General features: G+C 39.6%; 2 protein-coding genes across 4 annotated transcripts; both read right to left on the bottom strand.

Annotated features, from left to right (window-relative positions):
• Positions 1-1,439: 1,439 nt before the first annotated feature.
• LOC144894476 (uncharacterized) lies at positions 1,440-23,853 on the bottom strand. Of its 3 annotated transcripts, none has more exons than XM_078787243.1 (13): positions 23,782-23,853; positions 21,785-21,811; positions 19,508-19,561; positions 18,416-18,460; positions 17,958-18,002; positions 17,797-17,859; positions 17,362-17,397; positions 16,123-16,167; positions 13,900-14,025; positions 11,861-11,927; positions 11,665-11,793; positions 5,561-5,638; positions 1,440-2,541 (listed from the first exon to the last, which is right to left on the bottom strand). In XM_078787243.1, exons 1-13 carry the CDS (start codon positions 23,836-23,838, stop codon positions 2,363-2,365), a joined length of 951 nt encoding a protein of 316 aa, XP_078643369.1. In that variant the 5' UTR covers positions 23,839-23,853; the 3' UTR covers positions 1,440-2,362. The 3 variants fall into 3 exon arrangements, with proteins under 3 accessions (XP_078643369.1, XP_078643370.1, XP_078643371.1); XM_078787244.1 differs by lacking the exon at positions 23,782-23,853 and adding an exon at positions 23,559-23,701; XM_078787245.1 differs by lacking the exons at positions 1,440-2,541; positions 5,561-5,638 and adding an exon at positions 9,466-9,607.
• Positions 23,854-23,886: 33 nt separating this feature from the next.
• On the bottom strand, positions 23,887-44,414 carry LOC131107773 (uncharacterized). The gene is made up of 19 exons (XM_078787429.1): positions 44,379-44,414; positions 44,247-44,282; positions 44,026-44,070; positions 41,958-42,011; positions 41,450-41,494; positions 36,717-36,782; positions 35,114-35,155; positions 33,803-33,880; positions 33,428-33,463; positions 33,273-33,326; positions 31,902-31,955; positions 31,402-31,443; positions 29,142-29,318; positions 28,000-28,053; positions 27,653-27,706; positions 26,312-26,365; positions 26,178-26,231; positions 24,865-24,909; positions 23,887-24,039 (listed from the first exon to the last, which is right to left on the bottom strand). Exons 1-19 carry the CDS (start codon positions 44,409-44,411, stop codon positions 23,887-23,889), a joined length of 1,176 nt encoding a protein of 391 aa, XP_078643555.1. The 5' UTR covers positions 44,412-44,414.
• Positions 44,415-60,948: the final 16,534 nt, after the last annotated feature.

Genomic DNA, 60,948 nt, shown 5'->3' with positions numbered 1-60,948 from the left:
TCATAGGCAACACCATGGAAACAAAACAACAACACATGTTAAATCACACTAAGGCACACGAATCAGCATCATTTTGTAATCATGACAACCTCCATGCGTCGTTAAAATGATAACTTGCTCATGTAATTACGTACAATTCATCAGGTCCCCATTCCAAGCAGCCAGGAAAGACAAAATCACTCATTCAACTTATGTATAATTCATATTTACACGTCAACACAACACAGATCAAAGTATATGAGGAGCATTAGGGATACACTGAAAAGATGTCCAAATATAACAAGATTGAAATCAAATATTTGGAGAATGAAAGAGTAAATTCATTAAAAAATGTCAAAATATTTTGTGAATATTGTTGTAATTTTATTTAGATTTTTTTTTTAGAAAATACTTTTTTTTTAAAGAAAAAATTCATTTATTCAAAGTAAAATTCAAATATTCTAAAGTGAAATATGATCATAAATGAATGAGAAAAAAGTAAAATTATTGAAAGAAAAAAATCAAATAAAACATTTTATTTATTCTTATTATTATATATTATATTTTCTAACATTATTTCAAAACACTAAAGTACTATTCCAATAAAAGTACCAAGTCAGCATTTTATGACAAAAACGTAATATGATCAGGAAACTTATTTTAACCAGAATAAGGTTGTAATATTCATAAAGAAAGTACTAGTCTAGTACTACAGTAGTACAAGTCAGAATTCTACAACAATAATGCTATATTGTACGAAGACCAAGGTGTACTATTATTGTACAGCAAGAATACCACTGTAATAGTTTGAGGAAAAAGTACACAGTCATAACTTTTTTACAATTTTTCCACACTTCATATTGAAGAAAAAGAGTGAAATTTACAGGAATTAAACGGTAATAGAATAATAATTCTGTGTCGGAATTTTATGGTAACAAAGTTAAATATGAAATGGTTTTAGTACAGGAAAAAAGTTGTACATGAAATCAGATGAAAATAAAATAAAAAAAAGTGAATCGTAATATTATGAGAAAAAAGTCAAACTATTAGGAGAGGAAAGTTGTCATATTGCAAGAATATGTGTCATGTTACTAGAATATTGTAAAGTTTACAAGCAATGGCTGTCATTTGACAAAAATAAGGATGTCAAATCAGGTGGTAAAAGTCTGAGAATAGTCTAATGCAATAAATACAAATAAATAAATAATTTAATTAATAATTATTGTATAATAAATACAATAAAAGTAAAGTCATTAAATTGAAAGAATAAAAGTTATAAAAATAAAGGTGTAATTTTACAAGCATCAGGTTGTCACTTTAGAATAAGGTCATAATTTTTGACAATTAGGTTGTTGTATTAAGAGCATAAACGTATACCATTGTTATTATTGTTTATGATTTTCTGCAAAATTGTTTTTTACAACTTCCTCTGCTAATATTAAGACTTTTTCTTATGTCTTTTTAGTAGGTCCCCAGTACTCCTTCACAAAGGTGTGACATCAGATGCTCGAGACAATAAAAGACCTTTCAAGAGTATCCTTGTCATGTATGTCAATGTTTCGCTGCTGTGGCAAAGCTAATTTATAGGAGGACATTTTAGTATCATTTTGTAAATGATTATCACGCATGATGCAAATCTGTTTGAAATAAGCTCCCCCACTCATCCAGAAATAGCTTAATCCACGAGCTAGAAAAAAACCACAGGACTTCTTTTTAATATAATCTGCAATAAAAATAAATAATTCCATATCAGACGCAGTTGCTGCACTTTTTGTTACACATAAGGCGCTGGATTTTCTTTTGGACTTTGAGATGTTTGCTGTCTTCTATATCAGACTATTATGTAAATGCAGGAGGTCACCCTCATGCTCTGCAGGAGTCTGATAACAAGGAGTTCCTACAGGGTGGCGGCTCAACATGAAGGCCACCCTGCAAAGTCAAGAGAGTTAAAAAGGGCTCCTAATTCTCTGGCATCCACACATGAAACAAACATTGAGCTCGTCTCATTGTCTTTGGAGCACACAGAGACACGCATACCATGTACCTCCTGCTCGCATGACGGCTTATCTGCAGAAGAACAGAAGGGATGCATAGGCATGCCAATTAAGGAGGCAAACAAATAATTAGGGGCTGAAAGTGACTAAACAAAGTCATTTCCCAGCCCTCAGAGACGTAATGAGAGATGACAAGGAATGCATTACATCACAGCCAGGTAAAAAAAACAAGAACCTAAAAAGTACAGCATTGCAAAAAAGAAAAACGAGGTTTTCTATTGCGTTCAAATGAAGCCTATGAGTCAATGAGTCAATGAGTCAATGAGTCAATGAGTCAATGAGTCAATGAGTCAATGAGTCAATAAACGAGCCCTACTGCATCCGTTGCATCATGGCGTCCTTCCTTTCCTGCTGCGTGCTGTGTCTGGCTGGAGCAGTGAGCTCGGAGCAGGATGGCTGAAGCTAGAGCTGGGCTCCAATGGATGACAATCGCCGGGGTCGCACATGCCTGCGGGTCCCCTGGGCCCGGGGGGGCCAGGAGGGCCCTGAGACGCTACTCCGGGAGGCCCTTGACACAAAAAAAACATTGTTATCGATGCATGTCAGTGCAAAGATGAATAAAGTATCCATAAAGTATATATTTATGTGTCTGGTCTTTGGTTGCTTATAGTGCAGGGGTGTCCAAAATATTCATGGGAAGCAGGCAATAATAATAATTTGGAGTACATGAGAAAGTGGAAAGGAAAATTAGTCGAACCTTGGTCTCCTAGCTGTGAGGTCTGTAGTTCTGAGTAATTTTTCTGTAAACATGTTGGATCGTTTCCTGCCTTTGCGGATAGATTTGTGTTATGATTTGCCTTTTGTGCTGCTTATTGCTTTCTTTTGATCCATTTGTCATAAAGGAGCCCCAGTGTCTAATAGAAGGTCATCAGAGCAGATATGAGTATCGCATGTTTCCGTATGACAGCGTGCCAAGCAAAGCAATGCAAACACGACTTGAGCTTGTGTATTACATCCATGGAGAGCGCAAACATCATTTCTTTAGCCTGCTTCTGAGCCTTCAATTACAGCATCCGTGCGATGAGCAGGCTGCTCACATCGCATCCCAGAGAGGCAGCCTTCTCTGCAGCCAAACACAAAAGAGAATCACACATCCTGCCGCGTCCTTTTCCTCCCCCTGAAAACACAACTTGGCCTTTTCATCACCCCCGCCATCCATCTCCTGCCTAACTGCTCGCACACAAACTGTCTGCGGTGCCGTGCTTGTTATCCTGTCACTATTTGTGCAAATGTGTGCTACACAGCTATTACTGCCGTGCTGCTTCTGCTTTAGCATTAGACCCCATGATGAGGACCTGATAAGGACCATCATCTACATGAGCGGGTCGACCTCCAATTGATGGAATTCATTGAATGGAAATATACCATCAACTAGGATTGTACAGGTTAGCCATTAGCTTAGCCTGGATCCCTCGGCTTCCTCTCACACCGCCTGCGGCGCTTTTTGCTGCTATTTCAGCACAGTTGTGGGGGTGGATGCCTAACTTTGCAGTTCCCTGGCATCCTCGGGTTTTAAAGTACTTAAAAAAAAAGTTGCCAATGTACAACAGCAACTACCGACAGTACAGAAGGGGGGGCGATAAAAACAAGACTGGACTTATTACCTTACTGTGTGTTATTGCACTGTAAATCTGTTCTGTATTTATTTAGACAGTGTTATTGAGAAAAGGAAACATATCTGGTAACTTTTGTGTGTGTTTGGAAGCAGTATAATCACATTATTCCCTCAAACCAATCCCTGATGTTAGAATTATTCATTCATTCATTTTCTACCGCTTTTTCCTCACAAGGGTCGCGGGGGTGCTGGAGCCTATCCCAGCTGTCTTTGGGCGAGAGGCGGGGTACACCCTGGACTGGTGGCCAGCCAATCACAGGGCACATATAGACAAACAACCATTCACACTCACATTCATACCTATGGACAATTTGCAATTTGGGGAACATGCAAACTCCACACAGACATGGCCGAGGGTGGAATTGAACCCTGGTCTCCTAGCTGTGAGGTCTGCGTGCTAACCACCAGACCATATAATGTATAATAATAATACATTTAGAGGTCTCTCAGTGCTAATGATGTAGTGATATCGATGTACATCTTTTAGATTAAAAGTGAGAACGGGATGTACAGTAAAGTCTCGTTATATTGATATCGGTTAAAACGAATTACTACTTATTACGATACTATTTTCATTTCCCGGCAAATTTCTAGTCTTTTATGATATAATTAGTTCCGTTAGTACGATACCCGGTTATTATGATAATCCGGTTACTACGATGCCCTTTTCATCTCCCGCCAGCCAATTTGGTCTGCTTATATCGATACAAAAGCAGCTTAAATCAATCTTTGCTTAAGGATTTCAATACCAAAAAAGAACACGGCGAACTTTATTTTTCACACTTCCACCACCAGAGTGCAGCACACGCAGCGGAAAACACCCGTCCCTCGCGCCTACCCCTCCGGGTGGCAACACCTTCCCTATCGATAGTTCCGGGGTGAATTATGTTCCGGGGTGAATTATGTCCCGGTAACCGGTAATCACTACAGCGTAAGTTTATTTTTATTTACTGTAGTACAAAATGTATTGTAGTACAAAAGCATGCTAGATACGCAATCCATGAACTCAAGGAGAAAATTACATGCCATATCAAAGATCCGCCCACTTTTAATGCAGTTCGGCGCAGGATCGGATATATGGATAGTCCGGTTATATCGGTATTTTTTCCGACTCCTGAGAATATCGATATAACGAGACTTTACTGTATTTGTGACTCCCAGTCAATCGAAGCTAAGCATGGATTTCATCAGGGACTACGTGTTTTTTCACTGCCTGTGGACAAGTTGTCTTCCACAAAGCTGTCCTTTCCAGGGGCAGCAAGCTTGCGTTTGCCCTGCATATAAATTGTACGCCTCCACGGACGAGATGAACGGCTGGAAGTTCAGTGATAACTCCAGCTGCCACTGGTTGAAAAACCTGCTTGTCATCGCTCCATCCCGCCTGTGGGAAGCTATTTTTCACTTCATGGAAGCAGGGGACAAGCGGACATGCTGTGATGTGATCTCGAGTACTTTTGTTTCACGACAGGATTAAACTTGTTTTTTTATGACTTTGTAGGTCATCTCACATTCAGAAGGATTCTTTGGTTCTAACCGAGTGGAATTAAGGCGCCAGAGTTAAGTTTGTAGCCACTTGACAAACATAATTATCAATATTCGGACTAATTTGAACTCCCCGCTATGTTCCCTCGTTAATGCAGTGTAGGAGCCTGCTTGTGTGCGACGTGAGAGGCGTTCGCTGCATTCATCAAAGCGTCGCTGTTGATGAAAGTGGTGAGGCAGCACCAACACACTTAAGCTTCAGGGCGACGCTGAAAGCAATTGATTAAAAGACGGCAAACATCGGGGAGCTGAGGGAGGCTGAAGAGTTGATGCGGACAAAAGTATCGGGATACCAACAGGAAGTGAGTTATAACAATACATTACGACTGCTGACATCGGCTTGAAGAAGCGGACCTCTTGGTGGTCTTACCTGGTGGTCCCATGGGTCCTGGATCTCCCAGTAGGCCCAGACCAACCTGACCCCGTTCTCCTTTCTGCCCCCTGTATCCTGAGAAAAAAAAACAACACAACAGTTTCATTGCACAAAGTAGAAAAGTGCTGACTGTGCAGTGTCATGTGTGCATGAGAAATGTACACGTTAGTGATGTTAGCACAAATGCAAAATCAAGGTGATTCAAGGTGGCAATACACTTCTGACACCTTCACATCCATCCAGGGAATTCTGTGCATTAGCTTCCCGATGCTATAAATAACAAGCGTCTGACAGCAATGTCAAACAAACACCAGCTCTGTGATTATTTTGAGTGAAGCGGCTTTGCAAGTTGACATACAAACAGGCGGCTCTGTTCCCTGTGGCGGTCCCATACCTTGAATAATAAAACACGTACAGGCGTCCATGTCAAATATAACATCAGAGGAGCCATCTGTGCATTAGCTGACGTCAGCGACGCGGCGCGCAGCTTTCACCATTCCACAACAGAATGAGGCTTTGGACATGAAAATGCCTCTTTAAAACATGTTCTCACAAGAATTTAGTTAGAAAAATCGAACAGATTAAAACAAGTCTTCCAAGTGGGGGCGTGGCACATATTTAAATATATAGAATAATAATAATAGACAAGAAAACCCAGCAAAAATGGAAAATCAGCAGTAATTTTACAAGAATAAAGTAAAAATATTATGAGAAATATAACAGCATTTAGTTATATAGTACACAATAAAAAAAATATTACTAACATTATGAAAAAGAAACAAACCAATCAATATGGTTGTAATATTTTGAAAATTAGTTTGTGGAAAAAGTTATAATGTTACAAGATTAAAGTGAAAATGTTACAAGAATAGAGTCATAATTGCAAGAAGATAATTAACAAAATAAATGTTACATTTTTGGGGGGGACAAAAAATATGCTATAATCGATTGAGAATAAAATAAAATGAACAGAAAAAAAATTAAGTTTTAAATTTTACAATAATAAACTCATGATATTATGAGGAAATATAATGTCATTTTTAGCAGCACAAAGTTGTAATATTAAAGAACAATAACTTTTTTAAAGTTGGAATTGAAACAAAGATGGGGAAAAATATTATGGGAGTAAAGTCATACATAATATTAAAAAAAAAATTCAATTATTTCAGAAAATGTTTAACTATTGGGAAAATAAAAAAGCAAAAATGGGGAAAAAGAGCAAACCGGAATACGAGTAATTCCACATTGTGGAACACAATGGAACATTGGACACATGGAACACTGTCCGTTTGTTCTAAAGCTCCAAGTCTTATTGGCACATTGTTATTTAAAATACAAAGGTATATTTTCTAGTTGTTTGGATTGCAATGCAATTTTGACAAAACAAAAAGTGTCATACTTTATAGAGAATAATTCTAGTTTTACATACAGAATAATTATAAATGAATTTATTGTGGATGTATACTTCCCGTACATACAATTGAATTTGTATATCATTTCTACATCAATTTCTGGCACTCACACTTTCTTTGGTCCCGTGGCAGGTTATTTTGCAGTTCCACTTAATAAAAAATGCATGGACAGTGTGTCACCAATGCGTACAGTACTTTGTTTCGGCACTCAATTTGGTGAAATGCCAAGTAAATTACCTTTACTAATATTTAGCAGTCATAAAAGGGTAAAAATACGTTAAGTATTGCAATATTAAATTGGTCAAAACAAGAAAATAAAGTCCGACCAGTGCAAGGTGTACCCCGCCTCTCGCCTGAAGTCAGAAGAGTCAGAGAATAAGCGGCATATAAAATGGATGACTGGAACCAAATAAACTCTCTTCAACTTTAATGACATATGAGAAGGATGATTCTGCAACATGAGCTACCTTTTGAAGACAAGTGACAAGCATATGGCAAGTTGTCAGTTGGTGGCAGCTTGCGTGAGAAGCTAATGTACAGTCGCAGTCAAAAATGCCACTACTCAATGCTGCTTCGTGTCAAGCAGCACAAACAGATGGGACTCAAACGCATAACACCAGTCACAGAGGATCCAAATGAAAGTCTTTTGTACACAAAAAGTAGGAGAGTCCGGTCAAGCCAAAGAGTTAATATGAATAATTACTGAGTTAATATGTTGATGCTGTAGAAAAAATCATCAGGGGTAGCGATAGCGTGCATGCTATGCATTTATTTATTTATTTGCACAGCAAATCCTACAATTTGCATGTTCAGAGCTTTATGCTTCACTACACTTGGATCTTGAACGCAACATACAGTAGTCGTGTGTCAAACATTTTTGGGGGCGTGCCAATTACTTGCGGACTTTCGCCATTCACTGGCCAAGAAATACCCGGGGGAAAACTGGGATCTACTGACAACTATAAGTACTTGCTTCAAAGTTGCTAAGCTTATCCGAAACGAGCAATTACCATTTTTCCAGACTATTGGGTCAGACTCCCAATTTTCTGTGCTATTAGCCGTTAGGGACCGTTAGGGTTTGACTGCACGTGCACTCACATGCCGTCGGTGGCATAAAACATCCACTCCATGCATTTATTCTTTACACTTTCCAAGCAACGAGCATGTTAGAATATGCACATCACCCCCACCCCCCCAACCCCCGCCACGAGGCACTTGAAGCAATGCATTAGAACCAGCGTGTAGCGTGGTGTGCATCTTGTGTGTACTGACAGGAGCATCAAGCATGGCGCCGTCTGGCCCAAAGGAGAAACGCTTCAACGCTTCGATGTCACAGAAAATCTCGGAAAAAGAGCTTGCTATCGCTCCGAAAGTGAGCGTGAACAATAAGAGAAAAAAAGGTAGGAGGGGCAGGGGGTGGAAGGGAGCCCATTGTTGCAATAATGAGACTTTTCAGCACTCACAGAGCCCGGGGGATTTCATTCAGGGAGGAGACACGCTCTGGAGGAGAGAATACTCTGAACCTTGAGCAGGAAGAAATACTGAGCAGCACACAGGGCAAGGCAATTGGGCACCAAACTAGATTGGTGCACGCTTGTATATCCAAAATGCCATTGTGTGCCGGGGAACAAATTGCATCTAGCGGCACTAAACGCTAAAATATGTTAGTAAACAAATAGTGTTGCTGCACTGGGGATTCAAACGTGATTGGATCACGGCTGTAAACAACATTAATACCAATGTTCATTTGATGTCCAACCGAAAGAACGTTGAAAAGCAACCACTTCAATCCTTTCTGTATTATACAAAATACAGCATACAACACATATTCAGTCAATATTAAAAGCACATACTCTAATATAGAAAATGTCAAAACAATGTGTGGTTATTCACAGAATGATCTCCAAAAACAAAACATAAAAAAAGCAAAATTCAGCATGAAAATGAAAAGATGAATGGATGATATTCAGCATGCGTCCTAATGGTTAACAGCCTGTGACTGTACATTTAACACAGGGGTTATTTTTCTCCATAAACAATTCATTTTGGCATAGAGAAGAAGCCAAATTGGATGCTTCAGAGGAGCACGGTCTCCAGCAGAGGATAACGAGAAATAATGAGGAAATATTACCCCCCCAAAACTTGCTCCCCCAGAAGAGTGGAGTCAACAAAGAAAGAATTATGGAGTTGTTGAATGTTTGATTTATCAAGGGAGATAACTTTCCTCTTCATTCTCAGTCGATATTTATTGCAAAGCTGCATTAAGACCAACCTATAAAGCACTCTCATGAAGCAGAGAAAATAAAACAAGCAAACAAAAATAAAAAAAATCCAGCAGCACCCATTTCTAGTCAGCTTTCCGGTTGCCTACATTAGCTTGTAAACATGTTATGGTCTTGTGAGGTAGATCTAAACCCTGGCCAGTTACAGTTCCAACCAGCAGTCCACCCTCTTCCCTCATTTTGGATTTCAGAGCCCCCCCCCCCCCCCCCCCACCAATAAAGGGACTCTTTTCTTGTTCGCATTGATAAAATTCTCATTCACAGTCAATTCTTCATTTGTCTTCATATTTCCCAGAGAGCCGCTGTGCGCCAACACTCCTGGCCTTTTCCTCTGCTGCCCGCCCCTCAGTCTAAGCAAGAGAAAAACACCCATGAATCCCCACAGAATTTAAGCTGAATCCTTTTTTTGCCAGCTGCAGACCTAGATGTTATTACTCATTCCCCCGTATTACACCCTCTGGTTATTATGTGGTGGAATTAGAAGTCAACCCACAACCTCGTGGAAGTGACATATGGAACGACATGCAGCATTAATGATGATGTACAATTTAGCAGTATAGATTTACCATGCACTGAAATACGTCAACACACAGCCATTGTGTCTTGCCATGGTCTGGGGCTGCATGAGTGCTGCCGGCACTGGCGAGCTCTTCAGTGTCTTTCTACTGAATTTCATGCCCAAGAGGATTAAAGTGTCCATGACCCCAAAAAACATGTTAATCTTGTCATAATCGCTACATTTTTATACCTGACTTGTTTTAACTGTGTATTAACAAATTAATGTTGTATTTTTATGTATCTTTTACTCTGTTTACTTGCTTTTATTCAACTCCATTCTTCTGTAAAGTGTCTTTGAGTATTTTGAAAAGCGCTATACAAATAAAGTGTATTATTATTATTATAAAATAACATTGACAAGCATTTTTTTTTTTTACACTTGTCATCACTGAAACTAGTCTAGAGAATGAGTGATGCTTCTTGGGGACCCCTCCCTCCCGGAAGCACCCACGGAATATATTCTTTCTACATTGTTGTGGTGCATTTTTTGTTGTTTTGTTCTGTTGTTGCAGTTCCAAAACGACACCATTCGCCAAGTAAGATTTGTTAGTACGGTAATTCCTACGGAATCGGTTCCACACTTGACTGTGTTAGGTCAATTTGGATTTCTTCTACATGAATTTTGGATTTCTTCTACATGAATAGTGAATTTTTGGAATTATGCCATAGAAAAGCTGTTTATTGTCAATGTAGAGTCCTACATTCACAAGTTGGTGGTCTTAATGTTCGAACTGTGCTGTAGGAATGACTGTATTATAGGATACTTGTTGTCATACTGTGCTTTAGGTAAAGAAAAGTGTATTACCAGAGGGTGCTTCCATCAGCTGTCCCGACTATCTTTCTTTGAGCATTGGAAAACACAAGCCCTGATGCAAAAAAATAAAAGTCAAAAAACTCAGAAGATGTTTGACCGTAGAAAACTAAATCCATATTTTAATCGACTAGATATATTCTTAGAATCCTACAATAACAACATTGGTTTTCACGTCAAATTCCAAAGCTAGCTAAACAGTCACTGCTTCAGTGCTCACTCATCTGAGGCACAGTGGTGACGTGAAATATTCTACGTGAGCAGCACTTGTAAGTACAACGTCCAACTCACTTACCATCTGTGCAACGTACGCTGCACACAACCCCTCGCTGCCAGGCATGGCGTGGGGGCCAGTCAGGGTTGGTTGTGACCGAGGATGAAGGAAGTGTTAAATAACAATATTGCCCAACATTGGCACAATTTGGCATGTTTACTTGTGTATTTAGACAATAATGGCAGTGTGTTGACATATTTTCAATGTATAGTAAATCTATACTGCTGTAAAAGCTGAACACTGACTCCTTTAAAGTACTTCAAAGTTTGATGTCTACAGTACTGTAATGAGGAGGGCGCACTCACTTTAATGAGATACTTGACGAGGGTTCCTATATTTTTGAGTCACGTCTCAGGAATATGTAGTCCACTATTGCAGTAGGAGAACAATAATAGAGTACATCTGATTGTGCTGCTTTGGAGCCCGCCGTGGTGTAGTGGTGTAGTGGTCTAGACTTTGGAGCGGAATCTCCACTAGTAAGTATCATCGGTATTTGTCAGCAAGGCCATCGGGAATTAAAAGAGCTCAAGCCAAATCAGTATGCGGATCAAGATCCGAAGATCCGCTGTGGCGACTCCGTAACCAGGAAAAAGGCGAAAGAAACAAACATCTGACTGTGCTGGTGTATCTATTGTGTGGCCGGTGAAGCTACTGAACATGGGAGTCTTTAGTGGTTTTCAAATGTTCTCCTTTTATAACTCTGTTTTCTTTCTACAATAAAAGAAGGTGGTGTAACAGTTCACCTTGGCTCACTACAGTCATACCTTGAGGACCAGGAGGTCCAGGCTCTCCTGGTAAGCCATCCTTGCCAGGGGCGCCTGGAGGTCCCTGGGTTTGTGAGGCTAAAAGGCCTGCAGGTATCTTCTTCAGCAGGGCAGAGCCGGACAGCTTTTCTACAAATGTATCAATGTCCATAATGAATAATAATCAACAAAATCACATATAGGGCAATATTTGTACCTTCAAAGACCCTTAATACTTCAGTCCTGATGAACATTTTGAGTTCCTCCATGAAGGCTGTGTTGCCCTGCAGTTAGAGACAATAGTAATCATTATCACTATGAGTGGGTGCTGACAAAAGAACAGGCTTTATGGTCATTGAACAACAAAATCATAGGGTTGCTTCTCCACAGAAGACGGTTCAATAGTTTCCATGATAACTGCATGGATATTAACCCTTAGATGCATAAGTGGGTCAAAAATGACCCGGTCAGTTTGTTTTCTTGAAATATCTTCATAATGAAAATTTTTTATCATTTCATACTCCAGGTATTCCTCAAAAAACATATTTTTGATATCATGCCGTTCACATTTTGAACTTATCTTTTATACATTTTAAGATTTTTTTTTTGTGTTACTACCCCAACCTTCCATAAGTGGGTCAAAAATGACCCGGTCAGGTTGTTTTCTTGAAATATATTCATAATGAAAAAAAAAATCATTTTCATATTCCAGGTATTCCTCAAAAAACAAGTTTTTGATATCATGCCGTTCACATTTTTAACTTACCTTTTATACATTTTAAGAAATTTTTGTTTTTGTGTTACTACCCCAACCTTCCATAAGTGGGTCAAAAATGACCTGGTCAGGTTGTTTTCTTGAAATATCTTCGTAATGAAAATTTTTGTATCATTTCATATTACAGATATTCCTCAAAAAACATATTTTTGATATCATGCCGTTCACATTTTTAACTTATCTTTTATACATTTTAAGATTTTTTTTTGTGTTACTACCCCAACCTTCCATAAGTGGGTCAAAAATGACCCGGTCAGGTTGTTTTCTTGAAATATCTTTGTAATGAAATTTTTTTTTATCATTTCATATTCCAGGTATTCCTCAAAAAAAATATTTTTGATATCATGCCACTCACATTTTGAACTTACCTTTATGCAACACACAATGGTTCCTCACATTTTCTATTGTTGTACAGGGTCATTTTCTTTTTCAAAGATGTAAAAAAGTGAAAAATGAAGATGTTTCTAACATGAAATCATTCTTGTGTGGTTCTAAATATAATACTAAATATCATACAAGTGATTATTCCTAACCAAAATGGCAAAATTGGCATAAAAATGCATTGATTCTAGTATGGGTCATATTTGAGCCACTTATGGAAGAGTGTAGGGGCCAGTCACTCGTGCATCTAAGGGTTAAGAGCATCTCTGTCAACTAAATGAGTCCAGACTGCCTGTGGAAACTACAGGACACGCCAAAGGTTTGGAAACATCTTCTCATTCAATGCGTTTTCTTTATCATCATGACTTTACACTGTAGACTCTCAAAACTATGAATGGAATTATGTACTTAAGAAAGTATGTCTAAGTATGTCTTGTAGTTTAGGTTTTTTAATATAGTGCTGATGGGCATTCGTGGCTTTATAGGACATTTGTTTATGTTAGTCTTCAGACCTTCAGGCATTAGTCTGTAAGTATGGCAACAATCTAGTAAAAACTCGACCACTTTTAATTTAAGTTCTATAGGCATCAAAACAATCTGTCACATAGACGCAGACTTGCAAAAATGAATGAATGCCGTAATATGCAGGCCAGGCCAAAGGACTTTGTAAAGTGGCACTGATTATGACACACAGAAATGCTAACTCTCTTTCAAAGGTGTGCATATTCGTACCGCAATGACACCTGGCTGTTTACCATCAAACTTAACGCACTGGCTTTCTCAATAGGTGACGAATAATAATCACAATTTTCTGCAGTCTAAATAATGTGGTGCGTTTGTCTTCCAGGGCTGCAGCTAAAGATAATAAAACCAATAATAATAATAATAATATGAATAATCCAACCTTTGCTTTCATGCTTGTTTTCATGCGTGCTGCTGAGTGTGAAAAGCCTGCAGCGCACAGTCAGGCCACCTACATTATCTTTGTCTTTATGTCTCCGTCTTGCCCGTTCTGACCTTTGCGTGAGCACGCACGGATCGAACGGCACAGCAGGTCATGTCAGAAAAATGTTTAGTAGCTGGCGCTATTCCCATCATACCAACTGTCCTGGCGGTCCTGGATCCCCTTTTTGGCCTGTAGGTCCACTTGGTCCTGTGGGACCACCATCTCCAGTGCGTCCTCTTTCTCCCTGGACACCTCTCTCTCCAGGAATTCCGGGATCACCCTGTAGTCCAAACAAACAAAAATGATGCTATAAATATCTCTCCATTTGCGTACAGTTGCTTGGTTATCGTAAGGCCAAACAAAGCATCCATAACTTGAGAGTGTATAATAGTTATTTTAGAGTTGGGACACTATAGACAGATTCCGGCCATGGAATATGTGTGCGGGTGGTTTATTTGTTCATAGATCACACACACAGAATGACGACAACTCAGTCTCTGTCTCCCTTCTTCCTCATTAACACTGTGCACCCTGGGGCGTTCAAGCACGCTATGTATTTCCAAATATTCAGTGTTATTTTTTTTTGTTCTTTTTTATTGCGACTGCAAAATAACCCAGTCTGACTCTAAAGAAAGTGACAGAACTTTGTTAAAGAAGGTGATAATCTATTGAATTCAGGAAATATTTTGTAGCAAAGTTAGTGTCTGTTAAAATAGGACTTTAATGTAGAGGAGGTTTGTACTTTAACACGGGTGCAAGGGGGGCGGTTTAAGCCAGACCTTTTTAATGGTCCTTTACAGATCTGTGACCAGTTAAAGTGGATGGTAAATATCCATCCATCCATTTTCTGTATCCTAACAATGGTTGGGGGCATGCTGGAGCCTATCCCAGCTGTCTTCGGGTGAGAGGTGGGGTATAACATATATAATAACGTCTTTCACTAACGGGAGAGTGCTGTGTGTTGTAGGACAGTGGTTCTCAATTACTTTCTGTCATGCCCCCACTGGGAAACAAATACCATCGGCCTCCCCAATTTAAAATACGATAATATGCATTTATTTATCTGCACTGTAGACTGAACTTGAAACTGAAACCAGCAGACTGCAACAAAATGGAAAGCAGTGAAGCATACAAGCGTATTCAAATTGCATGCTGAGTACCACGGATTCAAACATGTTGGCAGCTCTGCGCCAATATTGAAAGTCCTCCCTGCATGATGCCCCCCCTGACAATTCACTGCGCCCCGCTATTTGAGAAGCCCAAGTGGTAGGGTGATGTGAAGGCTTTTATTATATTTCATATTCATATGAGCTAGTCTGGCATGGTGGATGACTGGATAGCAGGCCACACAGCTAGGAGACCTGGGTTCGATTGCCCCCCACCCTCCGAGCATCTTTTGGCGGATTTGCATGAGTTTTCTCCGGGTACTCCGGTTTCCTCCCACATTCCAAAAACATGCTAGGTTAATTGGCGACTCCAAATTGTCCATAGGTATGAATGTGAGTGTGAATGGTTGTTTGTCTATATGTGCCCTGTGATTGGCCCCGCCCCAAGACAACTGGGATAGGCTCCAGCACGCCCGCGACCCTAGTGAGAATAATCAGTAGTGAATGAATGAATGAGCTAGTCTGCAATTTAAGGCAGAATAAGGTTGCATAAACAGACCTGACTCAGTTTTAATTGAAAACCCCTGCTCTATAAAATCGGTGTTGTGTTCACTGTTCTGGGTGTCGGGAGCATATTAACTGGATTTATTTCTTATGTGAAAAATTGCTTTGGTTTTTGTACGTTTCATTTTTTTGTCTGACCTTTTGGAACGGATTAATGACAAAAAAACGAGGTTCCGCTGCACTTTTAATGACTGGACTTGGGAGAATTTGGTGAGGTCTACGCAGTATAAGAAACTGCAGTGTTAAATCACGACAGCACTTTATGTGACACGGATGTGCTTGTGATGATTTGTAATACAGCATGTGTAAACATTGCATTTATCCAGTGTGTTTTATGCAATATATTGCTATATGTTATTCTTGGAGGCTGTATGGCGGTCTAGTGGTTAGCGCGCAGACCTCACAGCTGGGAGACCGGGGTTCAATTCCACCCTCGGCCATCTCTGTGTGGAGTTTGCATGTGTGGGTTTTCTCCGGGTACTCCGGTTTCCTCCCACATTCCAAAAACATGCTAGGTTAATTGGCCACTCCAAATTGTCCATAGGTATGAATGGTTGTTTGTCTAGATGTGCCCTGTGATTGGCTGCCGACCAGTCCAGGGTGTACCCAAAGACAGCTGGGATAGGCTACAGCACCCCCGCGACCCTTGTGAGGAAAAAGCGGTAGAAAATGAATGAATGTTATTCTCGGTAAACTCGGCTACTTACACGTTCCCCTTTGGATCCTCTGTCACCCGGTCTACCTGGATCGCCCTTAAAAACATGCAAAAAATACATTACATTGCAGAAAAATGTACAATACTCTATTATTAAAATGTGAGCACGCGTGATCATATTTGTAGAAATTCACATTGGCTTGACAAAAGAAAAACAGGCTTTTTAGTGACTTTTGAGACCTTTCCTGATGAATGATATCTGATTGCTTATCACCCAACTGGGGTGTATTGTTTTTCTAAAAGCCTCCTCCAGTCTCTCACCTTCTGCAATGTCACTGCTCCTCTGCATCACTCCTGCTGGCTGCGCTCTGCTTTACTGTATATTATGCAGGGCGCCGAGAGAGAAGCTACCAAGTGGAGCTCTCAAGCTTCGTGTCACAACATCTTGTGTCTTGCCACCCCTCCCCGTCACCCCCCCCATTGCTTTTCTTTTTTGCACTCTCATTGCAACACCCCTGGGAGTATCTTTGTATCCATTTCCAGTTGGATTATGGAAGCTATGCAACAGACAGTTTGGAATCAGATGTGTGTTTTTAAAGTGGGGCAATACTCCCCTTACCTTGTTTAATCTGCACCACTATTCCCCAATGCCTGATGAGCGCTTTGACTGTATCATCTTGCCCACTGACATGTGCTTCCCAGTGATTTACATTAAAGCACCAATGTAAGCAATGGAGGCATAGAGCTGAGCCGCCTGCTAGATGGCACTGTTTCCCTACCAAAAAAGTCACAGTAGTGCGCTATAACAAGGATGTGCAGTGCAGGGCTGAGATTTTCCTGGAGGAATATTAACTAATAATAAGAGGAAGACAATAAACTATAGAGGCAGTCATTAGGTGACGTATAAATCAAAGAGAAAATGTGCAATAAGTTGTGCATGTTGCGTGCCTATTCTGTATGATTATTTAGGAAATTGTGTCTAATAAAGTTGATGAGTTATCAAAAGGAATTTTCTTCCTTCCCCTCTCTTAAAAACATTTCATAATTGCCTGCAAGCATTAGCCGGTTAATTGGAGTTAAAAGACCAAAAGTCAACAAAGTCTAACATCTGCAGGCTTCCATTTAGCTTCATCATTAAAATGTCAAACACTGCATGGAAATTGGTTTAATGCATTCAGGTAGCTTGAAAGCGGGGTTGGGGGGGGGTATAAATCTGCTGTGCCATCTCAGAGCGCCTCGTTGGATGTAAAGCACTTTCTATAAGAGGATTTTGATAATGTGTAGAACTCACCTTGTAGCCAGGAGTTCCGTCTTTCCCAGGCCTGCCCTGCTCCAAGGAGCGCAACAAACAAAGACATTTTATATCAGCTCTTTTGAGTGGATCAGCGCCGCTGCACCAATGCTAATCTTCACACTTAATGAGATATCTCAATGATCCTGATTGCTTGTGCGAACACTGTTCCTTTGTTCGCTTGCAGGGGGAAAATTACAGAAACCGTCTTTTATGGTAATTACATCGAGGGATGTAATCGTCTAAATGTGATGGCAAACACACATTTTAGCCATATTGTTCCCTCGTAATGATGGAACAAAAGGAAAAAAAACCCTTCTGGGTCTCTGTGTTTGTTGAAGCCAGGTTTACAGCCTGGACATGCTGCCATGGCGTTATGGGAACATGTCGCTGTGATTATAAGGACAGGGCAACACATTACATGTGGATGCTTACAGCAACACCTTGGGGTCCCTCGGGTCCCGGGAATCCTGTCTCTCCAAGTGGCCCCCTCTCACCCTGTCAGAGAAGAGCGACGAGCCAATGTGTCAGTCGGCGGTGATAAAAGGATGACGTGCGGATTGACAGCTCAAAAGGAGCTGGAGGCTGGCGCTCACCGGCTCTCCTGGGATCCCTGGTTCTCCCCGTGGACCGGGCTTTCCCTGTCAATCAAACGGCAAAAGAAAAGAACTGTCAGTGTTTGACAGACCCTCAATGGTGTCATATCTGGAGCACCTCTGCAGCCTCTCATTTATAATACAACCAAGATGCCTTCTATTGCTGCACAACACAAACGCACCGCAGGTTTATGTCTGAGCTGCTAATTATCTTGTGTAGTGTTGTGGAACCTTGGAACAGCACAGACGATCAGGATGAGAAATGAGTCGGCGTGAGCACACACCGGTCATAACATTAGGTACACGTGCCCAAATTAATAAGCTCTAGTTCAAGAGCTGTAATAAAGATTGTCTGTTGTTGCTTTTGTAGATCTGCAGTGCATCATACTGAGGTGCCGGCTCTTAAAAAATGGACCAAAACATTAAAAAATAATTTGGACTTTAATTGAACAACTTACTGAAGGACCGGATATTCCGGGTGGACCAGGCAGACCAACATCACCCTGCAGGAAAGGTTGTAATCATGTCAGACACTCTCATGAACAATAAAGTACATAAACCAGTACATCATCATGTTATGGAACGTAGATGCAACAAGCCTTGAACACTTGAAAACAACATCATTATTTCTTCTATTTCTTTCTTTCTCTATACAGATAGCCAATGGATAGTGGATTAGAAGTTTGGCACAGCGGGCCTTCGTTCGAGGAACATAAGATAACCAAGGCAGCACCGACTTCCCAAAAATCAGATTTACTGGCATCCATTTGATGTTTTTTGCTCAATCCAGGATGTGTCCTCTCACAGTAGGAACTAAAAATAAATGTTTTTTGCCTTTCAAAATAACTGAATATAGTTTGTCAGGTTTTAACAATATGATTTTCCATATGTTTCTCAAGCTGCTGCGCTTTGGACTTTGGAAAAGCACCGCTTTAGTTTGTTCTAAAAACCTGTTAAAGTGGACACAAAACATGCTTCCTTTTTGCAGTGTTCAATCACTCCGACATCATAACAAAAATGTAAAAAAGATGTTTATTAAAAATAGCAGCAGTTTAAACCTCACACTCACCAAAATGTGTCAGTGATAACAGAGATGATTGGACACTGCATGATTTTTAGATATTAATCACATAATGTTTTATTGATGTGGAGTAATTTGGCCCCATAACAATACCGTAGCTTGCTTGCTTTGCAGATGGTGTCTGTTGCAGCAAACCACAATCCCATGCTCATTAACACGTGTGATGGCGTGGACACAAAAGGTAACTACTGTTATTGAATTTGCAAAGTTCCTGTACTTGATCAATATTATCTGTGTAGCAGAAATGGTGTGAATATTTTGCAAACAGCACATCAATAATTGCTTCCACTTAACAATTTCATAATATTAACAGAAAACCAATATATAACTTTCTTGAGTCAACAAATATATTTCCCTTTAAGAAAACATTTGGCCAGGGTATGAATCATTTTGGCCTATATTGTATACATCTTATATTTAATATAGAGCACTGATACAATACAATTCCTATGTAGGTTTTATTTCTTACCTTAGCACCAGGTAGCCCCTCAAGTCCTGGTAATCCCATAGGCCCCGGATCCCCCTACAAGAAAGAAAAACACATTTGCTCGATCAACCCTTTGCTACTGTTGTCTCACTGTCACCTGGAAGTATCTCTGCTGGAACATCTCATGTTCTCCCCGTGCATGCGTGGGTTTTCTCCGGGTACTCCGGCTTCCTCCCACATTCCAAAAACATGCATGCAAGGTTAACCAAGGGCAACCTTAGTGCTATAGAAAATGTAACTTCTAGGACTTCATTGGTATATTACATACTGCACACATTTCTGCCACATATTTGAAAATGTCATATTTTAAAATATTTTTTTTACATTGAGTGCAATTCAATGTGTGCATTTTTTTAGCAAGTGCAACAATTTTGGAATATCTGTCTCTGAATTTATTATTTTAATTAAAATTGTTATACAAAAGCTATCCAATAATAAATGAAATACTTCTTAACATTAATGCAATATCTGGTGCTGCATGGTTTTGAACCATACTCCGTATATCTCTTTCTTTTCACCTTCTTCTTCATCAAAAGTGTTTGTTCTACAGAATTAGTTAGCTGACTATTTGATTAAAGGAGGCAAGTTTAATTCTTCACTTCTTAATGACCTCGGTAGGCTAACGCGTCATCCAAAATAAAAGGACCGCTGGCATTGGGCTCTCTCTGGCTACCCGCATTGTAGAAGAAAAAAAAATGAATGGATTCAAATGCATGAGAAAGTTTTATATTTTGAACATAATTTTTTATCACGGATTTCTGTAATGTTTTACTTTAATGACGACGCATTATGCTCACTTTTCGACCATTTGTATTGCGTGGTGGACTTCTATAGAGCTGCTCAATAACGCGCTCAACTTTCTATATCTTCCAGAATCTGCACCTATTCCAGCTGTATTTCCTATTCCGCTGTGATTACTCAGACGCCCAACCGCTCCGGATCATTTCCGAACCCCACTTTATAATTTTGATAAAAAAGGAATGAGCCCTTAGCATGTAAGCCATACAGTCAGGAGAGCGGGAAGACCTGGGTTCGATGTTCCGTTTGAACGTCTCAAGACTCTCCCTGTATGCACATTCTATAATGGTAAACAGACAACCGCTCGCTTACACAAAATAAACACGATGCTAACAGTAAAATCTACCAAAAGAGCGAGGAGAAGGGCACGCCCATAGGTAATTATGGCTCTCTGTGATGTCACAGGGAGCCAGTGTTACAAAAAACTCTGAAACCGAGCGTTTTGAGCCATCCCAACTTCTTTCACTTCTGAAAATTTGGTATCGTTTAACGCAAAAATACAATATTCTAACTACAAAAGCATAACAGGTCCCCTTTAATATTCATATATATGTATATATATGAATATAGAAAATGTCTGAGAGCCAGATGCAGTCATCAAAAGAGCCACATCTGGCTCCCGAGCTATAGATTTCCTACGCCTTTATTATATGATCATGTGCCATCATAATTTGTGGGCTCTTGAAGAGGCGGAGAAAAAGCCGAAGCCGTTAAAAAAATCCCAATCAGGCTTACTTTGTGCACTAAAAATAGATGCAGCTATTCCAGCTGCACCAACAAGAGATGGAGCTCGATCAAGCTCATTTTGATCGAGCTGCCATGAAGAAATGCCATTACATGGAAAAGAGGGGCAACAGGCGCCATCATGGATGGATTGTGCAGGTAATTGTCACACATGTAGATTGTCACGAACAAGGGAGGGCGGTAAAGGGGAGAACGGACCAGCCAAGGAGGGATCAGCTGTGAGATGGATTGAGGCAATTCCGCCACAGCACACTGGAGCCGCTCACACAATTTATTAAAATGTCAAATTAACATCCTGGTGAAAAATCACCATGCAACAAAACAATAAAATCTACAATCGCCCCCCTGAGAATAAAGAATCCAAGTTGATGGCAGATGCATTGACTTGTTTCCACACGTGTGTGGATTGTTTTCAGGCATCATCGGGTCGAGGAAGGGACTTTGGTCTTACGGGTGTGCATTTGAAGAGCGGAGAGGATTCATGGCTTCCCACTAGAAAGACAATGTGCTCCTACTATTTCATATTTGCAGGAGACATGATCGTTTTTTGTGTGTGCTGGTGTTCAGCCTTGGGAAGCTTCAGGGCGTATTGGTTATATAGTGGACAGTTACACACATTGAAAAAATGAAACTGACTTCAGTATTTTTTGGGAAAAAACAACAACAACGCAACAATAGATATTTCATAGGAAAAAAAAAAGCATGGTTTCAACTCACTGCAAGTCCTTCATCTCCTTTGGGGCCCTTAAAAGAAAAAAAGGACAGATGAATGTGACAATTGCTCCCACAGAAATGATAAATATAGTCTGCCATGGCATGCTCAAGTGTATGGTGTTTGTACGTACAGTACAGTACAGTATAGTACAGTACAGTATAGTAAACCCTCACCACTTCCCGCTGTGAATTTCATAGTTTCACACATCACTTTAAAAAAAATGCACTAATTACACTGGTAATTACCAGGTATCAGTAATGTTAATATAATGTTACTTTTACTGGAGGTGTAGTGTTTTCAACAGGGATGTTGGTGACACCAAGCTAAACCACAAACGAAGACCCTGGAGTTCCACTGCAATGTTTAATTGTCTTCCTTCATGGATATTTCCGTGTGTGTGGTGAAAACTGCAGAAAAAGTGCATCTCAACATCTTGAGCGGCTGCTACGCAATCAAATGCCACATGTCCGATCAATCACACCAACCAATATCTAAATATATCCAAATAAACCACAATACAGTCAAACTCACGGCATTCCTGCGTGACAACTCAACGTGAATGACATCCACCACGCTCCCCTCCCCGGCGACATCCGGAAGTGAACCGGAAGTACATCCCCACAAACCGGAAGTGGAGCCCAGCGAAAACATTTTTAATACAAATTTGTATAAACCATGATTTACTTATCTAAACAACTTTTAATCACTTCTAGCAAAATACACACCTTAGCATTGCTTATTCAAACCCATTAACTTATTTATTCGGAAAATGGCCTTAAGGGCAGCACAGGAGGTTTGAATTATCGCACAACAGGCACAATAATCCCCAACATGAGCTGCTGTTACAGCCGTAATGCACTCTGAACTCCGAAGCCTCAACATCACTTCCTGTCCGTCCCTCCACTCAGCTCCCCTGGCATTGGAACGCATTACACATGCAACACACACAAGAATGAACCTTAATGATGCCTTCAATTGCTTATTTTCTACCAAGTCTCCCAAGTTGGGCATGCGATCCTATTTTGCGGAAATTGGTGCTACATGGATTACTGTATATATTCCTCTATAAATTTAATATCATGTATTCATCAATATTTTTGCGGCGTGTTACTGTATCTTTAAATTAATGCGTCCATTGAGTGAACCACTGAGTCTCCTATACAGTCTCCAGTCAGCTGTGGCTGTAGGCAACCTCCTGATGTATTTTATTCCATTAACTCCACGAGTGGTCATGATCAAGCAGCTTCATCTACGTCTGCACGCACTTTAAAATGACGGCTGTCGGTGTGAAACTCACTAGTGGAATTAATGGTGACTGAGTCGTGTGCTCCTTGCTGGTTTTACAACATTGGTTCTGCTGCTGCTTATTAATTACCACGTGGTCAAAAAAGGTATGTTTTCCTTTCCACCTTGTCATGCACTCCAAATCACTAATCCAAAAAAGCTGCTGTATACTATATAATGAGTTTTCAAAGTTTCAAAGTTCAATTAACAGCCTGTCTTCTTTGCGGTTGAACGCCACAGGAGAGGAATCTTCAAGCTTCAAATGCGGTTCATGAAGCTTATTTTTTGTTCGGCCCCCTAGGTGTCCGTCGTGGTGGAAGGATCATTGCAAGGCCTTTTATTGGATGTCTTCCTAAACCTGATGAGATTAGAAACTGCCTGATAAGTAAGAGCAGGGCGAGTAGAATTTCAAAGCGGGTCGTTTGGAGCGAACTCCGGCTTCCATTTGCAAATGGGTGATATTTTGTGTGTCCCACGGCAGGTCAGAGACACCTGTTTGAGAATCGGGACGCCTCTTAGCCTTCAGCCTCCAAGCAGCAGCTCTCAATGAATGTGACCGAGTGTGATATGAGGGCCTCAGAAGCCAAGATAACACCGGAGGGCTGATGGGGTTATTTCTTATGCGGCTCTCCAGAACCAACATGTCTCTCTGCCGATGTTTCTTCACGGTGCACTTTGAAGGATTTGCTGCAGGCATAACGTTGATTATACTTACCGGAGCACCAGGAGCTCCAGGGGGTCCTAAAATAGCTCCACCACTCTGAAAAGACATTATTTTGACTTTATGGCTTTCTATTCCACAATATGGGTCAAAGGAATCTTAACCACAGGCACAGGCGTTTCCTGCCAATATGATTGATGGCATCGCAAAATGCACTCCATGCATCACTGTATCGCAACGACAGTCGGTTAGAGTCTTTACCTGCATCTTGTACAGGCTGCTCATCCCATTGCCCTCCACATAGGGTGGACCCTGAAAGACAACCAGTGGTAAATCACATCACATCACATCTCGCAGACCTTCTTCACGGAGATTCATCGGCATCAAGAGTCAGTACAGTCGGCCTGGGGCAGGTATTTACCGCTAAGCCTCTAAACGCTACACAAGGGCGATCGATAGCTCATTTGGTCATTTCACAATCAGATAAGGCGAGAGAACGGGATGAAATGAGAACTGTAGACTTCATAAACCATGAGCTAGTGTTATTTCAAAAAGTGAGAACAACTATTGAGCTGTTTCTCGGGGAGTATTTCAACACACACTTGTTTTTTTAGATTGGCAATTGAAGGCTTTTAAAATAGAAAGGGAGTCAAGGTGCTCATTTAGAGGCAAGTGGATGCTTGTGCCCTTTTCAGGCCACTGAGCCATCCCCTGTCCTCCCAGACTGCACTTTATGAGTCCAATGTGTGTGTGTGTGTGTGTGTGTGTGTTTGGGGCGGCTAGGAGGTAACACAGGTTCAAGGGGACGCCTGATGAATTATAGATTTGCCTTTGGAAGTGCTTACTCACTGGCCTTTTACAGGCACTGGACATGGTTCAATGCCAATGAGCGGGTCACCACAATGTCATTGTATTTGTACTTGTTTGTCATTTTTCTTTCTCGTGTTACACTAAGAACTCTTTGGTGTAGAGAAATAAGAGTATCCCGAAGGCCGCTTGTATAGATAGTTATCTGCCCCTAATGGAACTCATGTGTAATAGTGTGCCGCTGCCTGCAGTAATTGAGGTACAATGGATTTCACTACTTGGGAACAATCAGCAGAAGAAACTTTGTCACGTTGAGACAAGATAACTTACTGGAGGTCCTGGAAGGCCTTGTCGTCCACGAGGTCCTTCATTTCCCTGCCGATTACAAACCAGAATAAAAATCTCAGAGAGATAAAGGTAAAATAAATAATACACATTTTCCAACCACAACAAACTTGATTTTAGATTAGATTAGATTAGATTCAACTTTATTGCGCAACAAAATGCAGTTAGCATCCAACCAGAAGTGCAAATTTATAAATACCTTATTAGTAAGTATAGTAAAGTATAGAAATAGAATAGAGCTATGACTATGATACAGTGTGGATATATACAGGAATATAAATGACTATAATATGGCTATTGCAGATTATACAGATTATAAACCAGGGGTCTCAAACACGAGGACACCAGTCTGAGGCCCCCGCCTTGATATGAAAGTTTAATGTTAGTGCGGCCCGCGCAAGTTTGATATGGATGCTGTATGGTATCATGTACCCAGAAAAAATTATTACGTTTGATTCATGTTCATGTTAAAGGTTAAATAACTGTTAATAGTTATCCTCCCTATCCGTGTGGAAGTGGTAAGTTTTTGGCTATTTAAGTTTAAAGGAAATAACTCGAAGGCTACCGTTTAGGTCGCTAGCTCTCTAGTTTGCGAGTTAGCATGTGTCTGAAGACCCTGCAGTTGCGCAATATGTTGTAAATAAAAAGAGTATAAATGTGACTATAGTCGTGTTTTGTCATGTCTACAGGGCTCTAATAATGCTTTGTTCATTTTTATCTGAAAAAAATCATTTGTCTACCCACCAACTATATGTGCTTTCTTAAGTTTTTATTATTTGCCGTTTTATTGTTATTATTGTATTTATTCATTTATTACTGATTGATTGATTTTCTTTATTCTTGATTTGTTTATTTATTTTTCATCTTATTTTGTGTAGAAAAATAAAAAGTAAGATATTTGAGAACAGTGGAATGTTTTATCAGAGCTTTTATTGTAGAAAATCGAAACCAAAGCAAAGTTTATTAATTTTTCTGTTTTTAATAAATGCGTTTTTTTTTTTTTTTTTGAAAACCTGATGCGGCCCAGTCTCACCCAGACCCTAGCTCCAGTGCCCCCCAAGTAAATTGAGTTTGAGACCCCTGTTATAAACAGTATGCACAGTATGAATGTGACAAGATATAATAACAGTAATATGTACAGTAGTGCAATGAAGTCGTGCAATGCAGTAGTGCAGTGAAGTGATTGGGGGGGCAGAGTTCAGCAAGGGGGTGTGAGTAGTGGAAGGCGAGGGCAATGGGGGGCAGAGACAGCTTTCAAGTTAAACACATAAAATTCAATGTAAATAAAAATATCTTACCTTTTCTCCTTTAGTTCCTGTTTGACCCATTGGCCCGGGCCGACCCATAAGCCCCTGCAAGTTAAACAGAACAGTGACCACCACAATACCAGGTTACTAGTATTCTACTAGTATTCTTCAGATGTGCTTCTTACCGTCTCCCCAGTGCGACCAGTAACTCCAGGGAGTCCAGGAACTCCAGAAGGCCCCTAAAAGGGAGACAGTAGAGATGTTTTATTCGTAGTAAAAAACTAGGGATGTACCGATACCGATACCATCCAATACTTGAGAATACTTGAGAAATATGATCTCAGGGAAGAAGTACATTTGAAACACTTCTATGCTAGGACTACGTTATGCTAGCCATAGCATTTCAGTATGTGGAATCAAACTATGGAATGGATTGAGTAAGGAAATCAAACAATGCACAACGATGAGCCAATTCAAGAAACAATACAAGCAGTTGATGTTTGCTAAATACAAGGATGAAGAGTCTTGAACCAGTCATGATGTGCTATATACAGTAAAGTCTCGTTATATCGATATCGGTTATAACGAATTACTACTTATTACGATACTATTTTCATTTCCCGGCAAATTTCTAGTCTTTTATGATATAATTAGCTCCGTTAGTACGATACCTGGTTATTATGATAATCCGGTTACTAGGATGCCCTTTTCATCTCCCGACAGCCAATTTGGTCTGCTTATATCGATACAAAAGCAACTTAAATCAATCTTTGCTTAAGGATTTCAATACCAAAAAAGAACACGGCGAACGGCTGCTTCCAGTCAACTTTATTTTTCACACTTCCACCACCAGAGTGCAGCACACACAGCGGAAAACACCCGTCCCTCGCACCTACCCGTCCGGGTGGCAACACCTTCCCTATCAATAGTTCCGGGGTGAATTATGTTCCGGGGTGAATTATGTCCCGGTAACCGGTAATCACTACAGCGTAAGTTTATTTTTATTTACTGTAGTACAAAATGTATTGTAGTACAAAAGCATGCTAGATACGCAATCCATGAACTCAAGGAGAAAATTACATGCCATATCAAAGATCCGCCCACTTTTAATGCAGTTCGGCGCAGGATCGGATATATGGATAGTCCGTTATATCGGTATTTTTTCCGACTCCCGAGAATATCGATATAACGAGACTTATATCACATATATAAAACATATCATAAAAAAATCATTAAAAAAACCAAAAGAAAAATACCCATATGCTTCTCAGTTCCTCCAGAGAGTGCCTTGTTTTTTTAATTAGCACCCACATTCAAGGAAACCTACGTTGCTTAGAAAGCCGCGCCTCAGAGGGCAAAACATGGAGGGAGTCAGCATCCATGCCGCTTCCGATAGAGCTTTTGATACGTCCCATTAGACTAAAAAGCTTTTACAATAAATCAACATCTTTGAGGAAAAACAACCTCTCCGTGTCAGAAGAACGTCTCGCTGCCAGCTTAGTCCACTTTTTTTTTTTTACACTCACCTCATCGCCCTTATCTCCTGTGGGGCCTGAGAAGCCTCGCTCTCCTTTCACTCCCTGTAGGGGGCAGAACCAGTGATGGAAAGTGAATGTTTTTTATGTTGTTGCATGGCATGAAAAGGCCAAAAAAAAGACAACTGAAGCATGTAAACTTCAAAATGTCTCCCTCTGTTAGACTACACAGCTAGAAATTGCTCCCCGGCATCGATGTGGAACAACACTGTAGCCATAGCAACAAGTTCTGCTGCAAGCCTTCGAGTACAAGTGTTGGTCTAAAGCTTAGCTACAAGACACATTTGGTTGCTAAAACCATAAAAACATGGACACATATGTTGTAATCTCCTTCCAACCTTTGGGCCTTCTTTACCAGGATTCCCCATTGGACCTCGAACACCAGGATCTCCCTGTTTAAACAAACACAGGTGAATGAATGAAGTGAGAGCATTTTTTTGGATTAGACTTTGATATTTGGTAGAACTAGTTGAAAACATGTGGCATAAAATTGGCATAAAATGAATAAATCAGTTCATATTGGTGTTATTTTTCTGCTGACAATGATGCTGGCTCCTGAATGATGATGTTTGTAAATATACTATGTGCAATGATTGTAAAGCACTATAATAATAAGATAATAATAATAATAAGTGACAAGAGACATGTTGAATAAGGCCACATTATAATTTCCAGAGTTTCATACAGTATTTCGCATGGTTTTACACAGATGTTTGTGCTGCATAGAAATGTGCAGCTTTCTAAATTTTATCTTTACCAGCATTAGATTCCTTTGTAAATTGTACAGACGATAAAATATTACGTCTCAACTGTCTTAATTGTTGATTATTATTATATTTAAAAATAAATATGACGCTTTTTCTAGAACTTGTATTGCATATTACAGTATCTGTCCTATTTTGCATGATCAATGTTTGTGAAATGCAAAAGAAGCATAATGTGTTAATTCATGACTCAACATTAGTTTGAGGGAATAGCCAATATGGGTATACTCGTAATAAAGTACTACGCATATATTTTCATAGGTTATTTTAACCCAAACAAACATAATAAACTTGTTTTGACAGAAATGTTGGTATCCACAATCCTCAACATTGCTTCTTTGCGTCATGTATTTCAGTGTACCCCCACCTCCACTACTATTACAGCTACTTTGACAAAAAGAAAAAAGTGAGCTATTTGTGATTTCTTTATGACTGGCAATTGTACTTTATCGACAAAGCAGATCTCCGCTCAGTCGGCCATTGACTTTCTGGTATTTTGTGGTCCTTTGTCATTCAATAAAGACATAACGTCTGAATTGAATCGCTATAAAAACACTACGAGTTGAAGCAAATATTCTTTGACCTTTTGGCGGTCTACTCGAAATCAGCTGGCGAGCCACCGGTTAGAGACGCCTGCTTTATAGCTTTAATGCATAGTGACACGGTAAGCTCACGGAAGATGTGTTTACAGCATCTCACTAATGAGTCACAAGTACCTTTTCTCCCACCATGCCATCATGTCCCGGCGCTCCAGGGGAGCCCTTCTCTCCCTTCTGCCCAGTCAACCCGGAGACTCTCATCTGGCAAACACTGCAGGCGTTCTGGTGGGCCGGTCGATGGAGGAGGCAAACGTGGCAACACAGATAAGATATCATCAAGTCAGAACCCAAGAGCTGGATTTTCACCCTTTATTATGTCACATCCCCCGAGTGGAAGACAAGACCCCAGCTGACACAAAGTGTTCTCTAAATGTCTGCAGAGCAGAAATAATGTGGACCAACCAACAGCGTCTCTCATCGAGGTGAGTGGTGAACTTTGTCAAACTCATTGCCTGTGACATTTAGGTGAGAATTTTAAATATCACCCTCCCTAAACCAGTGTAGGTAGAAGCACTGTGCCTTGCCGCAGAGTGTTGCATACTGCGTCGCTGGGAGTGGCACTGCATTACACTTTAAGATGCAAATTGAAAAGAAATCAGTGCTATGTCCTCTGTCTATGATGTCATCAGTGAGTGACTCTAAAAACAGGTTTTTATTTGGGCTGTCAAATGATTAAACATTTTAATCTGATTAATCACATAAAAACAATTAACTGGGATTAATTATCATTATCAACTACGTCAGCTATGTCCCCTGTCTATGATGTCATCAGTGAGTGACTCTAAAAACAAGTTTTTATTTGGGCTGTCAAATGATTAAACATTCAATCTGATTAATCACATAAAAACAATTAACTGGGATTAATTATCATTATCAACTATGTCAGCTATGTCCTCTGTCTATGATGTCATCAGTGAGTGACTCTAAAAACAGGTTTTTATTTGGGCTGTCAAATGATTAAACATTTTAATCTGATTAATCACATAAAAAATAATTACTGTGATTAATTATCATTATCAACTACGTCAGCTATGTCCCCTGTCTATGATGTCATCAGTGAGTGACTCTAAAAACAAGTTTTTATTTGGGCTGTCAAATGATTAAACATTTTAATCTGATTAATCACATAAAAAATAATGAATTGTGATTAATTATCATTAGCAACTACGTCAGCTATGTCCCCTGTCTATTATGTCATCAGTGAGTGACTCTAAACACAGGTTTTTATTTGGGCTGTCAAATGATTAAACATTTTAATCTGATTAATTACATAAAACAATTAACTGGGATTAATTATCATTATCAACTACGTCAGCTATGTCCCCTGTCTATGATGTCATCAGTGAGTGACTCAAAAAACAAGTTTTTATTTGGGCTGTCAAATGATTAAACATTTTAATCTGATTAATCACATCAACATAATTAATTGGGATTAATTATTATTAGCAACTACGTCAGCTGTCCCTTGTCTATGATGTCATCAGTGAGTGACTCTAAAAACAGGTTTTTATTTGGGCTGTCAAATGATTAAGCATTTTAATCTGATTAATCACATCAACATAATTAATTGGGATTAATTATTAGCAACTACGTCAGCTGTCCCTTGTCTATGATGTCATCAGTGAGTGACTCTAAAAACAGGTTTTTATTTGGGCTGTCAAATGATTAAACATTTTAATCTGATTAAACACATAAAACAAATAATTAATTGTGATTAATTATCATTAGCAACTACGTCAGCTATGTCTCCTGTCTATGATGTCATCAGTGATGGACTCTCTTGGGCTGTCAAATGATTAAAAATGTTAATGAGATTATCAGTTTTGAATTAATTAATATAAAAATGTAAGCAGAAAGAAAATAAATCAGGGTTGTGTTTGTATATCTGCAAGAGGTTTATGATTGGAATTTCTTTCTAAAGAACGTCTAAATGTTTACATTTACAGACTTCAACATGCCTGAAAAGGAGTAGGAAGAAGTACATGATTTAATCCTACCCTGTCCGCTATTTTATTCACAGCACAGCTTAATATGCAAATAAGAGTTAAAAAAACAACATACCATTCGCTTGTCATGTTACAGATAAGAATAAAAATAAGATTAAAATGAATAAAAGTAACATTTAAATGGAATTTGGAATGGTATATCCAACTGCTCCCAGTGAACACAGCCTGGAAGCAGGGAGAGATATTTCTATATATATGCCGGTCATCCTGATGGAGGCACTCAAGCGCTTTTACTTCCTCGAGTGCTACAAGCCATACATTCATAGACGAGCAACACTATGAGCTGGTCACATATAAATGATCAACATTTGTATGTATTAGGTCTTTATTTAGTGAAGGTGTCATTCTCATTCATTAAGATGAAAACATACCTTGAGCAAAGCCCCCATATCGCCAACCATTGGTAGTGCAGTCTGTAAAAAGAAAAAACAAACAAACCATGAATCATAGGAACCATCAGTAGTACATCTATTATATTACAGAACTATTTATATGTTTATTTGGTGCTGTAAACGTTGGTTAATAACGGCATCCTTTATGCCCGGGAGGAGAGCGTTTCAGCTTTAGTGGTTCAATCTCCAAGACCGGAGGACACACTTAAACAATTTTGTTGATGACAATTCTCACATCGTCATATCTTGTGTCGTAAAACTTGTTTCATTTCATGCCCATCTTTTTTTGTGTTTTGTGGGTGTCTGTATGACATAGATGCACATTTAAAGGGCACAATTTACTTGGCTTGATTAGTTAATTCATTGTGAATTTACTGAAAATACGTAACTATAGGTAGAGAACAGCAAAAATATGGGCCCCAAAAATGAGCTGAATTAATGAATTTAACTTCACTAAGCCGCACAATTTTCTTACTTACTAGTTCACCTGGAGGTCCAGCAGGGCCTGGGGGACCCGGTCTGCCAGGGGGGCCCTTTAAAGTGAAACAAAAAAGAAAGGGAATTAGCAGACATACAACACTCCAATTCTATCACAGCTGGTGGCAATGTGGGACACAGTAGAACCTTGGTTAGCGACATTAACCTGTTCCAGAAGGTCCACCTCAAACTCGAATGTACTCTACCCAAAAGTCACCCATCAGAAAAGATGACTCAAATGACTCAAAACAAATTGCTGTCCTCATCACAATTCAAACATTGTGGTTTTTCAAATATGTATTCATTAATAACTGATGTTAGTCCAACAATATTGAAGTTATATGTAGTATTATGGCCATCAAGCCTCAGTAATATTACATTGATGAGACATGATATTATATTGCATTACATTACATTACATTCACTGCATGGAGTAAAACAAGTTCTCCCATTCTGTGTGGAAGTGGTAAGTTTTGGGCTTCTTTGTCCTTCTTTCGCACTCCATTTGAACACTTTAAATTTAGAACGAGGCTAACAAGTTAGCTCAGTAGGTTGCTATATTCCTTCTCTTATGTGGTGCAATGGGGTGTATAGGTTAATGAATAGCAGCTTTCTTTGGCTCAATGGTGACTTATTATTCAGCTGTGATCCATAAGAAAGGTAGAGGTTCGTTAGCAAAGAGCTACAGAGTCAACTGCTGATGCATCATGGAGGGGTGACGGAGCTGGGGGAAACTGACTTTGGGTCTCCATGCAAACACGCTGACACAATATGTGATAAAAATGCATAACACAATTGGATTCACGCAGTGTATTCATAACAAAACAAGAAGTGCACCATATTGTATGCTAACAAGGACATGTATACATACATCGGCACAACGATGAGCCAATTCAAGAAACAATACAAGTAGTTGATGTTTGCTGTCATGATGTGCTATATATATCACTATATTGACACTTACTATGGTACCCATTATGGCATTGGATGCTCACTTCGGTACGAGGTGCATTATTAAAAAAAAAACACAAAAAAAACCTTAAACTGTATTATGGAAAGCAGGAAGTGAACAAATGTAACAGTTAGTGATTGTAAAAGTACCAGATGGAGGGGTAGGATTTAATAAGCTTTGCTTCTTCCTACTCCTTTTGGACATGTGGAACTGGGAACTGATTATGGGATGCACTCAATTGTAATCTGATGCATGTTCAAATGAAATTAAACCATTACCATTAATATTACCATTACATACTGTTACATAGGGCTAGCTAATCAGGGCATACAGTAACCGAGGTTCCACTGCACCAAGCTTTTGACTTTGTCATTTCCAATATGTTGGCTTTTATCTGCTCATGTGGGAGAGAACAACTCACCTCTCTTCCTGGGGCTCCAGGAGGCCCAGAATAACCCTGTGATCCACGAGGACCCTGCAAAATACCCAGAAGCCTTCAAAACTTTGCAAACTACCAAAAAATTGTAAAAATATACAGCAATTATGATATGAGCTGAATAAGAACAATCTGCAAACCTCAAACCCTGCCTTTCCTGGAGGTCCCATGGGTCCCTGAGAACACATCACATATCTTGTTAACCCCGCCGGCCCTCCAGCACCCAGCATCCAATAAAGCCATTGTGTTGGATACCTTATGGTCTTATTGAGTCTGTCTCCAGCACTCCTTAGTTAAAAAAATGCACTCACTTGCAATCAGGTCTATGAGGTCTATGAGTCTATGAAAAGTGACGTGTGGAAGATATATGATGGGCGATGGGTGCGATGGGTGACACGGTAGTAGTGCCTTGTGGTAATGAATGCAATTTTCAAGGGACTTTACTGTTTCACTGGAGTAGATGTGAAATCCAAGGTAACAATTAAAGTCAATCTTGAATGTGCCATCATACTCACAGGCATGCCTGTGATGCTCTCTCCAGGCTCGCCTTTTTCACCGTGCTCTCCAGGAAGTCCTGGGACGCCTCGCTCCCCCTGACAAAAGAACAAGGCAGCAGTCAGACAACTCAATCTGAAGCTCCTGGAGAGCTGCTACACTGCATGATCATTAAGTATTTAGCATCGGGCTCAAATTGATTTTTTTTTTCTTTTATGTTTTGCCTTTTGCCGCTTCAAGAGGAGGAAGCACAAGTATCTTCAAGGCCAGTGGCGTGCACATGTTCATTATCCACTTCATTTGTGCTCGTGCTGAGTGGCACACAATATGCAAATTGATTTTTCTTTCTTTCTTTCTGTAACAAGGCAATGGGAAACTTGAGTACAATTATTTATTTTTACTTCTGTATGACAAAGCCCCTCAAACGCCTCAAAATTCAGATTGAAAGAATGCTTCAATACCCATGTGACATTACAGTATATATAGTCAAGCTTTTAAAACACACAATTTTTTTAGTATGACTCAGTTTTCCATGAAAATTGTCATCCAAATTGTCTGCCTGAATTTTCAAGCATAAAAATGTCCAAATGAAGTCAAATACAAGTAGGAGATATTCAGAAGACTCAGAAGACTCAGAATTACTGTTTACGCTGTACATTGTTCATATTTGATGTCATCTATTTATTCTCCACATTATTATTATTTATTATTATACGGGAGCCAGGCAACGACATTTCATTGGCAATTTCACTGCTGTGTTACTGTGCAATGACAATAAAGTCTATCTATCCATCCATCCATCCATCCAACCATCCATCCATCCATCAAACCATCTATCCATCCAACCATCCATCCATCCATCCAACCATCCATCCATCCATCCAATCATCCATCCATCAAACCATCTATCCATCCAACCATCCATCCATCCATCCATCCAACCATCCATCCATCAAACCATCCATCCATCCAACCATCCATCCATCCAATCATCCAACCATCCATCCAACCATCCATCCATCCAACCATCCATCCATCCAACCAACCATCCATCCATCCAACCATCCATCCATCCATCCATCCAACCATCCATCCATCCATCCATCCATCCAATCATCTATCCAACCATCTACCCATCCATCCATCCATCCAATCATCCAACCATCCATCCAACCATCTATCCATCCATCCATCCATCCATCCATCCAATCATCCAACCATCCATCCATCCATCTAACCATCCATCCATACAGTACATTGGAGTTATGATGCCAATGTTAAGGTCATGAAGTATTAGATCATTTTTACTGAAAAGAAAAATGGCTTCATACCTTGGGGCCACGGGAGCCTCTGGACAAAGATAGTCCATCGCCCTGCAGAAGGAGAAAATCAGAAAAGGTTTATAATCGTACAATGAGCAACATTCAACAGTGTGAAAAGCTGCTCAGACTGTTTGCAATGCGTGGGTGCTCAGAAAAAGACAGCAACGGTGATCTCCATGGTCTCCCATGATGCACTTGTACAGTACAAGGTGTATCAAAAAAGCAGACCCTCCAAAGGTTACAATTGCATATTTTCCATGTGTTGGTATGGACATCATCCTTCATTTATTGTAGAATTAATTTTATTGTAACTATAAAACATATAACTTTAGTTGTAGTGCTTGATCACCTGTGATATTAAAACATTGTTCAAGGTTGCTTGTTGGGCACAGAACAGTCAGAATGAATGGGAGCACGAACCATAGTCAAGTGTCAGATGAAGATAAGAGAAGAGATAATACATGGAAGGACTAAAACCAAAATTAAAGACGTAATATTAACAACTATTTAGTCTAGCAAAGCATGCTGGGAAGCGGCATGTGTCTGTTCAAACTTGATATTTCAGTAGATTAGGAGAAGAATTTAAGTAATTGCTTTATTTTATATAATTAAATCTATAATAATAATATATTTTATTTGTATAACGCTTTTCAAAATACTCAAAGACACTTTACAGAAGAATGGAGTTGAATAAAAGCAAATAAACAGAGTAAAAGATACTTTAAAATACAACATACATTTGTTAATACACAGTTAAAACTTGAGTAAAAGCGGGGCGGGGTACAGCAGTCAGGTATAAATAAATCTAATATTAATACATAATGTAATAAAACTGGTAAACATTGTATCCTGATTTGTTTTATAAAATAACATTTTGTCCACCCAGAATTCCCTTTTTCAGGGTTTCAAACATACAACAGAGTGAAGGAATACAGCTCTTCATTATTAGCTCAAATCAATGGAGAGACAGCTATTTGAAGAGCCCCCCTCATTTCAACCACCCATTGAGTTCTTTTTAGTGCTTTTATTGTCATCTTAAATAACAAAGACCATAAAATGTGACAGGAAAAACAAAAATCTATTTCCTGTCACGGACGCTTACCAGCAGCAATGACATTCATGAAAGCACCTTAGTACCAAAGATGTCAACTTACTATGCACACATAGCACGTTAGCAGCCACATAGAAAGTCCAAACACTTCATCTTGCTCTAATTTTCTCATCGTCTGCTAGCTGAGCTGGTTGAGTTTGACCCTTTCGCCAAAACAAACAAGATGGTTCAAAACCGTGGAGCATGTAAATGCATCGCCTATTTGATGGACGCTATAATGAACATATATATATGCATATTCACGTCCATTAAATGCAGTGCTTCAATGGCCCTAATCTTCAAAATGGGCGGAGAGATAATTACCCAGGCTGAGGTTATTCAATGTTTGATTACTTAATGGTGTTGCATCATCAAAACAGCATCGTTGCTGCATGTAGCTGAAGGGGCTAATTTCTAATGCTGGATCTGTGCTTGATTAATTAATCTTCTATGATCTGTTTCAAATGCACTTTTGAATATGCATATTTGCAACAGCCATAAAAAAAGACTGAAATCACACACCGCATAACCGGGCTCTCCAGGCTCGCCCTTGGGTCCTGGCAGTCCCATCACTGCTCCTGAGTCCCCCTACAGAAAGAAGAAATCGTCATATATATCAGCTAGTTGCCGGTTTGTTAGTTTTTGTACGTGTGACATTCATGTGTTGTGGGAATTCCCGAGCTTTCCGGACACACAACACTGCTCGTTGCTGCCTTTTGTGCCCCCCCCCTCCAATGTAAAACTAAAGACTTCATACACTACTGGTTAAAAATGTAAGAGCAGTTGATGATTTGCAATTTACATTTTGCACTGTTCAATCTTGAGGATGCAAAATGCAAAAAGAAACGGGAGTGTAAAAAAAAGGATGAATAGATTATATCAGGGGTGGGCAAACTACGGCCCGGGGGCCACATCCGGCCCGCCAAGTGTTTGAATACGGCCCGCCCAATCTTTCCAAAGCATTTCATTTAAACTCAACATACAACCTGGCATCATGGCCTGAGCCAACCTTTTGATGGTTTTATCAATTTCGTTTTTTGACATGGTCTGTTGTTTACAAAGTGCTCCTGAAAAAAGGGACACAAGCACATAATAATAATAATAATAATTATTATTATTAGATTATTATAATTATTATTAGAACTATTATGATTATTATATTATTATATTAATGCTAATTATTAGATTAATTATATATAATATTATTGTTATATTTGCATATTTTACACAATAATGATATAATAATTATTATTTTAATTTTATTGTAATTATTATATTTTGTTATTTTTAAAATATTTAAATATAAATATAAAATAATAAATAATAATAGCAGATTGCAAGACAATTTTACAGATACAATAATACCAGGTGGACTGTTACGTGTAAAATATATCTGCCCCCCCCCCCGTAAATTTTGTCATATCAATGCGGCCCGCGAGTCAAAAAGTTTGCCCACCCCTGGATTATATGAATGAGGTAGTTGAAAAGTTCAATCGCTACTTGGTAAATGTTGGTCCAAAACTGGAAGAAGAGAGTCCACAATTCTGCACAAAGCAGTAAAGGAAGGAAACTACGTCTAGATGGGAATCCCAATTCTATGTTCCTTACAAAATACAAAATGGAAACAATAAAAAGGTCCTAGAACCGCAGATGTGCTTCAGTAATTCATCATTCCAGACTGGTAAATTCCTAAACAAAATGAAAACAGCTAAAGTAGTTCAAATTATGAAATGATCAAGAAGCTGTTCAATAATAGGTTGGACAAAGTTATTTATAAGAGCTAAGATTTACATGCAACACTTCAACGTTACAGACCATAGAAAGTGTGTAGATGCAGTATTTATGGATCTGACAGAAGCCTTGATACAATTAATCACAATGTCCTAATTACTAAATTAGAAAGGAAAGGAATCAGAGGGTTTGTTTTGAATTGGGTCAAAAGCTTCCTAGCTAACAGAAAGCAATATGTAATGCAAGGAGAATACAAGGATGAAATCAGGGGTCAATACTAGGATCACAACTGACCAACTTGTATATTTATGACATCTGTAAGGTGACGAAAAACCGCAAGATAATATTATTTGCACTACTGCTTTTTGTTAAAAGCACACCAGAGATAATTAAAAATAAGACATGAAATGACGATACTAGGTTGCACAGCGGTCGAGTGGTTAGCACGCGGACCTTACAGCTAGGAGACCAGGGTTCAATTCCACCCTCGGCTATCTCTGTGTGGAGTTTGCATGTTCTCCCCGTGCATGCGTGGGTTTTCTCCGGGTACTCCGGTTTCCTCCCACATTCCAAAAACATGCTAGGTTAATTGGCCACTCCAAAGTGTCCATAGAATGTGAGTGTGAATGGTTGTTTGTCTATATGTGCCCTGTGATTGGCTGGCCACCAGTCCAGGGTGTACCCCGCCTCTCGCCCCAAGACAGCTGGGATAGGCTCCAGCACCCCCGTGACCCTCGTGAGGAAAAAGTGGTAGAAAATGAATGAATGAATGACTACAGTATACTATCCTTGAACCTAAATAAAACTAAAATCATGCTATTTGGTGATAGCAGAAAGGATATAGCTCCCGATGATGTAGATGTCTGGAGGCGTCTGATAGCTTTTTGTTGTATGAAGCCATTTTTTCAGGCTTCTATTTGGCCAAAGTGCAATTTTGTGGTTCCAAAATGTGATTTCCCCAAGTTGGCAACACTGCGAGGAGACCGTATCCTTATTGTGATCATTTAGCACATCCGTGTTTGTCCTTGGTTACTCCTAAAATCCTTACAATGCCATCAAATGTCACTCTTTGTTTGAAAGTGACTGCCTTCCCCGACATAAACAAATGTTTTTGTTTCCTGGCTGGCAAAATGTAACTCAATCCTTTCATGGATATAACCTGAAATCTCTGTGATGTTGACAACTTCCTTTCTTTTCCATGCAAATCAAAATGACAGGTGACAGATGGAAGGAGGCAAAGAAAGACAGGGAGACATAACAAAAGTAGACGTGTTTACAGTGTGACAGAGCGACACAGCAAGGAACATGTGACATATCAAAATCATCATCAGTCTCTTTCGTTTGTTCATAAGGGAACAGTAGAGGCACATGGTGACATACGTATTTAAGGAGTAAGTATCATCAGTACGTTCTCTGGGTAAACCTTGGACGTGTGTTTAGGCGACATATCATGTTGGAAAACCCAACCAACGGGAGGGGATCATGCTCTGCCGCACAATTAACCACAGTTCCCCAGTGTCAGCAGTACTCATGCATGCTCAGACCATGACACCGCCACCACACTTTGACTGTAAACAAGACGCTAACCTCGATGCCGCGAATGTCTGTGAACACGACATGGGTCCCGACTGTTTGTGTAGCCGTCCAGACAGCTCGATCACAATGTTGATGACTTTGGACCTGACTTGACTCGGGAACCGAATTGGACTTCAGCCCGATGACTTGCAAATACTTGAAATATTCAGTTATTGATTTTATTGATCTTTCGATATATACAGTCACATGCCGGAAAAGATCTACCTCGTTGAATGCATCTATGAACATCCAATCAGGTTTATGGTAATGGTAATGGTAATGGTAATGGTTTTATTTCATTTGAACATGCATCAGATTCCAATTGAGTGCATCCCATAATCAGTTCCCAGTTCCACATGTCCAAAAGGAGTAGGAAGAAGCAAAGCTTATTAAATCCTACCCCTCCATCTGGTACTTTTACAATCACTAACTGTTACATTTGTTCACTTCCTGCTTTCCATAATACAGTTTAAGGTTGTTGGGTTTTTTTTTTTAATAATGCACCTCGTACCGAAGTACGAGTTGATATGACCATCCAATGCCATAATGGGTACACCCTGGACTGGTGGCCAGCCAATCCCAGGGCACATATAGACAAACAACCATTCACACTCACATTCATACCTATGGACAATTTGGAGTGGCCAATTAACCTAGCATGTTTTTGGAATGTGGGAGGAAACCGGAGTACCCGGAGAAAACCCACGCATGCACGGGGAGAACATGCAAACTCCACACAGAGATGGCCGAGGGTGGAATTGAACCCTGGTCTCCTAGCTGTGAGGTCTGCACGCTAACCACTCGACCACCGTGCAACCGAGTATAATCATTTCATCTCTCATTTTTAATTATCTCTGGTGTGCTTTTAACAAAAAGCAGTAGTGCAAATAATATTAGCTTGCGGTATTTCGTCACTTTACAGATGTCATAAATATACAAGTTGGTCAGTTGTGATCCTAGTATTGACCCCTGATTTCATCCCTGTATTCTCCTAGCATCTCCTAGCCATGAAAGGCTTGAGACTCTGGTAGGTACCTCTTGAGATAATATATTGTATTAAAAATGGTTGCCTTGTGAATTTTGTACCAAATTCTTGCACATGGAAGTAAATGTTCGGATTTTTTACATTACAATTTAACACCCATTCCCATTTGGTGCTGCATTAATATTCAGTTGGGCTATGTTTCATCTATGTACTCAGAGCAGGCTTGCATTTTTGTATCAGTATGAAAGAAGGGAAATATTTCAGTGACTTATAACGAGGGTTCACTTTTGGGTCACACGCTGCTTTGTTGAAGTGGGAACAAACTGTAAGATGCAGAGACTGTGCAGGCTAACAAAGACATATTTTGTCATCTCTTTGTATATACACTAAACATCAACTATGCACCGCAAGCCTCATAATTGAATGGCTTTATGCATATTAGCTTTGTATTCAAATCTAATCTGGAAATGAATGTTTGTTTTTGTTGTGGCGTATGAATACATATTCGCACTTGTCCCTGGAACGAGAGTTTGTATTAGCGGAGGCGACAAAAGGAGGGCGCTCAATCTGCAAGGATGTAGGAAGCTTAAGCACTTGAAATTAGATTTACTTCTCTGCCCCAGAGTTTGACAGAATGACTCTATAGCAAAGGGGGGGGGGGGTGCATGTAAAGCGTCATTTATTTTGACAAGTGACACACCTCATCAAACACGCATGTCAAAGTGCGCACGCTGCTGCACTTTGTCACTTTTGAAACAAGTCCTGCTGCAAGAGGGCTTTTGTGTAAAGTAGCTGGGGTAGTCGGGCGGGCATCAAAAGCTGCGCCGTGATTGAAGATGGCGTGAATGACATGCAAGGTGAGTCATCAGGCAGGTGTCTTGTATGTTCAACCTCTGATGAAACATCACGGCCTCATGGGTTTTTTTTTTTTTTCTTAGAGGTGAGAACTTGGAAGTTTGCCTACCTTTTCTCCTTTTAGGCCATTTCTTCCAGGCTCCCCTGGCGATCCCTGTAAACATTGGTGGGGAAAAAAAGAAGGCATCTATCAGCAGGCCTTCATCTTCTCACACACCCCCTCCTCCTCCTCACTGCCTCAGCAGACTGCCGAATTTCAACATCATTTCCTTTTGACTGCTTTTTACAAAATGTCTTTCTTCCGTCCCTGCTTTTGAAGAAAGGCAGATGTTCATCAGATGTTCATTATCAAAGCAGGTGCCGCAAACAGATTGAGCCTCTGTTTAGTTGGGTTTTTTTTGGCAAAAAAAAAACAGATTTTTGCTATTTCTGCTAATTACTTCTCACCTTTGCTGACTGACTGTGTAAGAAAAGAGTCTGGGCTCTTCTTTGTGATACTCTGCTAATCAGTTGATCTCAGGCTCAGTCTGGCAGGCTGAAGTCGGAGGCAGAGGATAAGCCAAGGTGACAGATAAGGCGACAAGGCTTGACAAGAAGTCTGCTACAGGTACACTTACTGGCTCTCCTGGGAGGCCGGGGAGTCCAGTGGGTCCAGACGAGCCTTGCTTGCCCTGACAGAACACAATAAGAAAGGGCTTTCATTTTATTGGATTAGCCAGGAGCAAGGATTTGATTTTTTTTTTAAATAAAAAGGACACCCATCTCTATATGTCATAAATCACTCCATGAATACTTGAACTGGATTTGTCCAAATAAATAGTATTTTTAGCCTTGGCCAGTGTAGTATGTCTCCTGCAGAAAACCACTAAAGTCCAGAGACCAAAAACTAGTGATGTTAAAAGAGATGCCGGGGCTTCGAAGCGTGTGTCGAGTAATCGAGTGGGTACTTCCGTGTACCGAGGTTTGATTCATTGGGGGGAGGGGCCGGGATTGATGACGTCAGAAGCCTCGTTGCCAGGTTGTACCACGTGACGGCTTCGGGAAAAGGTTCAGAATTTGGCGCAATTTTTACCCGTCACTCAGCAATATAAACATTAAACTTAAACATTAAAATGTGGGTTATAAAATGTGGATAATATTTGTCGATGGTTTGGTTGCTATACCGTTACGTTAGTTTGGACTTCAGAGAGAGAAGATATGGAGCCAGCTAGAAAGAGGAAATAGTGTGGAAACATTTTGACTTAATCAGTAAGCCAAAACAACACTATTAATAGATAATATGTTTGCATTTCCAAACCTGTATTTCACTGTTTGTCATCGTTATTAAGAGGTGAAGTGCTTATTGTGTTTCAAGGAGTTGGGGTACAATAATAATAATAATAATAACACATCATCCATGTTCAGGCATTAACGGACCTTTCATGAACATAAAGATGAAACTGGACCTTCACCCGTCCATGGTAAGGTTAGTAGTACTACATTATAATATTAATATATTACAGTATTACCAACACAACCATGATGAAGCTAGCCACATCACATGATACATGGCATTTATGGACAAGAAAACATTCAATATTTTATATATACTGCATATTTTATCTTACACTTTGTAGATTAATCATTTGGTTATATTTTTTTTGTAGTACATTTACAAGCATTCAATGCATCACACATGAAGATACATGCGCCTGTAATTCTATCCAAGGCCAGCAGGGGGTGTCGTGTGCACATGAAGCTTCAAGAAATGAATCCATTCTTGAACCAGTTGACTGAAATGGTTCGAAGCCTCATGGGGGCTTCATTTCGCCATCAATACAAAAAACAAAACAGAACCACCCCACCTGCCGATATAATCAGGGGGAATGTACGGCGTCAAATCTGCGGGTTTTGTTCCTTTGAAACGGTTTCCTTTGTTACACAATCAACACATCAGCTTCTCCACTGGAGTTTTATAAAACACATATTTTGTACTCCAGTTACTGTTAAGTCAAATTTACAATGTCTACTTTTCTTTTTTTAAGTATTAATAGCCCATATCAATATGATCTGCTTCTACTACGCTTCATGGTTGACGAGTAAGCCTCGCTCTCGCCCCCTGTAGAGTGCATGGAGTACTGCATGAACAAGCAAAGCGCAAGCGTATTTGCCTGATGTTTTGCAGGTCAAATGAAAAGATTTGGCAGACCGGATGTGGCCAGTGGACTGCCTATTAGAGGTCTATGTTCTAGATCAGTGGTTCTGAACCGGTTCGGCTGTAGGACTCACCATCACTGCAGAAATGTTTCAACTCTCAAATGACTCATATTTAACAGGATTGTTTACAATGGACGACTGCAGATCAAAGTGGGCATGAAAGTCCTCCTAGTCCCATCATAGTGGACCTGGGAGTCTTCATTGTTAGCGCAATTCTCCCATGCACTTAACCTGACTCCATCTGTCTCCATGGTGATCTCTTGTAGCTAATACTAGCTGTGTGTGACGGACGACACGCTTCATGTCCTTCCGCACCAAATTGTCCACAAACACGATGCAAAAACGTGAAGTGCAACACACGGTCATTCTACTTTTTGACCCAGCTTAAATGAGACAACCTCCGAGTGCTCTTCACTCCCCAGAATGACATTTTAAGGTACTGGAAATGTGGAAATGCAAAAAAAAAAAAAAAAAAAAAAAGTGACTCACCTCTGGACCTTGATCTCCTTTCAATCCCGGCAGCCCGATGTTTCCCTATGACATCACAGCGGAGTGAGAACGTGGGGTGCAAGGCAAGGAAATGAATGATAAAGTATTTGTTCCACATTGACTCTATAACTTTATTCCTTTGTGATTGAACTAAAAAGAAGTTGCACTGAAAGCAAAATAAAAATGTCTACTGTCAACTGTTGAAGCCTTTAACATGTTACCTTGACACCTTGCGGTCCTTGCGCTCCAATTTCCCCCTTGTGGTTTACAAGTATCGAGGAAAAAAAAAACATGTCACTTAAACATCACTTATGGCAGCTTTGTGAACACAGACAGAATTTGGCAATACTTACACGATCCCCCTTTTCGCCTTTTGGTGTATTCATCGTTTCATCCTTAAACAAGACAAATAAAACACTTACAAATGTGACTTAGCCATGAATAAAATTCTACTTTATGCCTGTACTTGGCTTCTCTGGATTGGGGTATCTCGGTTTTTGTAGGATTCAAAAATGTTGGTAAAAATGTGTTTTCAGTCACCGTCTCAGTTATGGTACGACAGGAATAAAACACCTGACAAAGTAGTACATCAGTATCACCCAAACAAAGCATGTACACATCGGTGAAGAATGAATAGTGTTTCTTTTAAAGTTGGGACACTGTAAACCAGGGGTCTCAAACATGCGGCATGAAAGTTTAATGTTCGTGCAGCCCATGCAAGTTTGATATGGATGCTGTATGGTATCATGTACCCAGAAAAAATTATTACGTTTGATTAATGTTCATGTTAAAGGTTAAATAACTGTTAATAGTTATCCTCCCTATCCGTGTGGAAGTGGTACGTTTTTGGCTATTTAAGTTGAAAGGAAATAACTTGAAGGCTACCGTTTAGGTCGCTAGCTCTCTAGTTTGCGAGTTAGCATGTGTCTCAAGACCCTGCAGTTGCGCAATATGTTGTAAATAAAAAGAGTATAAATGTGACTATAGTCGTCTACCCACCAACTATATGTGGTTTCTTAAGTTTTTACTATTTGCTGTTTTATTATTATTATTATATGTATTTATTACTGATTGATTGTTTTTCTTTATTCTTGATTTGTTTATTTATTTTGTATCTTATTTTGTGCAGAAAAATAAAAATTAAGATATTTGAGAACAGTGGAATGTTTTATCGGAGCTTTTATTGTAGAAAATCGGAACCAAAGCACTGAAAAAGTTTGTATATTTTTTTCTGTTTTTAATAAATGCGTTTTTTTTTGTACCAAAAGTACATTTTGAATCTCATCTTTCATCTTAAAAAAAGTTTGTACCTTTTTCCATTCGTTAGTAATCAGCAGAGTTTCAGCAAAATATGAGTTTAAAAAAAAGACTGTCGTGAGAAGATTGATTTCAAGAAGAACTTTCAAAAATGTATCCATATATATTTGGCCAAAATGTTTAAATGATTCCACAACATAAACAACACAAAAACATTGTTTACCATGAAAATATAAATATGTTTTTTTACAAATACAACCATGAACTATTAACAATTTTCACATTTGCAACTGAACACTGTGTGTGTGCACAAATTTGTGTGAGTGTGTGCTTCCTTTCAATGCGTAACCTCCCTCGTGCAACCTTTTCACTTCCTGGTTGCTGTGCAGTGTGTATTTCAATGGAAGATATACAGGCCCAGTTCTTATAAAACGCACTTCTGTCATCTTGTAGTCGACTTAAAATCGCTACAAAAAATGCTCTCTTTTATTGTAGAGTTGCATCATCAGCTCTTTGTGTCTCTCGAGCAAAGAAATGTAAAATACTTATATACGTGGATACATCTTTGGATGATGAACAAGGCCGTATCTCTCGCCTTTCTTTCTCCTATAAAACACTTCAAGCATTCAAGCAATTGTGTGTTTTGGAGTGTTAGACCAATAGGCTTTCAGGCAGTTTCTGATTCTTTTTTTTAGTACGGCTTCAAAAAGGTTTCAAATGCCAGACCTTGGCTAAATAAGGTGAGAAACGCTAGTGAATTGAAGAAAGTTCCGAGTACGTATAGCAAAGTATGACGGTAGTACCTGTTGCAATAAAGTTGAATGTAAACGTTCCATAGTTAACACAAGTTGGGAACGCTTTAACCCTTAGATGCATAAGTGGGTCAAAAATGACCCGGTCAGGTTGTTTTCTTGAAATATCTTCGTAATGAAAATTTTTATCATTTCATATTCCAGGTATTCCTCAAAAAATATTTTTGATATCATGCATTCACATTTTTAACTTACCTTTTATACATTTTAATATTTTTTTCGTTTTTGTGTTACTACCCCAACCTTCCATAAGTGGGTCAAAAATGACCCGGTCAGGTTGTTTTCCTGAAATATCTTCATAATGACAATTTTTTTATCATTTCATATTCCAGGTATTCCTCAAAAAACATGTTTTTGATATCAAAAAGAGGCTGCATGGTGAACAAGTAGTTAGCATGCAGGCCACACAGCTAGGAGACCCGAGTTCGATTCCTAGGGCATCTCTGTGTGGAGTTTGCATGTTCTCTCCGTGTGTGCACAAACCAAAATGCTAGGTTAATTGGTGACTCCAAATTGTCCATAGGTATGAATGTGAGTGTGAATGGTTGTTTGTCTATATGTGCCCTGTGATTGGCTGGCCACCTCGCTCGAAGACAGCTGGGATAGGCTCCAGCACGGCAGTGACCCTCGTGAGGATAAGTGGAAAATGAATGAATGAATAAATATTCTGCAAAGTAACAAATACATTTCTGTAAAATGTGTTTTTGTTAATATTTTTGGCTACCTGGAATGGATTCATTTGGCTTTTTGTTGGACCTTTTGGAACGCATTAATGATGAAAACTGACGTTCCACTATAGCAGGGGTCGGGAACCTTTTTGGCTAAGAGAGCCATGAAGGCCAGATATTTTAAAATGTGTATCTGTGAGAGCCATATACATTTTTTTAAACATTAAATGCAATAAAATGTGTGCATTTTTATGTAAGACCAACAGTTTTAGATATAATGGGCTCTAATTACGTAGACCAGGCACACTACCCCACGCCAATGGGGTGTGGCCAGCACACTTTCGTGAGCAGCGCAGTGTCTTAATAATAAATCAAATACTTGTTGCCATTAATACAACTTCTGCTGCTGCATAATTTTGCACCATACTCAGTATATTTCATTCTTTTGGCCATCTTTGCCAGAAGGCTTGGTTCTGCAGCTTTAGCTAGGTGACTATTTGACTAAAGGAGAAAAGTTTATATTTACATGTTGACATCTCAATGACCGAGGTAGACTACCGCGTTACTCAGTAATAATCGAGTTTTGGTGTTTGACTTGGAAAATATCAGGAAAGATAGATATGGTCGGCCGTATTGCAGTAGAAAATAGATGGACGAATTAAAATGCATAAAAAAGTTGTTGATTTCTGTGATGTTTACTTTAAAATGTTAGCAAAAATACATTTTTATTGTGGTAAGAAATGCTTGAGAGCCAGATACAGGCATCAAAAGAGCCCTACCTGGCTCCCGAGCCATAGGTTACCTACCTCTGCACTATAGTCTGATCAATACAGCACATGAATGTGTGAAGTGAATTTCCCTTCAGGGATTAATATAGCATCTTCACAGGAGGTACATCTTCACATGAGGTACATCTTCACATGAGGTACTTACAGTTCCAGAGAGCTGCCTCAATCCATGCGCTGTCATCACCTAAAAAAAATTAAAATCACGTTTAAGAACGTCCACCAATGTTACCGTGTATCCAACATAAATTAGGGCGTATTGTGTAAAGTTTAAAGTTGTACCCTCAGTGGTAACAACTTGACAGCTGGACCGTCCAATGAGATCTATCTTCAACACGTTTCCCTTCACAAACATCGAAATAACTTGCCAAGAGTGCCAGTCAGTCATTTTTCTTCAACGCCATATACAATGGCTCCATCTCCAATCCCCACCATAAGTCACTATTATGATGTTGCGTTTAATGGCGCTGTCAACCAGAAGCATAAAAGCTGTTGCTCAATGACTAAGCACCTTTTATTTTTTGTTCCTCAACAAGTAATTCTCCTGTGCGTGTTGGTTCACAGCCACACATGACGGCTGACATGTCCCACTTTGACTCATTTGCATATAATTTGCTTTTGTTGTTCGTTTGTTCATTAGACATGCACTCATAATGCAACAATTACATAACTGTGTTTATAGCACTGATAATTACTATTTGTGTATTTCTATGTGTGACAAAGTGCAGTACAATTACTCTCGGTCTAAAATAGACAGCAATGAATGAACTAGGATTATTTTTGAGATTTAACATACAGTATATGTATACTTTTTGGGACTGCTGTGGTGTTAATGATGAATCATGTATATTCTTATGACAGCTTTGTGGTCCTTCATGTCATTTGAATCCGTGCATTAATTTTATGGCAGAGATAAAGTAAATGTCCTCTGTCCCCCTCTGTCACATGCTTCCTGCCCACACCGCATGATGTAATAAGCAGGTCAATGTCCAGTAGTTTTAGCATCATAATTAATGAAGTGAGAAGCTATGGAAAGTAAGTGAAAGCGAGGTTCCCCCGATGCATTTAAGGTGGACTGCTTGGAAATTGTTTAGCCAATTATTTTGTAATTTGTCGCATTTTTTGTAATGGGAGCCTTTTGGGACAATTGCGGCGATTAAGAGATATATGCACTTGAGGCAACAGGAAGTTGAAATCAGACGGCGGATCATCTGCAGTCTCACGGGTACCGTCGGCATCATCCGTCAAATGTCAACTCGCAGTCAAGTGTCTCATTTCTCACGTCAGACGCTGATCAACATCTCGGCGCTATCAGCGTGCGGCCTCGCGGTTTATTTCGCAGGTGAGCGGTGAACTCCGGTATGCCGCGATTTACTCAGCAGAGCTTGGGATGCCAGCTTTAGTTCCAGCGTAAAGGAAAAGGACCATCTCCCAGCTCCGAAGCCTATTTTGCCACGTTAGGGCCACGGGGGAGAATGATGCAGTGCACGCCGTTAAAACCGCCGCTCCTCCCCGCCACTAATACACAAAGGCACAAGAAGGTTTATGGAGGGAGGCTAATGATCTGAACCCCTGCTTCTGCTGTGTAAGGGAAATCGATGCTTAACTGCCAAAATTATCTGCCACAGGAAGGCAGAAAGCGCAGACAGAGACTGGTACTAAATGTTCAAAGAGCCTCATTTATCAAATGACTAATGTTTTCCTCTCTTGTGTGCGCTGCTGAATACTTCTGCAATATCCTGGGTGGCCCACAGCTCACCGCACAACGCCGAACACGACGGAACGTTTTGGTTTTGATTGAGTGGAACAATTCCTTCTCCCGCTGAAGTGAATTTTAAAGCGAAGAGAAAAGGAAGCAAAGAAAGTCCTCAGTGGCGTGGACAGGCGTTAAAAGCACCCACACGGGTGTCGATTGTGATGTTTCATTTTGGAAATTGTCAGATGAAACGGTAGTAAAAATAAAAGCTACAGTAAAGTCTCGTTATACCGATATTCTCGGGAGTCGGAAAAAATATCGATATAACCGGACTATCCATATATCCGATCCTGCGCCGAACTGCATTAAAAGTGGGCAATAATGCACTCGACATTGTTCTATAGTATAGAACAATGTCGAGCAGCTTAAATCAATCTTTGCTTAAGGATTTCAATACCAAAAAAGAACACGGCGAACGGCTGCTTCCAGTCAACTTTATTTTTCACACTTCCACAACCAGAGCACAGCACACACACCGATTCCCGCACTTCCTGGTTCACAGGTCATGCTCAACCCGCCCCACATAGCTGGCCAAACACATGCCACGATGAAAAACAGTGATTATTGCAAGCGATAAAAAGATATCTGAATACAACACAATTAAATACATGTATTTGTACGCTTGTGTCTTCGTTGGAATAGGTGTGTATGCTATGTCAGTTGGTTCTTCTGTTGCAGGCATGTGTTTGGCCAGCTATGTGGGGCGGGTTGAGCATGACCTGTGAACCAGGAAGTGCGGGAATCGGTGTGTGTGCTGCACTCTGGTGGTGGAAGTGTGAAAAATAAAGTTGACTGGAAGCAGCCGTTCGCCGTGTTCTTTTTTGGTATTGAAATCCTTAAGCAAAGATTGATTTAAGCTGCTTTTGTATCGATATAAGCAGACCAAATTGGCTGGCGGGAGATGAAAAAGGCATCGTAGTAACCGGATTATCATAATAACCGGGTATCGTACTAACGGAACTAATTATATCATAAAAGACTAGAAATTTGCCAGGAAATGAAAATAGTCGTAATAAGTAGTAATTCGTTTTAACCGATATCGATATAACAAGACTTTACTGCATTATTATTTCTTGAACTGAAGCTGTATACATTTAGATGCAGACCACTGTATGTGGAACTTTGTGTTGGCTGTGATGAACACATTGTACATTGTTTTTCTGTGAAAAATAAAAATATATATTTCTGTAATTTTGTTTTCTGAGTCAAAAAAAAACCAAAAAACAATTCTAAAACATTTTGCAAGAAGTGTCACACTGAACCCAAAAAGGCCAGAGTCATGATGAATATGATGTAATCACAGTGTTTTACACTGAGCACATCAGTGTTCAACTGGTTCATATAAATGTTGTTCATATTGTGGTTTGTGTGCCTCATTTGGAGACGAAACACCATTTTGAGAAGAATGAAGACTGTTTTGGATTGTTTTAGGGGTTTTTAGAAATGTGTGAGTGATTTTTGGATTTGTGTGTAGAGTTCTGAGAATATGAGGCATCCTTTCAGAAAATGTTTTTAAACAATCGAGAAAAACTGTAAAAGCCGAAACAATTACACCGAACGAAACTCTACAAGTGCTTCTATTAAAAGTTTTTAAAATGACAAAAAATCTAATTTTTTTTTTGTTGCAATGCTTTACTGGAAGGGTATAAATGTATGACGCTTGTTTGAATGCATTTTGCCCTCAACACCAAACACGCTTTATTATCTGATGTGATTTATTTAGCTTGCAACCCTCCATCAAAGCATGCACCGAGTCATTCATTTTGGTGATAATATCAATATTAGTATTCATTACATCAGCACCATCACCCCGGCAGCATGTCGGTTTCTCTTTGCTTCATCGCTTAACTTGGATCTCGACGAAAAAACACAGAAAACTTCCCCTTAACACATTTTGAAAAGTTTGAAAACAATTTTTACTAAAAGTATTCATGTGTAGGAGCGTGAGCTTGTTTAATGGCCGCCATGTTCTACTGGTGTATTTCTTGTAGCCTTGACACTGCTGAGTGTGAAGATTAAAAAGACGCTTGTTTATTTAAACAGGAGCATGAACCCACACAAATTTTACGTAATCATTATTTCTATATATATATCATTATTTTTCAAAAATATAATTACCAATGAATCATCGCTGGCTGAATATAGGCTATTATTAGTAAAAAAAATTGACTTCAAAATTGCAAAATGAACTCAAATACAAATACATTTCCTCAAAGTAGAATTCCTAATTTATAATGAAATATTTTCATAGTTAAAGCATAGAAAATCATTATTAACGCCACTATATTATAGTCACTATATCACTATAGTCACTCATATTACCCAATAAAGTCGACATAATCAGAAAGAATAAGTCAGCCTTGTGCTCATGCGTGTTGCGATAAATATGTTCTGGACGTGTGGATAGGAAGTCACGTCAGGGGTTCAGAGTTGCGTTTCAGCTGGATTACATCATCACAGTAGCAGATTATTATTATTATTATTTTATTATGATTACCCTTATTATTACCCAGCAGTATTCTACAGTAGAAGTATTGTGCTACATTCTATGTATGAAAAGTGCTCTACAAATAAAGTTTGATTGATTGATTGTTGTGTCTGTAGCCCAGGACAAGATCAATTCTCATCCCTCACCATCACTTCCTGTCTACCATCCACTCAGCCTCCCTACCAACTTGACCACAATAACATGAACACAATAACAATGCCCATAAAGGTCATTAACTTATATTGAAAAGACGGTAGCCATGCACAGCAGGAAGTCCTGTACAGAACAGGAAGTAAACAACAAACAAGGGACTTTCAACGTGTCAGTCAATATTATGTATTATTTATGTCTTAAATGGCAAAAAAAAGCATGAAAATGCACGGCCCCAAAACAGAAGAATCTTCCATATCCTCCCCAGACATGCCACCCATGCTCGCTCACAGATTTAGACAATTTTTTTTTAACAATATTTGACAGGAATAGAATTTGTGTACATAGAAAAAGTTTTACATCCATGAGTTCAGCTCATGAACGATGGTATCAAAAAGTAGTGTTGTGTTTATATTTTGGTTGCGCGTATATAATGCTACATGCCAGTGCTCAGGAAGCAGTGAAGAAGATGAATGGTTTTCAAACACACAATAGAACTTATACTTACAGGACCAGGGGGACCAGGGGGACCAGGGGGACCAGGAGGGCCAGCGTCACCCTAAAATAAAAATATATAAATTATTACCATTTACAGTGTGAAGTGTATCTACAAAAGATTTGTTTCCAGCGCTCTACCAGTCGCAATTCTTATTTCACATAAGCAAGATTTGACTCATTATGGCCGAGGTAGCTGATGTCAATTCAGCAGGATGGATGTGTTGTACCGTATTTCCTTGTCACATTTTAAACTGATCCTCTTTAGGCTTTTAAGAATTCCAGTACAAGAGGGTTTTTTAAGCTTTTGAGAATTATGAAAAAGAAACCCATGAGAATTGTTGTTTTTAATAAATACAGTAAAGTCTCGTTATATCGATATCGGTTAAAACGAATTACTACTTATTACGATACTATTTTCATTTCCCGGCAAATTTCTAGTCTTTTATGATATAATTAGCTCCGTTAGTACGATACCCGGTTATTATGATAATCCGGTTACTACGATGCCCTTTTCATCTCCCGCCAGCCAATTTGGTCTGCTTATATCGATACAAAAGCAGCTTAAATCAATCTTTGCTTAAGGATTTCAATACCAAAAAAGAACACGGCGAACGGCTGCTTCCAGTCAACTTTATTTTTCACACTTCCACCACCAGAGTGCAGCACACACAGCGGAAAACACCCGTCCCTCGCGCCTACCCCTCCGTGTGGCAACACCTTCCCTATCGATAGTTCCGGGGTGAATTATGTTCCGGGGTGAATTATGTCCCGGTAACCGGTAATCACTACAGCGTAAGTTTATTTTTATTTACTGTAGTACAAAATGTATTGTAGTACAAAAGCATGCTAGATACGCAATCCATGAACTCAGGGAGAAAATTACATGCCATATCAAAGATCCGCCCACTTTTAATGCAGTTCGACGCAGGATCGGATATATGGATAGTCCGGTTATATCGGTATTTTTTCCGACTCCCGAGAATATCGATATAATGAGACTTTACTGTATAAGCTTCTTCATCAAACGTTATATTGGGCCATATTTTTCAATACCACTCTTTTTGACCTTTTCTTTTCTCCGCACCAACAAGATGTGAGCCTTTCCAAGGGGCCATACAAACTTTTGTAACATATAGCATCAATATAAGTTTTAAAATAAAGAGTACAGACATAATGATTTTGCTTCTACTTGTTGTCAGATACAGATTTCAGTATGTAGAAGGATTTAGTGTATTGTCAAGTAATGAAAGTGACCAGAAACAGACACATCAATATCTCTGAAAGCAGGAACACAGGAGGCACGGCCAGATGGAAAATAAAGTGGAACTCAAGTGGGGTGAGGGCCCCAAAATCATTCATCAAAGGTGTTCATGTCATGCACACAGTAGTCCCTGTGGTTATTGTGTGGTATCCTTAAAGCGCATACAAGCTTTAGTAATGGGCGTGTTGGGAACCCTAAATGTGATGCATTGCTGTTGGGAGCCTGCTTTCTCCCATTCATCATTTATAAGCTATTACTTTCATGCTTTGACTACTGCAAGAAAACATAGCACAACAGCTATCTATCTCTCTATATTTAGACATCAAATAAATAACTCAAAACCATAAGCCGTGCTTCCAAGATTTGAATTTTCTAAATTTGAAACTGTAATGACAGCAAAGCTTTATAGACGTTAAAAGCACATTTGGATCGGGATCAAATGCAAATGACCAAAAGAGGAAGTATAATTTTTGAACAAATGATGAAAGCCAAGGAACGTAGAGACTTATGGGACATCCCTGAAAAAAGTAACAAAAGTCACTAAGTGCAGTTGACTCTTGCGTTATCAATTCCACAGTCTTAAGTACCTTCTATATCAGGGGTCGGGAACCTTTTTGGCGAAGAGAGCCATGAAGGCCAGATATTTTAAAATGTGTATCTGTGAGAGCCATATACATTTTTTTAAACATTAAATGCAATAAAATGTGTGCATTTTTATGTAAGACCAACAGTTTTAGATATAATGGGCTCTAATTACGTAGACCAGGCACACTACCCCACGCCAATGGGGTGTGGCCAGCACACTTTTGTGAGCAGCGCAGTGTCTAATAATAAATCAAATACTTGTTGCCATTAATACAACTTCTGCTGCTGCATAGTTTTGCACCATACTCAGTATATTTCATTCTTTTGGCCATCTTTGCCAGAAGGCTTGGTTCTGCAGCTTTAGCTAGGTGACTATTTGACTAAAGGAGAAAAGTTTATATTTACATGTTGACATCTCAATGACCGAGGTAGACTACAGCATTACTCAGTAATAATCAAGTTTTGGTGTTTGACCTGGAAAATATCAGGAAAGATGGATATGGTCGGCCGTATTGCAGTACAAAATAGATGGACGAATTAAAATGCATAAAAAAGTTGTTGATTTTGAATATTATTTTTAACAGTCATTTCTGTGATGTTTACTTTAAAATGTTAGCAAAAATACATTTTTATTGTGGTAAGAAATGCTTGAGAGCCAGATACAGTCATCAAAAGAGCCCTACCTGGCTCCCGAGCCATAGGTTCCCTACCTCTGTTCTATATGATTCATGCACATTTTTTCCAATATTATGCAATTTGTAAAAGTATTGTATTCATATAGTCTGTGTGTATATACAGTGTTTCTTCGTTGTATTAGGGACTCACTGTTGTGCAATTTTACGCTTTACAGTGTATAAATGCTGTTACAGGCCGAGCCTGGCCCTTTAAGAAGAATTGCATTGTGGGATGTTGTACATTGTCAAACTCCTGCATGAGGCTTTGCCGTGTCTCCTGTGTCATGGCTAACTTGCTGGCTTGCTAGCTTGAAGTCTTTGTATGTTTGTAAATTTCTCATCAACAAAACCCACAATGTCGACGAAAAATTCTGAGGGGGATTCAAACCATCGCACCAAAGGTGGGACTTTTGGACATGCTGTGGGAACATAGAAGTCAAGCGGCTATATGATGTGATTACATAATAAACAAACAGGAGGCGTACTGCAGCAATACATTTTAACAAGGATACAAAAATGCTACAGTACAGTGGAACGGTAAATGAGTCAGTTAATCATTTCTTGCGTCCAACCTCAGAGGTTGATCGTTAATATTCAAGGCAAGGTTTGCACTTATAGTGACGGATTTTGCAGTCTTAAAACATATATGACAGTTTGTTGTCTACTTCGCTGATTTCACATACTGCGGTCTACGCATTGGAAATAACGTGATGTGCTTGGACAGATCTCGATCTTTGACCAGTACAAGTTGTCAGATGCTAGGTTTTAGTTGTTGCGTAGCCCTCCTTTGCAGTACAAGTGGCAGCCAATTCATTAGCTGCTGATGAATGACATTCAGATAACCTTGCCATCCAAACGGAACCAATAATAACTCACACACACTCGCAGGCAGAGCGACAGCAAGCACAAACCGAGAGGAGCGTCATGTATTGACTCTTGACATTGACGTGACTCACTTTGTGTCCTTTCATCCCGTCGGCCCCCTTGGCACCTGGTTGACCCTGCGGGGGGAGAGCCTCGGTTTTAGCAAAGTCTTTATAGCAAAGCGGCATTAAAAGTGTCGCTCTGGGAAAATACCTACAGGCCCACCGCCGTCTCCTTTTGTCCCCTTTTCTCCCGGGACACCAGTCTCGCCTTTCTCCCCCTGCATGTGAACATAGCAGATTTTTCCCAATTGACTTGACTGACAAGCAAAGACAGACACATCTTAGGGAGAATCTTCAGGCAAGGACACGTGTATAAGTCATCAGAAAAACAAACCAAAGCCTAGCATGTTCTTATTGGAATGTTTTCAAAGGAGAGCCTAAGATGGTGAAAAATGTGTATTCCCATTTGCACTGCAGCACTTTTTCCATGTTTCATTCTGCCGTCTTCCAATAGATGGCACTTCATGATTGCTGGTGAGTGACCCTTGCTGCATTCTAATAGGATTTCTTCCTGTCAGATACGTGGGAAGATGTCAGAGTAAACAAAGAGTCTACATGCGCACTGACATGGACGTATGGAGAATGATAAATAAGATATATTTGTGATAAAAATCTTACTTGTAGTCCTAAATCAGGGAGATTAGTAAAACGCTCACTAAGATTCAGATTGCAGACATGCAGTATCTGTTCTAGTACTCCAACATAAGAACATCTGATAGAGCAAATTGGTCTTTGCAGAGTCGCACCTGGGCAGACAAATTACACTCAGGCCCTTCGCCATTCCTTCAATGACAGCCGCTGTGATGGCACTCATTAATGTGCTACAGCCTGTTTTCTCAGCTTTGATTAAATCAGCAGACTCCAATAAACCAACAGATGGATTGTCATAATAACATTAAAAAAGGTGAAGGTGCTGTGTGCAAAAATTGACTTGAAGTAATAATTACATTTTGTGAGGCTTTATTAACCACATGGGACCTCCCGTTTGCTTTCTACCACTTTAAATAACCTCGGTTTTCAAAGGGATCCGGTTTCAGACTATTTGCATCGGTTCTCGTACACTATCTCAGTAGGGTGGTCCTTTTTAGGGGGGTAAAAATTTTTTTTTGGAAATGTTCAACTCTCACCCGCTAAATGTGTTAGGATATCAATAAAAACTCACTGTGCAAAATTTTGAATTTTTTTAACAATATTTAGAAGTTGCTCAAAGCCTCTGAATACAGTAAAGTCTCGTTATATCGATATCGGTTAAAACGAATTACTACTTATTACGATACTATTTTCATTTCCCGGCAAATTTCTAGTCTTTTATGATATAATTAGCTCCGTTAGTATGATACCTGGTTATTATGATAATCCGGTTACTACGATGCCCTTTTCATCTCCCGCCAGCCAATTTGGTCTGCTTATATCGATACAAAAGCAGCTTAAATCAATCTTTGCTTAAGGATTTCAATACCAAAAAAGAACACGGCGAACGGCTGCTTCCAGTCAACTTTATTTTTCACACTTCCACCACCAGAGTGCAGCACACACAGCGGAAAACACCCGTCCCTCGCGCCTACCCCTCCGGGTGGCAACACCTTCCCTATCGATAGTTCCGGGGTGAATTATGTCCCGGTAACCGGTAATCACTACAGCGTAAGTTTATTTTTATTTACTGTAGTACAAAATGTATTGTAGTACAAAAGCATGCTAGATACGCAATCCATGAACTCAGGGAGAAAATTACATGCCATATCAAAGATCCGCCCACTTTTAATGCAGTTCGGCGCAGGATCGGATATATGGATAGTCCGGTTATATCGGTATTTTTTCCGACTCCCGAGAATATCGATATAACGAGACTTTACTGTATTTCCAGAATTGCTCATTTTTGAGGCAATTGTACCATTTTAAGAACACAAAGCAAAATAAAATAAAACAGTTGGTACTGCTGGGTCAAAAAGGGCTAACGCTATCAGCTCCTCACTCAAATACCACAAGTGCCCTGAAAACTTATTCACTGCAGCCTTGGAAATTGCTGGATGAATTTCGTGATACCTTTTCAGACTTTGCAGAAATTGAAGATCATTATAAGGGGCAGCGATGGCATCAGCACCTGTGAACCCAGCTCTAGCATACAGTCCCACAACAAACACACAAATGTTGCGAATTCCTCCAGTTTTGTAAGAAGTGAGTTTGAACTGATTGCCAAATATGAATATCTTGAGAGCGTACGATGCTTTGGCCATCCATCGAGCATGGTGAATAGCTCCTGGTGCCATAAAACATGTGCCTCGAGGAGGACCACCACCAAGGAAGATAATGGCGAGTTCCAGAAGCTCCCTGTAGTCATCCCTCGGCTGGAAAGATTCAAGCTGTTCTATGGCAAATTCAATGGCATCATCTTTGATCACCATCACTTGTTATGGCTGATTTAAAGTTGACTCTGTCGATGTATTCCAAATACATTGGAATTGTTTTTTTCATTTATCCTAACATATTGGTGGGGTGAGAGCAAAAATAAGGACCACCCTACTATCTCAATTATGATACATTAGCCACGTACTATACATGGACACAAATATTCATTTGCTGAAACGGAAAGAATTTAACCTTTATATACATTCCCAAAGAATGACTGAGGTATCTTGTATCCACTCAAATAGAAAGTTCTTCTTCTTCTGTTTTTTACTGGCGGTTGGCAAGCAGCTTTCGCTGTGCATTACCGCCACCTTCTGAACAGGGAACAGAATCTAGACCCTTCTATACTTTATTCATAAGTCCAGTTGTTCTTAAAGAAAATACATAAGCAGGGCTCGACAATAACGATGTACCGATGGCCCGGGGCAAGTTAAAACAAAATTGGGGCAAGTAAATCCAATCAATGATATTCCCGTCGGGCAAGTGCACTTTGTTTCTTTCAGCGTATGCTCAGATATGACGTAACACGCAGCTCCAGACGTTCTTTAGTTTTAAAAATGGATGCGAGCAATCAGCACTGGACTGCCGCGGACAGTTTGTTTTTGATCCAAACTAAATTTCAAGACTGGATGGACGAAAAACTGGCAATACGGAGTTATTCCAACAAGTGAAAACTTGGGGATGTATCATGTGATGTCGATGTTTACGTTTTCCATGTAGACAAGAAATTGGAATATTCCTTTCCATGGACGCTATTGTTTTCGGAAAAGTCATTCAGAAAAATTCAATTCGGAAAGACGTAAAAATATTTACTTGTACCATTTGGGATGTTGAATCTTCTGGCATTGTTTATTCAACCATTTGGATCTGGTTGGATTTGGTTTACACAATACTGTGGTGGACTGTTAGGCTCAGGCTTTTAAGTTGGGTGAAAAAATATATATGCACTGCTGACTTTGAGAAAGCGATACATCCTTTTATTACATCAAGGCCTGACTATTGAAACATGCTTTAAACCGGCCTTGTCCGGTCCTCCCTGCATCGCCTACAGGGGGGGTTCAGAATGCAGCAGCCCGCCTACTGACAAGGACCAAACACCAAGACCACATAACCCCTGTGCTTGCGGCTCTCCACCGGCTGCCAGTGCATTTAAGGGTCAATCTTAAGATGCTGCTGTGGCTTTTTAAATGTTTACATGGACTGGCCCCGTGGTACCCGTCTGAGCTCCGGCAGCCTCACTCCCCAGGTAGGGTCCTGGGGTCTGCAGATAAACTGCTCCTGTCTGTCCAGACTCACCACTATAGAGGCGAGAAGATCTTTCTGTGTCTGCACTAAAATTATGGAACAGCCTTAACTTGAGCACTAAAACCTTGCTGAAAAATATTAGAGGTTAAACAGGAACTTTAATTTATATTTTCAACAATTTGTCATTCAAATGTGCTATGTATTGCTGATATAGTTCATCTTCAAACAGCTAAAATAATGCATAAGGCTAAAAATAAGCAATTAGCTAAAAATGTCATCCAATACTTCTCTACAAGGGAGGAGAAATATGATCTCAGGGAAGAAGTACATTTGAAACACTTCTATGCTAGGACTACGTTATGCTAGCCATAGCATTTCAGTATGTGGAATCAAACTATGGAATGGATTGAGTAAGGAAATCAAACAATGCACAACGATGAGCCAATTCAAGAAACAATACAAGCAGTTGATGTTTGCTAAATACAAGGATGAAGAGTCTTGAACCAGTCATGATGTGCTATATATATCACTATATTGACACTTTTACCCATTATGGCATTGGATGCTCATATCACCCAGTACTTCGGTACCAGGTACATTATTTTAAAAAAAAAACACAAAAAAAACCTTAAACTGTATTATGGAAAGCAGGAAGTGAACAAATGTAACAGTTAGTGATTGTAAAAGTACCAGATGGAGGGGTAGGATTTAATAAGCTTTGCTTCTTCCTACTCCTTTTGGACATGTGGAACTGGGAACTGATTATGGGATGCACTCAATAGTTATCTGATGCATGTTCAATTGAAATAAAACCATTACCATTACCATTACTTTGCCGTAGTGTAAACACTCTATTTACCGTTTTCATGACTTTTGGTCAAACGTGTCGTCGAAACAACGTTTGACTTGACTTGACCACTGAAAAGTCACAAGCAATCTCTGATTCTTTTATTTCCCATGTAACTCTTGAGTCGCTCTCCATGGTCCTGTTGGCTTGTCTAACTGCCTTTAAGTACCTGCTTTGTCATCATTATATAATGATGTGGTATTCACTCGGAGGTGAAGGTGATATCACAAAACAAGCATGCATTTTTCATGGCAAAGCTGCATGAGTATTTTATGACATAACTGATATGCACATTGAATGAAAATGTTAAAACAGTGACACAAGTGATCAATTTTTTGATTTTGTAGTCAAATTTTTATAAGCCATGGATTTGGGTTTGTTCTCTTATGTTGGTTGACTTCCACAGTCTAATTTGAGAAAGTCGTTTTTTTTTTATTATATGTGCCCTGTGATTGGCTGGGAACCAGTCCAGGCTCCATCATGCCCACAACCGTCGTGAGGATAAGCGGTATAGAAAATGGATGGATAAAGATTACATGTATAGGCTGATATTACTATTTCAGTG

This window comes from Doryrhamphus excisus, linkage group LG20 (assembly GCF_037039965.1).
Source record: "Doryrhamphus excisus strain RoL-2023G ecotype Guam linkage group LG20, RoL_Dexc_Guam_v1.1, whole genome shotgun sequence".
NCBI lineage: Eukaryota > Metazoa > Chordata > Actinopteri > Syngnathiformes > Syngnathidae > Doryrhamphus > Doryrhamphus excisus.
Note: the sequence above shows the minus strand (reverse complement) of the source record. Positions and strands in the feature narration are given on the sequence as shown.

Bases quoted from the DNA above. Each gene is read 5' to 3' on its own strand.
- LOC144894476 (XM_078787243.1), bottom strand. From the start codon at position 23,838: ATGTCTTTTCAGAGTGGTGGAGCTATTTTAGGACCCCCTGGAGCTCCT. The intron at 11,928-13,899 runs GTATGATGGGAA...CTCTAACTGCAG, and splicing joins CAGGACCGCCAGGACAGTTG to GGCAACACAGCCTTCATGGA. The intron at 5,639-11,664 runs GTATGACTGTAG...TTTTTTTCTCAG, and splicing joins TGGACCTCCTGGTCCTCAAG to GATACAGGGGGCAGAAAGGA.
- LOC131107773 (XM_078787429.1), bottom strand. From the start codon at position 44,411: ATGAATACACCAAAAGGCGAAAAGGGGGATCGT. The intron at 44,283-44,378 runs GTAAGTATTGCC...GTAAACCACAAG, and splicing joins AAGGCGAAAAGGGGGATCGT to GGGGAAATTGGAGCGCAAGG. The intron at 33,464-33,802 runs GTGAGTATGATG...ATGTGTTCTCAG, and splicing joins AGAGCATCACAGGCATGCCT to GGACCCATGGGACCTCCAGG.